The sequence below is a fragment of the Nicotiana sylvestris genome, chromosome 9 (assembly GCF_000393655.2).
Source record: "Nicotiana sylvestris chromosome 9, ASM39365v2, whole genome shotgun sequence".
In the NCBI taxonomy this organism is placed as follows: Eukaryota; Viridiplantae; Streptophyta; class Magnoliopsida; order Solanales; family Solanaceae; genus Nicotiana; species Nicotiana sylvestris.
In genome coordinates, this window is record NC_091065.1 from 170,357,797 (window position 1) to 170,429,885 (window position 72,089).

At 37.0% G+C, this 72,089-nt stretch overlaps 3 protein-coding genes across 7 annotated transcripts; all 3 read right to left on the bottom strand.

The window, feature by feature from the left end:
* Positions 1 to 14,065: 14,065 nt before the first annotated feature.
* On the bottom strand, positions 14,066 to 20,599 carry LOC104227775 (thioredoxin H-type). Of its 4 annotated transcripts, XR_011402397.1 has the most exons (4): positions 20,443 to 20,580; positions 18,424 to 18,583; positions 17,847 to 18,321; positions 14,540 to 14,621 (listed from the first exon to the last, which is right to left on the bottom strand). XR_011402397.1 is itself a non-coding variant. In XM_009780090.2 (3 exons), the coding sequence occupies exons 1-3, from the start codon at positions 20,527 to 20,529 to the stop codon at positions 14,222 to 14,224; spliced, it is 354 nt and encodes a 117-aa protein (XP_009778392.1). In that variant the 5' UTR covers positions 20,530 to 20,599; the 3' UTR covers positions 14,066 to 14,221. The 4 variants fall into 4 exon arrangements, 1 of the variants encoding a protein (XP_009778392.1); XM_009780090.2 differs by lacking the exons at positions 17,847 to 18,321; positions 18,424 to 18,583 and adding an exon at positions 14,066 to 14,365 and having other exon boundaries at positions 14,499 to 14,621; positions 20,443 to 20,599; XR_011402396.1 differs by lacking the exon at positions 14,540 to 14,621 and having other exon boundaries at positions 17,517 to 18,321.
* A 6,747-nt stretch (positions 20,600 to 27,346) lies between these two features.
* On the bottom strand, positions 27,347 to 28,117 carry LOC138878584 (uncharacterized). Its single transcript, XM_070158276.1, has one exon. It carries the CDS (start codon positions 28,115 to 28,117, stop codon positions 27,347 to 27,349), a length of 771 nt encoding a protein of 256 aa, XP_070014377.1.
* A 4,044-nt stretch (positions 28,118 to 32,161) lies between these two features.
* On the bottom strand, positions 32,162 to 39,655 carry LOC104227776 (protein EXPRESSION OF TERPENOIDS 1-like). 2 transcript variants are annotated; one of them, XM_070156681.1, is made up of 3 exons: positions 38,374 to 39,655; positions 36,637 to 37,017; positions 32,162 to 32,201 (listed from the first exon to the last, which is right to left on the bottom strand). In XM_070156681.1, exons 1-3 carry the CDS (start codon positions 38,957 to 38,959, stop codon positions 32,188 to 32,190), a joined length of 981 nt encoding a protein of 326 aa, XP_070012782.1. In that variant the 5' UTR covers positions 38,960 to 39,655; the 3' UTR covers positions 32,162 to 32,187. The 2 variants fall into 2 exon arrangements, with proteins under 2 accessions (XP_070012782.1, XP_009778393.1); XM_009780091.2 differs by lacking the exon at positions 32,162 to 32,201 and having other exon boundaries at positions 36,233 to 37,017.
* Positions 39,656 to 72,089: the final 32,434 nt, after the last annotated feature.

A 72,089-nucleotide genomic window follows, 5' to 3' on the forward strand; every position in this document is an offset into this window, starting at 1 on the left:
GTCAGGCTTGTGGAGTTTATCTAGGAGTGGCCCTCTTCCACTACCGACCTCATAAGTTTTACAATTTCCCCCGAGTTGAGCTCGTCATCCTCGACCGACGACCCTAAGTTATCCCCGAAGTCATCCCCAAGTTTACCAATAACTCTCGTTCGACTTCGGGATTAGGGCCAGTGTAAAGTCAGCCACGAAATCTACCAAAATATGAGATTTAATGGTTGTCCGGTGTCGATATTCAATATAGTACCCATTGATTTCCATGGACCATTTGGCCAAATGCCCCGAGAGCTCAGGTTTATGCATTATATTTTTCAATGGGTAAGTAGTCACAACATATATAGGATAACACTGAAAATATGGTTTCCGCTCTTAGAGGTACTTAGTAAGGCGAGTGCCAATTTTTCTAAGTGAGGGTATCTAGTTTCGGCCTCACCTAGAGTCTTGCTAACATAGTAAATTGGAAATTGCGTACCTTGATCTTCCTGGACCAGGACTCCACTTACCGCTATCTCCGATACTGAGAAGTATAGGAATAATTGTTCGTCTGTCTTCGGCGTGTGAAGCAGCGGTAGGCTCGATAGATACCGCTTGAGCTCCTCCAAGGACCATTGGCACTCTGGAGTCCATGAAAAGTTATTCTTCTTTTTCATTAGTGAGAAGAATCGGTGGCTATTATCGGAGAACCTCTAGATGAATCGCCCCAGGGAGGCTATGCGTCCGGTTAATCATTGCACGACCGTCACGTTGTCCACAACCGTGAAATCTTCAATGTCTTTGATCTTGTCGGAGTTGATATCAATTTCGGTTGGGTACCATGAATCCGAGGAATTTACCTGATCCGACACCAAACACACATTTCTCTGGGTTCGACTTCATATTGTTTTTCTTCAATATGCTGAAGGTTTCTTGCAAATGTTTTAAATGGTCCTTTGCTCGCAGGGACTTAACCAACATATTGTCAATGTAAACCTCCATTGATTTTCCTATTTATTCCTCGAACATCTGGTTTACTAGGCGTTGATAAGTAGCACTGGCATTTTTTAATCTGAATGGCATCACATTTTAACAATATGTGCCGTATTTAGTAATGAAGGAGGTTTTCTCCTGATTATCCAGGTTTATTCGTATTTGATTGTACCCGGAGTAGGCATAGAGAAAACTGAGGATCTCGTGGCCGGCTGTGGCATCGATCATGCGATCGATGTTGGGCAAAGGGAAGGAGACCTTGGGACATGCCTTATTCAAATCCTTATAGTCTGCACACATACTTAATTTATTCCCTTTTTAGGGACTACCACTACATTTGATAACTAATCAGGGTATTTAGCCTCCCGAATAGACCCTATTTTAAGAAGTTTAGATACCTCGTCCTTAATGAAAGCATGTTTGACCTCGGACTGGGGTCTTCTCTTCTACTTGACTGGGTGGAATTTTGGGTCCAGGCTTAGCTTGTGAGTGGTTATTATCGGCCAGATCATTGTCATATCAAGGTTGGACCAAGCGAAACAATCTATGTTAGCTATAAAAATTGAATGAGTTTTTTCCTGAGCTCGAACTTAACCCCATGCCATGTATACCTTTTGATCGGGCAGATGCTCGATCAATATGACCTGCTCTAGCTTATCGACCGTCGATTTAGTGGCATAGGAATCATCGGGGGCTATAAAAGACCTGGGAACCACGTAGTCATCTTCTTCATCAGTTTTTTATTTCTCTGATTGGGTCGGGGCTGGTGTCGATAATTGCTATTTAGCTTCTTGCTTTGTGGCCGAACTTGGCCCCTTTGTCATTGCAAGTGCAGATATCAGAATCGCCTCTTTGACTGCAAATATTTCTTTTGCAGCTTTTTGTTCTCCGTAGATTATTTTAACCCCTCCCCGTGTTGGGAATTTTAACACTTGGTGCAGATTCGAGGCACTTCCCACATGTTGTGGATCCATGGCTTCCCGAATAGAGTGTTGTACCTCATGTCTCCTTCGATCACATAAAACTTGGTTTCCTGGGTGGTCCCGATGGCATTCACTGGTAATGTTATCTCCCCCTTAGTGGTCTCACATGCCATGTTGAATCCGTTTAGAACTCGGACTGCAGGCACGATTTGATCTTGTAGACCGAGCTGTTCTACGACCCTCAATCGGATGATGTTAGCCGAGCTACCTGGATCAATTATTACACGCTTAATTCGAGATTTATTTATGAGTACAAATATTACCAATGCATCATTGTGGGGCTGCACGATCCTTTATGCTTCCTCGTCATTGAAAGACAAGGTTCCTTACGGTATGTAATCTCGAGTCTATTTTTCTTTTGTGATGGATATTCTAGTGAGCTTCAACATCGGCCCTTGAGGTACGTCGACCCCACCGATGATCATGTTGATGACATGTTGAGATTCTTCTTGTTTGTTATTTTTATTAGAATCCCTAGTCCTGAAATGGTTCTTGGCTCAGTCGTTTAAGAATTCTCAAAGGTGCCCGTTGTTGACTAGCCGAGCTATTTCTTCTCTTAACTGTCGGCAATCCTCCGTTTTGTGGCCATGAGTGCCATGATATTTGCACATATGGTTAGGATCCCTTTGGGCCGGATCGTATTTTAGAGGTCGGGGCCATTTGGTGCCCTTGACGCATCCGATAGATGAGAAAATGGCGACGGCATCAACGTTAAAGTTATATTCCAATAACCTCAGTGCTTCCTTAGGCCCGATAGGTCTGTCGAAACCATTTCTGCTCATGAGCCCTTGTTTGCTCTGACCCTGATCACTTCTCCTTTCATTTCGCATAGAATTCCGCCCGTACCCACTACTTTTTCGGTCTCTATTGTAAGGCTGATACCGATCCCTGTTTGACCTCGGTTCATGGTCGATATCTCTCTTGACTCTTTCGACAGCTCTGCCAGGATAAATGGAACCCGAAAGAGCTCCAGCTTGATCATCTTCGACTCTGATTTTTGATTGATAATGGTTGTGCACATCGGCCCAAGTAATAGTAGGATATTCTATCAAATTCTGCTTCAACTGCTCTGAAGCCACCGAGCTTCGAACATTGAGTCCCTGGGTGAAAGCTTGAACGGCCCAATCACTAGCGACCGGTGGCAGGGCCTTCCGCTCCATTTGAAATCGGGACACGAACTCTTTGAGCATCTCATTATCCTTCTATCTTAATTTGAAAAGGTCCGACTTCCTGGTCGTGACCTTGATAGCCCCGGCGTGTGCTTTTATGAAAGAGTCTGCAAGCATAGTGAATGGGTCAACAGAATTAGGAGGTAAGTTGTGATACCATATCATAGCTCCCTTTGACAGGGTCTCTCCGAATTTCTTCAACAGGACAGACTTGATCTCATCATCCTCTAAGTCATTCCCTTTGATGGCATATGTGTAGGAGGTAACATGCTCGTTTGGGTCGGTCGTTCTGTTGTACTTAGGAATCTTGGGCATATGGAATTTTTTAGAGATCGACTTTGGAGACGCACCCGGAGGGAAAGGTTTTTGCACAAACTTCTTGGAATCTAAGCCTTTCAGTATTGGTGGTGCTCTCGGGATTTGGTCAACCCTGAAATTGTAGGTTTCTACCTTCTTGTCATTTGCTTCGATTTTCTTCCCCCTGATTCTATCTGTTTTGTCAACTCCTTGAGCATTTTTACGATCTCGGGGTTAGTCCCCGATTCATTTCCATTCGACCTCTATGTGACTGGCTCGTCCCTGTGGGTGATTTTATGGGACGGATCGGGTTCAATTCTGCTTGGTGCGTGGCTTTGGTTCTGTAATTGAGCACCGCCGCCTGTTGAGTCTGTAACATTCGAAGATCATCCGTAAATTAATTTCGTCATCTCCATTGTTTTGAGTATTTTGCGATGTCGATCGGGTTCCACCACGGATGCTATTCACGGGGTCGATAGGCAGATTTGTGTCGATAGCCACATGTGAATTAGCGTCCAACGGGTTCACGATTGGAATTCCGATGGGATCAACAGGCGGTATCTCGTTACTGGGCGTTATGTTGTTATGTTCACCGTGACCGGACTCATTGTCAACAGGTAGGGGTGCTAATTGTGAGTTTGACATTCTGAGTTTTAACCTGAAATTAAAGGCACTTCAAAGAACAAGTGTAAAGTAGTATGTGTTATGGAAATTTGTATCAAATAACCATTATTATACTTAGCTCCATGGTGGGCGCCAAACTATTTATCCTCAAAATCGGATAACAATAAAATTTGTAAGTGATTTTAAGGATACACAGATTGAATTGAAACAAAGTGATAAACAGTTACAGCCTTGGGGGGGCACCCTTGAACAGAATGCACTTTACAATGTGTAAGAGCTTAAAGAGAAAATAATAGTATATTGCTTCTGAATGCGTGTTATAATGTGTTTTACAAGTAATCAGACCCCCTTATATAATAGTAGAGTCCTATATTAGGTAGAACTCTATAAAAGGTAAAAATTCCTTAATTAACTGATTGTTGATCTCACGCCGGCATATGCCGAGATCTCAGCCGTGATATTCAGTCGGTAACGAATATCACAGACTTCTGTTGGTCGAGCTTGACTGCCTGACAATGTTCTTCGAGGTTAATCAGGCCAGGAACTATTTGAATCATGTCCCCAATATTCTCGAGGGCGGGTTTTATGGTCCGGACTCAGAATTGATGAGGTCCCTACCTCGGTCTGGGCCCCCCAGTTATCATATCTCGAGCTTGACCTATCATATCGAAGATCGGAATGTACTTCGAGACCGATTTTACCTGTATACAGAAATAGTAAATTTTTGTTGAATTAGCCCCCTCTAGTCTAGATTCGTGCCTTCTAGATATTGAATATTATTGATGATAGGCTATAATTGCATATTTTAGTCACTTATTATACTCTAATGTACTGTACTTTAATTAAGTTTGAGTGTTAATCGCTAGTGTTTTGCACTAATTGTGTGTTTTATACCTTGTAGGAGTGATTTCGAGCTATGTAGATGTTATGGAATGAATTCAAGTGATTTGGTGCTTTGAATTATGAGTAAAAGCACAAGGAATTAAGTCGGGATCGTATTCGGAGATCAACAGATGATAGTTAAGAATGAAACGGAGAATCGAGCGGGCATACGACACATTGTCTAGTAAAATGCACATAACGTTTCGCTCAGAATTCCGTTTGGGCTCCACAATATATCGTTGGAAAGATATTTGAAAGGGCTACAACTTTCCTGTTTTGTGTTTTTGCAAATTACCACTACCGCAGCGCGCAGTGTGCCGCGCTTGTGGTAGTTTCCTACAGCATGTCAGAATCAGCAATCTAAACTTTTCTATTGCCGCCCCGCATGGTGTATTGCCCCATGTGGCGCGGTAGTGCAAATTTTATAGAGTAATTGTCCTATTTCGCGCGGGAGAAGGTATTTTCGTCTAGGCCCAACCCTACTTGGTATAAATACATGTAAAAATGTTATTTTGGAAAAGTTGGACAGATTTGAGACAGAGATTCGACCTAAGGAGGCAGAGACACAATAGGAGTAAGGCGGGGAATTCTTCTACGAGTTTTTCCTTCCTCTTCCTATTTTTAATTGTTGGTTATGACTTTTAGTTTTGTAGTTTTACATACTATTATGAATAGCTAATTTGTTATCTAGGGTTTTGATGGAACCTTTTGTAGGATAAATTCTTGTTATGTTTTTATATAAACTCTATTTGTTCAACTATATTATTCTTGTGGTTGATTGAAGGGCCCTCAATTAGCTGTGCCTATTTAGTATGTATTACTTCGGAGAGAGTGCATATTTAGGTAGTTGTTGAACAACATCACTCCCGACGTATGTGAGAAATCAATAACCAAGGGTTTAAAGGTGGGATTAAGGATAACGAAACATTGGGTGCGATCTAAGTGAAATGTAATTAAATCCAGCTAGCGTAACTCGGAAGAGTATGTCTAGTAAATTGTCGTAATTACTTGGGAAAGAACTACAACACGCAGAGCGCTCATGATCGGTAGAGAATACTTAGGCGAAATTTATAGAAAATGTAGCGGGAAGGATTCCGACAATTGGGGAAATCATAACTCTATACCTCCTTAATCTTGTCTCTAACCCTTAGTATATGTAGTTGTTAATTTATTATTTTAATTTATTAGTTAATTAGTTTAACACAAAAATCTTAATATCTATAAGTTAGGAACTGTTCAAGCTTGTCTTCTTGGTGATAGTGAACAATTATAGCTAGGCCTTAGTTCTCTATGGGATTCGACTCCGGACTTGTAAACCGAATTATATTTGCAACAACCGCTTAGTCCTTTTTATAATCATAGTTGAGTGTGATCAAATTTGGCGCCGTTGCCGGGGAACTAATGGTGTAGTTGTAGGTGTACATATTACTATGTTTCAAGTTTGAACTTTTATTTTTTATTTTTATTTTTTTATTTTAGTTTTATTTGTTTATTTGAGAAACATGGCATAATGGAATTATGAGTTTTGATGTTGGTAATTCTACTTTTAATCCTCCTTATGCATATTGTGAAGGAAACCATCCAGAGCAAAATTATCAAAATATTTTCGAGAGCGAGTTTTGTGCACCAACTCAATCCTATCTGTGTGATATGTGTGGTGGTCAAGATGGTCACTTTCACGGTTGTGCTTATATTTCTTACCTTCCCCCAACCCCTTACTTTGATGGTTCTTCTTTTTCTAGTAAAGTTAATAGGAACAAAGAATCCAGGGAAGCTGACCTAAAGAAGATCCAAGATATATTAAAGTGCCTTTTGGAACAACATAGTAAATTATAACTGCAGATAGAAGGGCAAGACGAAACTATTCACAACTTGAAAGTTCACGTGAGTCAACTGGTTGAAAATTTTAATGCTCAACAAGCCAATATTGTGAATAGTATCCAAGTAAACCTTGAATTAGGTACAAAAATTGAGGTGCTAGTGGAGAAGACAAGAGTAGAACACCAACAATCAATCGATCTAGATTTTGAGGATACCGATGTTGTAGAAGAGATACTAGAGTCAACCAAGGATATTGAGGATACATATTTACTTGACTCTATTGTCATTAGTGTTGAGAATGTAGACAGTCCCAATATTCATGTAGTTGAGTGCATTGGTCCACACTCCAAGAATTTTTCCATATTGTGTTTGGATGATGATATGAAAATAGAGTTGTCTGATCCACTTGAGGAGTCAAGGAATGAGGAACAAGGTGCCTACATTCTAGAATGCTTCTTGCCAGAAAGTCGGGAATATACATCTCATCTAAAGGCCAAGAAGTGCAAAATACTACATTATTTTATGGGGTCAGTCAGATTCGTTCCACCACCCCAGAAGCATGATCATAGGGCAGAATCAAAACTTAGGGTCCAATTCATAAGTTCGAAGTGGAGGCAGAAAGTGATTCGCGTGTGCCGCGACATTAAATCAAGCGCTTGTTGAGAGGCAACCCAGCTTTACTGCTTTTTTATTTTATTTATTTATTTATTTTAATTGTATTATTTTTGTAGTGTCGATTTTTGATTTTCTAGGAGCATGGAAAGCAAAGCTATTGGAAGGATGCAACAGCAAACCAGATGGTTGGAACTAAGTGTGAGGTACCCGCACGAAGGACCAAGCCTGGGAGAAGTCTAAGTACCCCATGAGCTGCTAGAGCTTCGGTTATTGGCCTACTAGGGAGTTTCTTTTACCCTCTTATTGGTATGGTGGGCATTGGGGACAATGCACAATTTTAAGTGTGGGATGAGGAGATTGTCTGGGTGACTTTCTATGTTATTTTAGTTGTGTTAGTTTAATTGAATTTTTTTTATTTTCTAGAAAAACGAAAAAAAAAGATTGGACTTTTCCCGACGATGGATCTATTAGACAATTTTCTTGAGGGATTTAAGTCTAAAGAAAAAGACAAAAAGATTTTTTTGTTAGGTAGTGTAGCAATTACCCCTTGGTTTTTCTTTGTGCCGCGGTTCTTTTCCAAGGATTTTGTTTGAACTGAGTATAGTTAGTTTTATTTTTTTAGGAGTAGGAGCTAGTGTGAGATGAATTGAATTGCAGCGATATCTCTTAACTTTGTTATGCCTTGAGAATAGTAAGTATTCCGGTTGTGACGCTTAGGCTCAGTTTTTGACTCTTGTAGAAGTACCTTAAATTATATGATCTTAATTTTGCTTAACTGCTTTGACTAGAGTGTCTCGATGAGTCCAATCCTAAGTGAGTGATGTACCATGTGTGTGTGAGGTTTGCTTGTTATTCTGTGCATTGCATTTAATGCCTAGAACTTGCCCTGTGTGTTTGCAAAGCGAAATGGTAGTTTTGTTCAGTCTTGGAAGTGATATAGGCATTTCTTTGTTGAGCCTTATGTATATTTACCTGCCTAATTATTATGTATCATAGTTAACCCCTTTGAGCATGCAATCCTGTTTCTTTGGTAATCACATTACAAGCCTTATCCAATTGTTTGAATTAACCATCTATTTGAACCTGTTCACTTCTCTTGAGCACTTGAATTGTTATGAACTGTGTAAAAGTTAAAGTGTGGGGTGGTTGGTTTGGCATTTGAGTGGAACTAACGAGATAAGGAGAAAAGTGCACTGTATTAGAAAAAAAAGTAAGAGCCACTTGAATTGAAAAAGAAAAGAAAAAAAATAGTTGTATTGTGTGCAGATATTCATTGACAAGTGGTAACTCTTGATGTAATTGTGCTTAAATAATTTGAGAGTTGATGTATATTGATGTGAAGGTAGAGTCATGGTTTGACATAAGCATGAGATTGAATGTTAAAGTGTAATTAAAGTGTTTAGGGAGGTGTAGTCACTCTTATATCTAAATGTACCCTACCCGTCTCGCAGCCTACATTACAACCAATTAAAGTCATACTTGATCCTAGACTGAATGAGCTCGATTAATAGAGTAGTATACTACGGGCAAGCTTATGGTGTATCTTTTGTGGCATATGAATGTTATTTATGAGAGTGAGTGAATTTTTTCTATCTTGAGTTCCTAATTGTTCTTAAATTTTATGGTGTATGGAACTACTCTCTTTTGTTGTGTGAGGGCACTTGATTCATGAAGGAAATAATGTCAGTGACCTCTATGTTAGAGTAAGTAAGTAAGTTGTGAATAATGCGTGGTACTTGTAAGTCAAATCTTGAGGTGAAGATGTTACATTTTTGTGCTTAGTCTATTTTAAATATTCTTGATGTGATGAGTTAGGAGAATTGTTTTAAAAAAAGGTCGTGTCTATATAAAGTGTAGTTTGATTGCTCGAGGACGAGCAATGGTTTAAGTGTGAGGTTTTGATGATAGGCTATAATTGCGTATTTTAGTCGCTTATTATACTCTAATGTACTGCACTTTAATTGAGTTTGAGCGTTAATCGCTAGTGTTTTGCACTAATTGTGTATTTTATGCGTTGTTGGAGTGATTTCCAGCTATGTAGATGTTATGGAATGAATTCAAGTGATTTGGAGCTTTGAAGTCTGAGTAAAAGCCCAAGGAATTAAGCTGGGATCGTGTTCGGGGATCAACGGATGATAGTTAAGAATGAAACGGAGAATCGAGCGGGCATACGGTGCATTATCTAGTAAAATGCACATAACTTTTCTCTCATAACTCCGTTTGGGCTCCACAATATATCGTTGGAAAGTTATTTGAAAGAGATACAACTTTCATGTTTTGAGTTTTCGCAAATTCTCACTACCGTGGTGCGTGGTACGGCGCGCAGTGCGCCACGCTTGTGAAAATTTCCTGCAGCCTGTCAGAATTAGCAATCTGAACTTTCCCACTGCCGCCCCGCATGGTGTGTCGCCCCATGCGGTGCGGTATTGCAAATTTTACAGAGTGATTGTCCTATTTTGCACGGGAGAATGTATTTTTGTCTGGGCCCGACCCTACTTGGTATAAATACATATAAAAATATTATTTTGGAGAAGTTGGACAGATTTGAGACACAGATTCGACCTAAGGAGGCAGAGACACAATAGGAGCAAGGCGGGGAATTCTTTTACGAGTTTTTCCTTCCTCTTCCTATTTTTCATTGTTGGTTATGACTTTTAGTATTGTTGTATTACATACTATTATGAATAGCTAATTTGTTATCTAAGGTTTTGATGGAACCTTTTGTAGGATAAATTCTTGTTATGTTTTTATATAAACTCTATTTGTTCAACTATATTATTCTTGTGGTTATTTGAAGGACCCTAAATTAGCTGTACCTATTTAGTATGTATTACTCGGGAGAGAGGACATATTTAGGTAGTTGTTGAACAACATCACTTCCGACTATGTGGGGAATCAATAACTTAGGGTTAATGAAACCTTGGGTGCGATCTAAGTGAGATGTAATTAAAGCCAGCTAGCGTAACTCTGGAGAGTATATCTAGTAAATAGTCATAATTACTCGGGAGAGAATTACAACATGCAGAGCGCTCATGATCGGTAGAGAATACTTAGGCGAAATTTATAGAAAATGTAGCGGGAAGGATTCCGACAACTGGGGAAATCATAACTCTAGACCTCCTTAATCTTGTCTCTAACCTTTAGTATCTGTACTTATTAATTCATTATTTTAATTTGTTAGTTAATTAGTTAAATACAAGAATCTTAATATTTATAAGTTAGGAACTGTTCAAGCTTGTCTTCTTGGTGATAGTGAACAGCTATAGCTAGGCCTTAGTTCTCTGTGGGATTTGACTCCGGACTTGTAAACCGGATTATATTTGCAACGACCGCTTAGTCCTTTTTATAAGGCATAGTTGGGCGTGATCAGTTATAAAGACCAAAACGTTCTTTTATTATGGCATGAAAAAAGTTGGTCATTCTTATTATTTCTAGTTCATACTAATAGGAGAGGATGAAGGTGTTTGGCTGGGTCTAAATAAGACAATGGAGTTTTCATAATTTTTTTTTTATCATAAATGTTAACAAGAATTTGTTCTTTTGAGAGATACGATCGGGAGGAACTAATTCAAACCCCTCAGCTAAAATAAGAACAGCCCCCATGTTCAACCCCTAAAAAAAGAATCTATTCGAGGGGGAGATGAGAGATATTTTGTTTCACCACAGAAAATTATTTGATTCTTGTCTTTCAAAATATTTTCTATGATATACCCGAACAATCATTTATAGGATTTAATGATTCCTAGCAACGGATTCTTCTCTTTTGCTATCTGCATTTGGTATGGTTATTTGCTTTGGTACCAAAAAGAATAATGAATTGAAAAGAATAATGATTTGGGTCGTGTATCTACGTCCAATCTACGGTAGAAGAGAAGGTTCCATCGGAACAATTATTTATTCAGTTCAGGTTCCTCGATTTTTTTTAAAAAAGAATAAAAGCTTACCTTATTTAGAGAATGAGGCCTTTTTTTTATAGATGTTGAGGTTGAGTAAGGGGGCGGATCTTGGAGAGCGAAGCGAGCCGCGCTAGCCTAGCAACGTTTTTCAGCAGCAAGCTACGGTCTAACGACCTCTAACCTAGGTTGGGGCGAAAACTCCAAAATCCAAAACGTTGGTTAGGGTTTCAAATCTTTCTCTAATAATAAGGTTTTCAAGCCGCCGCCCTTTAAAGGAGCGGACGCAGTGAACTGTAATTGTGATTGGATGCTCGAAAGTTGGAGTTTTTATTAAAAAGTTACTTAGAATAAGTTGGACATATGAATAGTGAAGACGACGACAATAACAACAAATTCAGTGTAACTTCGTAAGTGAGATCTGAAGAGGGTAATGTATAATATGCAAACCTTACCCCTATCTTGTGAAAGTAGAAAGGTTATTTTCGACAGACTCTCTGCTCGAAAAAAGCATGAAAGGAAAACAACAAGTTAATAAGACAACGGAAACAAATGTGAATAGTGAAGACGAGAAGATAAAAGGAAAGACTGATGGAATTTGGACATTTATTAATACAATAAAATTGCAACCATTATACTACAACTCTAATTTCGTGGTGGCAAGCTCTTACATCAGTCTTTATAGCATGTTCTAGCATCACCTCAATTAAGGCTCAAATAGAACAGAAGTGAATGAAAGTAATGTACTATTGGCTAGCTTAAAAGGAAGGAAAGAATCTGATTACTTGCAAATACTAAGCTGAAAATATCAATTTTGAAATGATAGATTCTGCGATAGTACTTGTTCTTTTCTTTTTAGTATGTGCTTCCCTTAAGAAAAAACTATTTCCTTATTAGTCTATTAAAAAAATGATACACTTTCATAATTCTTTAGTAAAAAGTTTTTATAATCATATAAATACAATAACATGTTTAAGATCACAAATTTTAAAATATTTTCTTTATTTATTTAATTTCGTATCAAATCAAACTATGTCAAACAAAGCGAAAAGGAGAGAACATATAAACAATAAAAAATTGGATACATATTAATGAAGCTTAAAGTTGGAAATGCAACAACCGAGAGAGCATGAGAGTTTTAAGGGGCTAAAGGATTCTTCCATGGGACAAGTACTTATTGAATAAGGACTTTCGAATAGGGATGCCAAACGGAGTGGTTCGGTAGGGCGGTACAGTACGGGTTTAAGGCTATGTGAGGCGGTGTGGGTTTAAAGCTATGGGCGGGGCGGGTTGAAATACCTTTTCATAAAAATTAATGCGGTGCGGGATGAGTTTGAAATACCTTTTCATAAAAATTGATGCAAGGCGCGGCGGGTCGGGTTATGCGGGTTTAAGTAAGTTTTCTTCTTATTCTTCCTAATCAAAAAATAAAATATTTTTTTTCTTGACTAAACTTCATGGCGGCATTTGTGTGATGGTTTTTTTTTTCTGGTGAATCTCAATAGAGGAATGAGATTTAAGATCTCGAAAAAAAATATTCTTGTAAATACTATTTTACAATAAATACTAAATTAATACATAAGGGGTCATTTGCATTTTTCACAATGAGCAACAAATATTTTTTTTTTAAATTGAAGAATTCAGTACATAAGCAACAAAAGAACTTTCAATTATTTGGTTGATTAAATTGAAAATTTCAGCCAAAATATAAAAAAGAAATAAGCAAACAAAATGAAAAAGAAAAAAACACTTATTCGGGGTGGGCGGGCGCGGGTGCATGTGGGGTGGGTGAACGCGGGTGAAAATGCTATGCGGTGCAGGGCGGGTCAAAATCTTCGCGGGTTTGTCTCGCAACCACACCGCTCGCCATCCCTACTTTAGAAGATTCTAATAAAATTATTTACAATATTGAAATTTGGTTGTAATGAGGATGTGCGGGCACACTAGGATGGATAAGATTAGAAATAATGATACTCGGGAGAAGGTGCACGTCGCTCCCATTGATGACAAGATGCGGGAAATGAGGCTCAAATGGTTTGGGCATGTTAAGAGGAGAAGCCTAGATGTTCCAGTACGAAGGTGTGAGCGTCTGGTTGTGAAGGGCGAGAGAAGAGGTAGAAGGCGGCCTAAGAAGTATTAGGGAGAGGTGATCAGACAGGATATGGCGAGGCTTCAGATTTCCGAGGACATGACACTTGATAGGAAGATGTGGAGGTCGAGTATTAGGATTATAGGTTAGGATGTAATTGAGTCTTGCCTACTTCGTACCATTGTGGGACTAGTATGGTAGGGTTTTCTGTCTAAGATAGCTAGTGACAATGTTGTGTCTTACTATTTTCGCTTTCTAGTGCATGACCTATTTACTAGCTATCGCTTTTGCTTTTTCTTTGCATCTTTCTTCTGGATTTAATGTTGTTCTTATTTTTCTTTTGATTTATGTGGTGATACTAATATTGTCTCCTTTTGTCCTTTTTATCTTTTTGTTTTCTTGAGCCGAGGTCTTTCGGAAACAGCCTCCCTACTCCTGCGGGGTAGGGGTAAGGTCTGCGTACACACTACCCTTCCCAGACCCCATTAGTGGGATTTTACTGGGTTGTTGTTGTAGTAGTATTGAAATTTGGTTGTACAATACAAATAATCAGACAGAAGCTTTACTGGATAACCAATTCAGATAAAAATACAACCATGATTTCTTAAACAATGCCATTCCTTAGCAGCATAACCAATAATCCCTATGTCATTGGCTGATCTATTGGTTAGAAGGGCAAAATGAACAGGAAGAAATTGATTTTTGACAAAGAGAAGCAAGTCAAATATCATACTTTATAACAAGAAGTTGATAAATACAAAGCCCATTATGAAACTGAAATTAAATCAGTTCTTGCTGTTACACACAGATACACTGTCAGAAGATATGTATATTAGAATGTACTATGCACACAATACGTATACGTCTGTATAGAAATAAAGCATATTAGACTGATGCAGTACCAATGTGCTTGGCAATGGCCTGCTGCAGCTCATCTTTTTTAGCTCCTACAACCTTATCGACGATATTACCCTCCTTGAGGAACATGAAAGTTGGCATTGCCTCCACAGCCCAATCAGTAGCAACCGACTGTAACAAGGAAATAAGATGTAAACACAAGTTGTCACTCATCTCAATTGGATATCGTAATTCCTATAGGAATCATTAATAGGTTAAGTATAAGCAACTCAAGCTTGTAAGTATACTGTGACGTCAAATTTACCTTCAATTCATCCACATCCACCTTCAAGAAGGTAACATTGGGTAGTTTCTGGGCCAATTCTGACAAGAATGGGGCAATGAACCGACAGGGACCACACCAAGAAGCAGTAAAGTCCACGACTATCTGGGACAACAGTAATTTGAATAAATGAAGTGCAAAGACAGAAGGAAATAGCTAGAAAAGGACCATACATACTCTAACTTTCAGCTCTTGATTTGCATTCAAGATAGGAAATATCTTTATCACAATATATACGTCTATTTTCCTTATTTAGTAGAACTAATTGTGAAACATACAATAACCTACGATCTCAAGAATAATTGATGCTTTATGCTCATATCCATTAATAATAAACTCATAAAACGTGGAAGGAAGTCGTCTTGAGTTAGCATTTAGCTGATATAATATGTTATATTTCTTTAGCATAGAAAGAGAAAGTTCTCCAAGTATAGAAGCAGATAAGCACATGAGGGGTAGCCCTGCAGCCTCAAGGCTGCTTTTTCACTGATGCGGTATAGACGATAAATCTGCAGTTCACTCACTTGGTCCTCCATGCTTTCAGAACTTCAAAATATATACATATAGACAGCCAAATGAGAGTCACGAAGTTGACAATGCAACATCCAAAAAAAAGGTTCATCCATACCAAGAATAACATAGCTTTTTTCTTTTTTAATATCACCATGCCTAGAGGCAAAGCTCAGGCTAAAGAGGTGGAGTTTGGAAATAGTTTTTAACTAGCAACAGACGCACGTCACTTAGAACCTCACAAGCTTTGTCATTGTCCCAAGTGCAAAATCTTTTCTTGCGCAAAGGATAGAGCATATTGTTTCTAGATGAAAAGATAAAAATTGTATTATGGTTCCCTTTAAAGGGGAGAGATGGCTAAAAAGGAAGTGGAAGTGTTGATTTACTTCTGTCTTAAGGAGTACAAGTCATTTACTTTACTATTATTTGATACGGTAGAAGAAAAAGTAAAAAGATACGGTCCATTTTAAATGATTTTCTGGTCTTTTAAATTTGGTGCAAAATAAGTGATTTTTTAAAAAACCAAGAAGATTAATCTTTTTCCCATATTTACCTTTGTCTAATAAATGTTGGTGTTTGTTCAAGGCAATTGAATTAAGTGATTAAAGAGGTGTTTTTCAAGGCAATTGAATTAATCAATGTCAGAATGGTTTCACATCTCTAATACTACTCCCATCACGTCTCATCCTGGCTTATTGTAGCATAGATTTCATTTCATCTCTTATTGTAAATTTACCTCTTGAAAAAAAAAATGGAGAGGTGAATTGAAAGATTTTACGATTCCATGGATATTGAAGTTGAAGACCCACTTAAAACAATTCAACACTCGATGGATATCAAAGACTCAATTGAGTGGATTTGATGACTCAATGAACAATCAAAACGAAAACTCAATTGATAGAGTTGAATACTCAAAGAATGTTGAAGACTCTGAAGAGATAGTTGACTACTCAAAGAATGTTGAAGACTTTGAAGAGATAGTTGAAAACTCAAATTAAAAAGTTGGACTAGATTTAGACTTGAAAATTTTAGATTGGGGTTTTGATTCGAACAAACTTCCTGATGAATGTTGAAAATTTTGATAGTGAAATGTTGACAATTTTCGCTCCAATTTTTCTTTTTGAATTCAAATTTTCATTAGTAGGAGTTAAATCATTATCTTGCATTCCTAGTTCCTACTTCAAGCTTTATCTGTTTAAATATTCAAGCATAGCATTTTGACTTCAGCTAATTTTCGTCGAAGAAAAACTTTATGTTGTTTCGTTTACTGCTAGGTGCTAATCATCACATATCCTACATCCAAATAGTCATTAAAAGGTAAAAAAAAAATGAGAAATATTTAAGAAAAGAAAGGATAATTTAGTCAAATAACTCTCTTAATTAATGCTATTAAGTAAAATTTTTAATGGGTGTGCCAAAAACTAGAAAATCATTTAAATGGAACGGAGGGAGTATTAATTAAGGGTTATTTGACTAAATTACTCTTTCTCTTCTTAGACTTTTCTCATTGTTTTTTACTTCTAATAATGACTATTGGAGTTTAAGATATGTAATGATTAGCACTTAACAGCAAACAAAGCAATCAATTTTTCTTCCATGAAAAATTAGTTGAAGTCAAAATACTTTACTTGAATAGTTCAAGAAATAAAACCTAAAGCAGGGATGTAAGAAAATGCAAATTGATAGAAAACCTCATGCGTAAAAAAGTTCGACTACGACTAATGAAAATTTGAATTTAAAAACATGAATGAAAAATTTTATGGAGCCAAAATTTTCAACATTGCGAACAAAAATTTTCAACTTTCCTATCATAACCACAATCTAAAATATTCAAGTTTAAATACAGTCTGACTTTTTTATTTGAGTCTTGTAACTTTCTCTATAGAGTCTTCAACATTCTTTGAGTATTCAACTCTCCCAATTGAGGTTTCAATTTGAATGTTCATTGAGTCGTCAACCTTCTCAATTGAGTCTTCGACTTCCATCGAGTCCTGAACTCTTTCAAGTAAGTCCCAACCTTATTATCCATGGAGTTTTAAATTCTTTCAATTCATCTCTCCATTTTTTCTAAAAATAGATCAATAATATGAGATGAATTGAAATTTATGCTATAACAGGAGATGTCGTAACATCATAGGAATGTTATTAGAGATGTGAAACCATTAACATTGTCCCTACGGGGACATCAAATAAAGGAAAAAACATTAACATTGATAAGTTCAATTGCCTTGAAAAAATCCCTCTTTATTCACTTAATTCAATCGTGTTTAAAATAAACCAAATTTATTAGACATGGGTAATTTGGGGAAAAAATAAATACCTTCTTGTTTTTTTTTTAATCACTTAGTTTGGACCAAATGTAAAAGGTTAAAAAATCATTTAACATGGACCAGAGGGAACATGTACGGAAAAGCCTGATTCAATTTTAATTGTTGGGTAATTGAAAAAAAGAAGAGAAAAGATAAATGTAAGAAGAGAGAAGGAGGCTAATTAATAGAATTAATGAAGTGGCTTTCCAATTTTCTTAGTAGAGCACTAACAACAACAACAACAACAACAACGACCCAGTATAATCCCACAAGTGGGGTCTGGGGAGGGTAATATGTACCCAGACCTTACCCCTACCCCGAAGAGTAGAGAGGCTGTTTCCAGGAGACCCTCAGCTCAAAAAAAGCAACAGGAGCCGATATATTAGTACCATACAAAATGCATAATACAATAACAGCAATAGTAGAGCACTAAATAGTAGGGAAGTTGAGAAAAAGACAAAAACTAAAAAGAAAAAAATAAATAGTAATCCTAGCGAATGAGATGTACCACCTCATCTCCTCTTAGACCAGCTTTGTAAAATATATCATAGATTCTTCCAGCAAACCCACCAGTTGTAATAGCGAACAAATGCTAACAGTTGAACTCGAAGAGGGGTACGCGGTGACTCTTTCCTTGTGCAAATTTCACATTAGAATGGAAGGAAAAAATTAGGACCCTTATAAGGCTGAGTTCAAGTTTCAACTATTGATGTGCCTTTTGGATTAAAACCTAAGGGGACAAAACTGTGAGACTCCAAAAGTTGAGCCAAAGCGGGCAATACCTAGGCAATTGGGCTTGGGCGTTACAATGATACCAAAGCTAGTACCTCACCTAGTACAGTGGTGGAGCAAACCTCAGGAGGACGTTGAGTACGTAAAAGGGTGTTACTGTAATAGCCCATGGACCGTAATAAGTTGAACTTGAAAGGGAGTTCTCTATGAAGCTTGCACTCTGGCAATTCCCATATCAGAATGAGATGAGAAATCTGGCAAATAAATGATTCAATTATTGAGGCACATTTTACGTTATAGCCCAAGGGGACAAAATTGTGAAGCTCCAAAGGTTGGGATAAAGCGTACATACTTACCAGTTAGATCCAATTGTTACACCACCCAAACCTCTTTAGAGAAGTTAGAGTGGTCATTTTACAACTTTGCGTCTCTGTGACTAAAACTACCAACCTCTTGGCTGGAAGTGGAGTGATCTCATTACTGGAGCAACCTCGTCACCTTACAACAAGTATTTCACTGTATGAATAATTAACAATAGTTAAATTAAAGTACTTATGCATGCATCCCCAAAAAGTGTAGTAAAACCCGAGCAACAATACAATTTAGCAAACTCTAATATCTTGAAGCTGAACATAGAAATGGAAACTCAAATAAAGCTTTATCATGAGATGAAGTCTTGTAATTTCAGAGATATACCAACCGATCAGATTCAAACTTATCCGTTATTTCGAACTATGTATTCAAAGCTATGTTAATTGGAGTTTTGTCCTAACAGTCACCATGACTGACAAATCTCCTCGCCAATATTTGTTACACGACCTATTTTGGCCCTTTCAACATTGATGTATTGCTGGCCAACATTTGGCCAAATAATTTGAGAACTGCTAAGAAAATACTGGCAAAAGTTTCCTAAGCCTATTTTTATAAATGACCCAGTATCCTCTCACGTTATATGCACCTCTTATTTACCTTCCCTCTCCCAGTGTCCGTACTTGAACCTCATATGTGTATTCCTCGTAACAAGTCTTATTTTGTTTTATTAATTTATTTTTTGAATAAACCCACCACCCAAACCCCTTTGGAGAAGTCAGTAGTCTCCATTTCCAACTTTGCTACCTCAATGACTCGACTTACCAACCTCTTGGTTGGAAGTGCAGTGCTCTTCTCACTAGAGCAACCTCACTTGTCACCTTAGAAAAAGTAATTTCCCGTACGAATAATTAAAAATGGATAAATAAATGTTATGCGTGCATCCCCACAAGTGAAGCTAAAAACAACTCCCAACAACAATACAATATAGCAAACTCTAATCTAGAAGCTGATCCAGAGAAATTACAAAAAGGATAAGCAAGAGTTTTATTCATGAGATGAAGCTTTGTAGTTTTTAGAGTTATACCAACCATTCTTTCGAACTATCATACTATTAGAATTGGTATTAGATCCAAGTTAATCCAGATTTTGTCCAAACAATCACCAATGCTTAGGAATTTCTTGAACAATATTTGGCCAACAATTCTAAAATTGTTTGGCCAAATGTTAGCGGACAATACTCAAGTTAAAAGAGCCAAAATATGCCACATAATAAATTCACTGTATCAGCCAAAATTATATTGGGACAAACTAGACCAACAGATTCGCTACGTTCCCTATTTTAGCCTTTTCAACCTAATGTATTATTGGCCATTATTTGACAAAGTATTTGAGAATTGCCGGACTAATATTGGTCAAGAAATTCCTAAGAGTATTGTTATAAATACGCAATGTCTTCTCAAGTTAGATGCACCTCTTCACAAATTGAGAAACATTTCTAGTGTTTTTTCTCTTGTATTAAAGTAGAGCGTATGGGGAATTAGGTATTAGGAAACACTTGTGTGAACTTCTTTGTGGGTGCAATGTATGAAGTTACTCTTTCGGGATATTTTGGGACTAATCAAAGTTATATCTATAATTTTGTACTCTCTTTTCCATAGCCCATTGATATAGTGGAATTGCTCCTCTCTCGCCATGTACTATGTCTTAAACACGAATTTGTACTACCCGAACTCCCAATCCTTTATTTGCTTTAAGTTACCATTATTATCAATTTTTGTCTAATTATGCACAACCCTAACTCTAAAAAATTATGCACGTCCCGAACTCCCAATCCTAACACATACAATGAAAATTGAATAGGATTATTTCTGAACTTACTGCTCATCATCGCTAGCAATCAATCGGCATAATAAAAATATTACAAAATTTAAATCAATACACGATTCACTGAGAGAAACCCATGTCAGATCCAATTTGTATCATATGAAATGCAACATAACAGAAAACTAAAGGAAACATTAATTAACAAAAAATAAAAGATTTAAGGAAAACGGAAAAAATACCAATTTTTTGGTGTCAATTCCTTTCTGAAGCTGCTCGTTCCAAGCATCAACGGTGTGACAACCGATCACCTGTCCCTCCTCTGCCATTTTTTTTTTCTCTTTTTTTGGTTTCAAGTTTTTAATGATTTTTGTTTTCTCCTAAATTCGTTGAAAACAGAAAGCGCTTGTTCTTGTTTTCCGGAGCTATTCTGCCTCGCTTTATATAGGAGTACTGGATGTTCAATTACAAATATATCCCCAAAAGCCTAATTTAATAAAAAAAAAAAAGAAGATTTTCAACAAAAAACGAAGCCGCCTAAATTCTTTTTTTTTTTCATCCGTTGTCTGCTATCCGTATTGGAGCCCGATGATATTCGAATTCACACTGCGTAGGATCCCATTCGGGGGGAAGCGCTTTTTCTGGTTTCTCATCCGGTGTCCAGTACCCGCATTGGAACCCGATTATATCCGAATTCGCGCCGCATAGAGTCCTTAATCGGAAGAAAGCGCTTCATACCAAGTATTTTTTCATACTCAGGCTCGAACCCAAGATTTCTGGTTAAGAAAAAAGCCGTGCACGGTGGTAAGAAGCCTAAATTCAATTCTATTACTTGACCATCATTTTGAAAGCTTGACTTGACCTTTATATTTGTTAAACTTTTTACATTAACAATTATTTATTTAAGCTTGTGACATTTAGGAAAATATTACAAAATCCCACTCTAGTTCCAACTGAAATCTCCTTTCACTGGGTACAAGTCTTAAATAAAAATTAAACCATTTGGGACTTATAGCCTGTTTGACCAAGCTTCTTTTGAAGCAAAAGTTTTTTTTTTTTTTTTTTTGTCAAATGATTTTTTTTTCTAAAATTAAGGTGTTTGGTCAAGCTTTTGAAAGGAAAAAAAGTACTTTTAAGGAGAAATAGAAGCATTTTTTGAGAAGCATAAAAAATAGCTTCTATTCAAAAGTATTTTTTTTATAAGCGCTTTTGAGAAAAAAATATATTTAGAAGTACTTTTTAAAAGTTTGTCAAATACTAATTACTGCTCAGAAGTGTTTTTCAAATTCAATACCAAACATAAATTGCTTCTCACCAAAAGCACTTTTAAAAAAAAAACACTTCTCAAAATAAGTTGATTTAAGAAGTTTGGTCAAACAGGCTATTAATCTTTTGATCATGCTGTAAGATTTCTGTGGTTTTAAAAGCATATTGTTAAGGATAAAATATAAAATTTATAACAATATTAGTTATAAAAATGATATTTTTCTTATTAACGAGCAAATACCGTATAAAATGGAACAGAGAAAAGCATATTTTTATTCTCTTGAAAGTAACATCCATTCTATTTCGGTCACCACAGAAGAAGATGACTGCAGAATATTTTTATCTATCACGCATGGTCTTGCATTATATTTTTTATTAAAGAATAAAATAAAGCAAAAGAATTTTAGATGGACCGCCATGAAGCTGAAAATGACATAGGAGCATAATATTGGGTACCTAAAAAATAGAGATGGATCTAATTGAAGTAATAATACTTATTTAGACTGAAAACAAAAAGAATTAATCAATAAAATGAGTAGAATTTCTGGAGACAAAAGAGACAATACAAAGAGATAGAGAGGATATGAATTGAATTAAGTCGATGAAAAATTCAAAATAAAAATTAGTTCGAATATTTCAAATACACCACTATCTATTTTTGCAGTGTAAATAAAAATATCACAACAAATAAAAATTTGAACCTTGGACCTCAAACTGAAATTGGGCCCTGACTGTATTGGGCCTCTTTCTCAGTCGGTATATCGGCGTATTGGGCTTGGGCTGAAATGCTGAATTATCAACTCTAACACTACCAGCCAGAAATTGGGAGGAAGTGTAGACATACCCGAATTTTGAGCCACAATTAAATTTATACCCGCATTATAAAAAAAAAATTGTAAGTTATCCACTTTATAGTACATTTTACATGTTGCGTCTGAAGTTAAAAAAATTCGGATAGTTTTTGCGTTTGAAGTTCTCCTCGTGACAGTGTAAACTTCAAATGTAAAATTACAAATTTCGGGTAATGTTCTCGCCCCGGCAGTGCAAACTTCGACAATCACGTATGAAATTATGTAGTGTAAACTTCAAAGTGCAAATATTACACTTAAGACTAATTAGTCTGAACTGCAGCCAAATTTTTTTGCATACATTGAAGAGCTTTTGGGCTTCTCCTTGGTGCAGGGCTGAACCGAATACTGCGTTCAAGTTGTGATCAGGGGCGGAGCTAGAGCTTCGGATGGGGGTTCGGCCGAACCCAGTAACTTTGGTCCAAACTCTATATTTACCTTTAATTTTCTATTAAATATGTAAAAATTGTGATATGGTCTTGTTGGTTCAACAGTACTTGGTCCTTTGAGAATGACTAAGAGAAAAATAATTTACTGATATTGCATATTTTTCAAACCACCTTCCTAGCTCTAAGTATCTCAATCCCGTACCACCTGAGTTAAGTGTCAAATTATCACCACACTTATGGTCCGGTGATATTAGTAGGAGTCTTTATACAATTTGTAGGTTCGATATTTGTTGACCCTTTCCCTTTCCTCTTCTCCAGAGTCGGATCCAAGATTTAAAGTTAATAAGTTCCTACAACGATCTCAACTTAATATACAATAGTTTATGAATTCACAATATGATATTTATAAATATTATCAAATCAGCAAAGAAAATGTGCAATTGAGCTCGAGGAGAGCTCCAATGCCATGAGTGGAGACTTGGAGGAGAAGACTGGAAATGGGAGCATTTGTAAGAGGAAGGAAAAATGAATTTGGAAAGAAAAGTCTCAATCACAATAGCTCAACTAAAGTGTATATATACAATGCAAAAGTAGAAGAGAAACTAACGGAGCCCAAACCCCAATTAACTGACTAACTAACTTTAGGAAGGCTAACTAACTCAACTAACTACCTAACTGCTTGGTACTACTCGTAATGCTATAAGTACAACTACCCTAAAACAAATATAAATAATACAATTTAATGTATGTATCCTAATGATCTCAATACCCCCCTCTCAAGTTGGAGGTGAAGTTGTCACTGCCAACTTGCTGAGAATGTTGGAATGTTTGATCCCAGTTAGTGCTTTAGTAAGAATGTCGTCAAGTTAATGATCAATCCTGATATGATGTAGAGAAATAAGCCCTTCTTGTAGTTTGTTTTGAACAAAATGGCAGTCTACCTCAATATGTTTCGTTCATTCATGGAACACTGGGTTCCTTGCTATGTGAAGTGCTGATTGACTGCCATAGAAAACTGCAATAGGACTAGAGAAAAGGGACTATGAGCTCTTCAAGTAGCCTTTGTAACCATACTAGCTCACCAACCACCTTTCTAATGGACATGTACTCTGCTTCAGCTGACGGCAAGGAAATAATTTTCTGTTTCATTGATTTCCAGCTGACGGGGCTATCTCCCAGTAGGAAACATACCCAGTAACTGACTTCCTGGAGTCTAGGCATGATGCTCAATTAGAATTACAATATGCTCTCACTGTATAATCAACATTCTTGGAGAAGAAGACTCCTAGGCTAGGATCAACTTTCAAGTACCTCAATAGGTGATATGTTGCCTTCAAGTGGGGTTCCATTGGATATTGCATGAACTGGCTTAGATGTTGAACACTAAAGGCAATGTCCAATCTTATGTTAGTCAGAAAATTCAATTTCCCAACTAACTTCCTATAACAGCTGGGATCTGACAAGGGAACACCTTCTTTTACTTTTAACTTCACACTTGGATCAAGGGGGGATGATAAGGAACTACAACTGAGATAGTTATACTCTTTCAAAAGGTCAATGACAAATTTTCTTTGGGAAATGATGACTCCATCATCCTTATAAATAACTTCAAAGCCAAGGAAGTACTGAAGTCTCCCTAGATCTTTGATTTTGAAGCTATCATGTAAAAACTTCTTCAAAAACTTTATTTCTTCAAGATCTATTCCTATGAGTATCACATCATCTACATACATTGCTACATATATCAAGGATGCCCCATTATTCTTGTAGAACAATGAATATCATGCATGGAATGTTCATAACTTCTAGTGCTTCTGTCAATTTTGCATACTATTGTCTGCTGACTTGTTTCAAGCCATATAAAGATTTGTTTAGCCTACAAACTAATTATGGTTCAGATACTACTAGTCCAGGATGGACCTCCATAAACACTTCTTCATTCAAATCTCCATGAAGGAAAACATTATTTACATCTAGCTAGAACATGTTTCACCCTCTTTTGACTGCTACAGCTATGAGTCCTCTCACAATGCTCATCTTTACCACTGGTGAGAAGGTTTCTGTGTAATCTATTTCCTCTTGTTGTGTGTATCCTTTTACTACCAAACGAGCCTTAAAACCTTTTAATACTTCCATCAGCTTTATGTTTCACTTTATGCACCCACATGCAGCCTATGGCTTTCTTCCCTGCTAGTAGTGAGACTAAATTCCATGTGTTATTGGCATACAATGCCTCAAAATCTTGTGTCATAGCCTCCTACCAAGCAGGATTAATACCTGCTTCTTCATATGAAGAAGGTTCATTATCTTGACAAACACTTTGCATAAAAAACTGGCTATCATGGATTAGAACCTCAGGGGAAACAGAATGATGGTTTGACAGCAGTGCATTTAAAGAAGGTATACAACTGTTCTAATGCAATTTAGGTATATTGTGAATGTAATCATTCAAGTATGCAGGTCTTTTGATTTCTCTTTGGGTTTTTCTAAGATAGGGATTATTTTGATCACTTGTCTGAGGAGAGTGATTACTCAAAACTGGCTCATTAAGGCTTGATACTGGAGATGACTCTAGAAATGGAATACTATCAATAATGTGATGGTTAAGAGGTGATGTGGATGTGATGCTAGCAGGTGATATTTTATTGTTACTAACAGGTGACAGTTCATTATCCATGTGACTTGCACTATCTAGATTACTTTCCATATTGGTTTGAACATTGCTATCAATATCATCCACAAAGTCAAAAAAGGGACACATTTCAATACAGAAGGAAAAGAAGAAGCATCTGGAACAATTGCAAAGGGAAAGATATTTTCATGGAAAGATACATCTTTTGAGATTTGAATCTTCTTGGTAGCAAGACTCAGGACTTTGTACCCTTTGACTCCAAAGGGATAGCCTATGAAAACATGTGGAGTAACTCTAGGTTCAAACTTGTCCCTATGGACTTTAGGTATTGTTGGGTAACACAGGCAGCCAAAACTTTTCATTTGAGAGTACAATGGTTTCTTTTTGTATAGGATTTCAAAGGGACATTTGTTTTTAAGGTATGCAGTGGGTAGTCTGTTTATGATGTAAGTTGCTATTAGCACACATTCTCCCCAGTATTTCAAAGGCAGTTTTGACTGGAATAAGAGTGCCCTAGCTGTTTCAAGTAAATACTTATGTTTTCTCTCCACCACACTGTTCTGATGTGGTGTGTATGGGTAGGATTTTGGTAAATGATCCCTTTGACTAAAAAAAGGTGTTACTTTCTGTGTTGGTAAACTCTAAACTATTGTCTGTTCATATGGTTTTTAGGGTAGTCTTAAATTGGTTCTCTATCATTGAAATAAAGGCTTTAATGACTTAAATTGCATTGCTCTTGCAAGCTAACAGGTGTGTCCATGCAGTTCTGCTAAAATTATCAACCATAGTGATAAAATACTTATAGTTATCATGAGTGGTAGTGTGATAAGGTCCCCAAAGGTCGACATGCAATAGTTCAAAAATATTAATGGAAGTGCTGGTTCTTATAGGAAAAGGGTAGTCTGTTTTGTCTGGCCATAGGGCATATTGAACACACAAAATGTTGTTTAGAAGAAAAGGTCACAGGTATAGATGCTATTCCTTTCATTTTCACAAAAGGCACATGCCCAAGTCTATTGTGCCACAGAATATCATTTTCATGAGATGTATGGGAATTCAGAGAAACACAACTTGTGACTTTATTTATACATGATGGAACATTTACATAATTGTTACTACTAGCATATGCTATTTTATTCAAAAGGGGATCATATACACATGGAAAGTAAGCATCTTGGACATCACATGTGTGAACAGACAAACAAGGAATAGAAGACTTGAATGTAGTAGAGGAAGAATTGGCATCTTTGTGTTTCCAGCATTGAGAGCACAAGAGGTAAAGTCTATCCTTGACTCTACCAATCTCCAGAGGCCTCATCAGTGAAAGGGCCTGCAACATACAAATACCATCAGTGAAGAATGCAATTCCTCTAAGGTGTAAGGCCAACAAATAAATAGAAATGAGATTGTATTTAAAAGAAGGGACAAATAGGACTTTATGTAATACAATCCTAGGTGCAAGTTTCACATTTTCAACTTCTGTTACTCTAACTTTGTAACCATTTGGCAATATGACTAATATAGGATAAGGTAAGACAGTAATATCACACATTGATGATCTATTGAAGGTCATGTGGTCTGAGGCCCCTGAATCTAGTATCCATATATCAATCGTAGATTAAAGCACCTACATGACAATTTACCAAAATCAACTGAAGAGGTACAAACTACAATACCTGCAAAGTTGGCAGCTTTAGAACTCGGGTTCACCCTCATCTCCATTGTTAGGCATCATGTCAGTTGAAGGACCATGGACATTTGCCAATGTTCTTTTTCCTCTTTTGAACCTAAAACCTTGATTGGGATTTTGAAAGTTTTGATTAGCTCCTTGAAACCTCTGATTGTTATTTTGGAAAGGCTGGTTAGAGTTCTAGAAGCCTTGAGGGTATCCATGGAGTTTATAACATTTATCTTTAGTATGTCCTTGCTTTCTACAATGCTCACACACAAGACGAGGTCTACTATTGGATGTGTAGTTGTTTCCTGGGTTATAATTGGTCTTGAAAGTGGGCTACTTAGAGGTATTAACATTTAAAGAGGTAGACTCAAACATCAGTTGGTTGCTAGGTTTGATCTCTCTTTGTTTCTCCTCTTGAATCAACAAAGAGAAGGCTTGGGCCAAAGATGGCAAAGGATTCATCATGAGAATGCTTCCCCTTACCATAGTGTACACTTCATTAAGTCCCATAAGGAACTGGATCAATCGTCTATCTTGTTCAGCTTTGTGCATGTTCTCCTTGGCTCCACAAGTACAATTACAACTGCAATGTGTTTTTGCACTTAAAGTGCTAAATTCTTCCCACAACTTCTTCATCCTGGTATAATATCCAGTGATATCCAGTGTTCCCTGCGACAAATCATTTATCTCTTTCTGAATTTGATACAGTTTTACACCATTTGTTTGATCATAACGATCCTCCAACTCTTTCCACAACTCGACAGAATCATTAACGTATTCCATACTATCAACAATTTCCTTCCCCAAGGAATTCAAAATCCATGAGGTGACCATATCATCACATCTCTCCCATAGTCCATACTTTGGAGATTCTAGATCTGGTTTCTTACAATCACCATTAATGAAACCTAGTTTATTTTTAACTGACAGTGCTCTAAGCACACTCCGTCTCCAAGATCTGTATCCAATCCCATTAAAAGGGACTGATACCAACGTTGCACCAGGATTATCCGATGGATGCATGTACAATGAACTACTTGAGTCAATAGTGGACTCCTTGCTTGAGTCTACATCGATGTGTTCGATTTCTTTATCATTAGCCATAAGGATTACTTGTGCGATGAGAAGAGGGAAAGAGAACAGAGATATAAGAACCCTAACTTTTCGCAAAGACGGAAATTACCTTTGATTGAGAAATACAGATCGAGCTAATGATGATCTACACCAATCTTATGCGCGTAGGATCAACCGCGCTCTGATACCATATCAAATCAGCAAAGCAAATGTGCAATTGAGCCCGAGGAGAGCTCCGATGGCATGAGTGGAAACTTGGAGGAGAAGACTGGAAATAAGAGCATTTGCAAGAGGAAGGAAAAATGAATTTGGAAATGAAAGTCTCAATCACATTAGCTCAACTAAAGTGTATATATACAATGCAAAAATAGAAGAGAATCAGAAGAGAAACTAACAAAGCCCAAACCCCAATTAACTGACTAACTTTAGGAAGGCTAACTAACTCAACTAACTACCTAACTGCTTGGTACTACTTGTAATGCTATAAGTACAACTACCCTAACACAAATATAAATAATACAATACAATGTCTTAGTACATATACAAGATATAAACAAAAACTACTGGGTTCCGGTAAATTCGGTGTTTGTGCTCTGGATCCGCCCCTACTCTTCTCCGATCATGACCCTTATCTAATGGGGAAAAAAAGGATGGTGAACGATTAAAAACGGGTCAAATATGGATAAGAACCATATTATCCATTTAGAAAATTGATAACCAATGGATAACTATTGGATTTAACTTTTACATTTGTAAAACCGCAAATGGGGGGTTCCTCAAGTTTGGGAGAATAGGAATTCTCCCAAAAGAGATCATTATCAAGAAGCCATAGATAATATGGTTACCCATATTATCCGCCGGTTAACCCTTTTTTATCCGTATTAAATATGGATGGGGTCAGATAATTTATCCATTTTTTCATTACCTATTTTGACCCGTCCCATATTCGACCCGCCCCGCCCATTTGCCTCTCCTAACGTACAGTAATAACAAAAAAGGAATTAACAACAGACAAATTTTGTAGCTAAACAGAAAAATTCATCATTAATCCCATTTAGCAACAAATTAGCGACAAATTATCAAAAAAATTCTATTAACTATGGTAATTTAGCGACTAAGTTCATAGCTAATTTCAATTTTTTTGATAATATTATTCAATTTAAAATATTACTCACACATTTACACCAAATATGATTATTCAACGTATGGCCTCATCAAGAAAACCATGGGCGGAGTACAGCATGCCCCAAAAGTAAGGCATCTCTCTTTCATATGTCTACTTAAACACCCCCACACTCAGCCACCAAAAGTAAATGAAAGGAAATTAAAATGAAAAGAGGTACAATTATGTGTAATAATTGTCAATTAAAGATGCACTAAAGTCAGTGATAATGTAAATACATTTAGGTATGTAGCATGTGAATGAAGAAAGCCTACAATTAAAGTTAGGTGCTAATATATAGGGTCATGTGAGTTAGTGACCTCCCTGAATTGTAGACTACACGATTAAATTGCTCTCTTATCACCTTATAATCCAGTTTACAAAAATAGTCTATTTCTTTCGTACCATTTTATGTTACGAAGTTTAATTGGACATGAAATTTAATAAAGATTTATTTTAATTAAATTTATGATCTTAAACAAAACATAGACATTTGTGCGATTATAAATTATCTCTCTAACGGTGAAATGTGAAGTTTAAAGTTAAATTATGTCTTAATATAAAAACATATTCCTTCCGTCTCAATTTATATGATGATGAATTCGGATTTCGAGATTTAAACAAATTATATTTTCATGCAATTTTTTATATATATTTAAATTATTAATTATTGTGACTTATAATACTTTTTACGTAGTTTTCAAATATGTAAATTTTATTTCGAAAAACTTAAAGGTTCTATGTTCGAATACACACAATAAAAGTTAAGAAGAAAAGCGAAAAGTATTATATATAAAACAGGACAGAGGGAGTAGCCAATAAGCTTTACAGCGGATTTGCCAACTGAGAGTTAGGATATTACATATATAATTAATTTTTTTTTTTTGAAGAGACCAAAAGAAATTTGTATGACTAAATTGGAATAGAAAGAGTAATAATATTCATGTAATTTGCCGCCATTAGATCCAATATGGTCCCTCTGACAATGTCGTTTGGAACTTTCTTTATTTTTAGGCATCAACCTTTACTTCCCTGAATCACCACCTACAGAATTAAATTCCATGATAGAATGCAGCCTAAGAAAATAACTCCCAAAATAACTGTAGAATTTCGTGTTATATATGAATTTCCTTTTTTATTCTTGAAGATAGATAAGTGATATACATGTTTATGCATAGACACTCTTTAGTAAAAAGTGTTATTCAATGCAGCTTCTAATTTTTTTTTTCATTAGAACTGAAATCTCAATATAGTCTTAGGTCCAAATCAGTTTATCAATTGAGATAATATACAGACGTACAAATTAAATTAGATTTTGCCTTATATATACAGTTTAATTTTACGCGAAGAGGGATCGAGTGAAGCCCTTCCGCCGTCCTAAATCTGCACCTTGGGTCAATGATTTCCTCATTTATTGACTCGGCTTAATTTGACCCGTCCAAAGTTAACACAACCCGCCTATATGTCACTCCTACCTAAAAACAATCAAACCCACGGTTCGTTCATGCACTCAAGTGTTGAGACACTTTTAAGTTGACCGAATGAAGCTGCGGGACCATTCCATCAGCTTTCTTTGGGTTGCAAATGATTCCGATATATTTTTGCTTTAAGCCTTTAAAATGCCATAACTTTCAACTGAGCACTACAAAACCCTAATATCCCCTCGTATTCCTGTTTTGTTGCCTTAGTTTCTTTTCTTCCACATCCTTTTTTTTTATCTCACCTGTAAAAATGGTTGGCATTAGGATTCATGACGTTGCGCTAATCTCCATTGTCTAAACATGAGAATCACATACAGTCAAAGTTTTCTATAATAGCCTTATTTATTTTGGATATTTTTGGCTATTATAATAAAGTTTTATTATAGGAAACATATATTATAACATAACTTAAAAATTAGTTCCATAAAAAACTTGATTTTTATAGTAAATGGTTGTTATATAGTGATACTGTTATAGAGAGGTCTGACTGTATATCATAATTTATGGGCAAAAATTTAAAAATAATTAAGTTAAAAAAATTATTCTCTCTGTACCAGATTTAAATCTTTATATCCTGTTGTATTCGTTTACTTTATCGACCACTAGACTACAATATTGTGCGCGTGTTCTACGTGTTGTTCTTCCTCGTAATTACTAAAGGAAAATACAATTTAGGACTTTGTTAGGCCTTAAATTTTTTGCATATCTTCGTTGTTCGTGTATTATCTATACTTTCTTAACCATGTGGAAGCAACACATTTATTAATAATTCAATTGTCTGGGAAGCTAACGACAAAGGACGGGTAACATAATTCATGCATTATTGTCCACAACAACTATAAGCTAATAAAAGGGACTTGTATTATATCAAATACCTGTAGAAAATTCAAATATGCACAACAAGGAAATAACTGGACAATAGAGGAAATCTGCTTTTTGGTTGCTCGAGGATTTCTTGAATCTGAAAAAAGTGTTGATAATTGTTTTTTTTTTTTAATTTTTATTTTCTTTTCCCCCGAAAAACAAAAACATGAGATTCTCATCATTCATATTTTTCTGGGAAAGTAAAACTTGAAATAGTAATTGACAGCATTGGGAATGGGAAAGTATTGTAACGTTATATGATCGTCTTCTTTCGGCTGATGTGTTTGCCAAAATTGATAATCTGACATTTTGGACGATTATATGTTCCCTATGTATTATGTTTAATTATGGGTAATGGAATAAAGCCTTTTTGAAAAAAATTCCACACAAGCTTATTCCCTGCATTTGAATGGGAGCTTGGAGCAAAGGTATGTTTTCTTCGTCTGACTTATAGGTCCCAGGTTCGAGTCGTAAAATCAGTCAGTAATACTTGTATTAGGGTAGACTGTCTACATCACAATCCTTTGGGCCGCGACCCTTCCCTGGACCTTGAATGAGCACAAAATATTTTGTGCACTTGACTGTCCTCTTTTTTAAAATTTATTCCCTGCATTTGTCCGAGAATATATAGGAAAAATAGATATGTAAATTAAATTTCGGATAGTAATATTTTATGTAAATATAAAGACTAGCTAGCTGCTTCAGGTTCACTCAATCCAACAAATTAAATGTTTCATTATTAGGGTTTGTTGTATAAAAAAAAGTGCAAGCATTTTTAAAAATTTGTATACTAGTAATGTAATAAAATTTTATAAGGATTACTATAATACATCCATACAGGTGGTTTAAAAACCAGTAAAAGGAAGAAACTTAATTATTATAACCGACTAAAATACATTAATAGGGTTAAAAAAAAGGACTTATATTATAAAAACAAAAAAAAGCACAACCTAGTGATAATGTTGCAAGGACTTCAGGCACTTATATTGCATGCACAAATAACAAATTATTGAGTCCAAGTTTTTTCCTTTAATTAAAAGCTAAGAATTGATTTTCTATATACATAAAAGTAAATAAATTTCATATAATACTGAAAACAATGTCGACGAGATATTACAATACACTTATTTTTATTTTTATTTTTATTTTTATTTTTCACTCGGTATCCGATACTGTCTTGGGACTGACTAATTCGAATTTACACACGGATAAAAGCGCTCACTACTAATATAAACTGGTGACATTTCTATTCTGTTTTTGTAGTTCGCTAATATTCCCATTATTTCATTCTTTCGAGCTCATTTCTGGTGTGATTCACTTCTCTATCACTATCACCATCATTTTTGTTTAATTACAAAATTCAGTGCGAAGATGATTGTCATAACTAATTAAGTGATGTGTTACTCTACTTGTTTAACGAACTTAAGTAAATTACATGTAAATCTAGTAGTAAGAATTAAATAATTGGAAATTAAACTTACTAGTAAAAATGGTACTAATTAATAACCTGTTTTCAAACTGATCTAACTGGTAGTATAGAATTCTTTTACGCTAGGTTCCATTTATATATAACTTAAATGGAGTATATAATTCCATACTGGTATTAAATTCAGAAGGTTTGTGCTGCCTGTAAGATAGCTGGCAATACAAATACTTATCAGGGAAAGGAACAAACTACTTGCAAATAATAATTTCACATCCACCAAAGTATTTAATTAAGGCCTCCTATTCACAAAATGTTGTACACTAGGAAATTGATTTATACTCCCTTCGTTCTAGTTTATGTGAACCTATTTCCTTTTTTGGTTTGTTCCAAAAGAAATGACCCCTTTCTAAATTTGGAAACAACTTAGCTTAAACTTCTAATTCTACCTTTAACGAGAAGCTTTTATAATCAGACAAATACTCTGGACCCCTTTTTTGACTTGTTTAGAACCACAAATTTCAAAAATTTTCATTTTTTCTTAAACTCTGTGCCCAGTCAAAATAGGTTCACATGATTCGGAACGGAAGGAATATGTATTATTACTTATCTAATAGGCTTCACCACTCCCTAGCTAGTTTCCAAAAACTCTCAATTATATGATTATATATATGCAGACTTTTCATATGTATGTAAACATCAACCAGTTACCATTTTTTTCCAATGTGTTCTCTGAGATTTTTCTTCATTAACAGAATGTCCTAATTGGTCGAGAGAACAAAATTGTTGTCTGCTTATATAGTCCCGAGTTATCCTCATTTTATGAGCTAAGTTTTGATACTGAATTAGACCCAATGTGCATTAATAACAGAAGAGAGAGAGCATGAAATAGAAGAAAAAACTAAAAGTACCTCGTCATCTATTCACAGTCCGGCAGAGGCGGATTGCGGTACTGAGTTCATCTAAATTCAGTAGTGGACATAAATTTATGTGTTAAAATTTAATAAAATTGCAACAAATAATAGATATGAAGTTATAACTTAAAAAACATAATGAGTTCAATGCTAAAAACCTTAAAAGTTATTAAATCCATAGAGTTTAAATCTTACACCCACTTTAGTCTGGCTAGGAGTTCAATACAACTACATTTCATTAATTTTCACTCATCATTAACTACACTTATAAGCTACATTTCCACCATTCGAGTCTTCTATTTCTCTACACATAGAGCTCAAAATCTAGACTTTCCTAGTTAATTAGTTTAAAGAGTACTTAAACAATTTGCTAGTCCTACCAAAAAAAAATGAATAAAAATGTGTCAAATAAGATAACTATTTATTAGCCCACAATTAATCAGCACATTATAAGGACTTGGAGAATAATACTCAGTGTCTTAAAATTATGGAGGATATATGTTCAAACAAATCACAATTACCTTCATGCACATAAAAAAAGTGAAAAATGGCATATAAAAAGTTGAAGTAATAACTACGATATGTACTGATGGAAAATATCGTATAACAAATCTGGAAAGATGATATTTAAGAACAAAAGAGCCCTTAATTCAGATAGAGAGTAACATGCATGCATTAGGTCAGAAAATTTGCTAGCAAAGGAAAAACTGAACTCAAAGTTTCAGTTTCCTACAGTTACTAACACAAGTAGACAGGTAAACAAAAAAAGGAAAACACCTTGATGAATCTACTTTATACGCTCTTAAATGTTACTTATAGGTATATTATTGGCACATTAAGTGACCAAAGCATTTAATTATCAAACCTAACTAATCAATAGCATCTTTTACTTGCAGGCTATATCTCTATAGGCTTATCCTGTGTGATCTATAGTACGAGTTCGAGCCGTGGAAACAACTATTAATGCTTGCATTAGGGTAGACTGTCTACATCACACTCCTAAGAGTGCGGTCCTTCTCTGAACCCTGCATGACTGCGAGATGCTTTCTGCATCAGGTTGCCCTTTTTTGTAACTTCTATAGGCTGATGAGTGTAAATTCTTTTTAAAGATAATTATCGATAATAAATGAAAATAGTTAATTGAAAAATAAAATAATAACCTCCTATAACATTATTAAATAATACTGGTAATATAAATTTTTTTTATACTGAGCTCATCCAAGAAACAATGGACATAAATTTTCAACAAAAAAGGTATTTAAATATGCTGTGTGAGCTTGTGGGGAGAGAGGAAAATTTGCTATCCAAAATTTCAAACATGAATATTCATGCATTTGAGACAGACATACTGAAAATAAGGAGGAAAAAGATGTTTGTCATTGTAGATTGTCCTAAGAAAGAAGCAATATAATCAAGCAACATATATATATTTGGTATAGTCAACCCAAATATCTATACCCGGGGGGGAGGGGGGGATTTGGTTTAGTAACTAAGGGGTTGTTTGGCTGGTGTTGCAAGGAGAATTAATATCTACATAAAATCCAGTATTACAATTTAAAATAATATTTGATTGCTACTTTTATCAGTCATAAAAATCTATCTGTTTATGTAGAATAAGAATATAGGTGAGATTAGTTGTGTTGGGATTATTATTTATTTATTGTTTGGTATGTTGTATTAAGAATGACAATTGCATAATTTCTAAGAAGAAGGTATAAGTTATACCGGTACTAATTACCCCACCTTCTATAAGGTATAAGTTATCCCAATGTTAAAATTAACACCGGGATAACTTATACCTGATTTGCTAACCAAACAGCGTATTAAGGCGATATTAAATTTTTATATCACCCTTATACCTTCTTATACCTCATACCAAACGACCCCTAAGATGATTAAAGTAACTCTCATAACAGTAAGCAAATTAAACTCTTATTTTGTTTAAAAAGTAATTACGGTCAAACCTCTCTATAACAATCTTGTTTGTTCTGAATACTTTTGAATGTTATAGCGAAATGTTGTTATAGAGAACATATATTATAACATAACATAAAAATTGGTTCCGGAAAAACTTGACTTTTAAAGTAAAATATTATTATACAGGGATATTGTTATAAAGAGGTCTGATTGTAACTCTATAAGTACTCCAGCATATTCTAGATTATATAGTACATACTACAACAACAATTACATACTCCTGCATATTCTATATTATACAGTACATACTACAACTAACAATTATGTCTTAATTCCAAACAGGTTAAATAAACAACAGTATTAGATTATGCAATGCATACTAACTTATCATAACATATCAAATTAAATATCTAACAAAAAATAATGATCTCTACATTAAATAATTTATCGTAAGCATAACTTGTGTCTCAACCAAACAAGTTATAAATAAACTAAAGAAACAGGCTCCAACGTGATCAGCCAAAAAATCGGCTTTTTATAGTATTATTTCAAAGAGAATTAAAGCCATTAACTCAACTTCGTAGAGAAATTTGAACAAAAAACAAGGCTACATACCCTCATTCCCTCTCCTCCTCCCTCCTTTTTTCTATATTCGTTCTAAACAAGTAGTACTATTAATACTAATTAACTTCACTGGATCACATTACAGGAAAGAAAAAGTCAAATGTCAATTTCGTAATTTGTCGAAAAATCTCAAGATCTTGCAGGAGGTGGAAAGAATTGCGTACCAGCTGCCATGAAAGTGTTAATTAGAGGAGCAGAGTATATAGAATGTTCTAGAAAATGTGACCCTTCAGCCGCCGCAGTAGAACCACCGCCACTAGCGACCGCGTTGGACGTGGCCGCTGACGTGGTGGCGCCGATAAGGTTATGCTGATGTGGCACTACTGGTTCAGTACCACCAGATGAGCTGTCACCAGTAGTAGCATTCATATTATACTGACTCTCAAGACCTTGATCATATAAAATTCCCTTGAAAATATGTCCTCCAATATTAACCGCAGTCTGATATGCTATTTGATCTTCAGTTTCTTCAATCGAGCTCATTCTAACACGATGAAACACAGCCGTTGAATTTACTTTTGATGGAAAATTTCCAACTTCTAACCCTAAAAACATCAAAAGACTAACATAAGATAAGCAAACAAGATTCAACATGTAGGCATTATTAGCTAGTAATATTATAACATGCAAATTTAAGAGCTAGAGATACAATTATCCTAGGTCTAGGGAAACAAAGCCATTGTATATTCACATATATTGGTAACCAGAGGCGAAGCCATGATTCGAACTTTATGGCTCTAAATTCTAGAATTCCAACATTAGATTTAGTAACTAGGTTCTTAACTAAATTTTTATAAATATTTAGTGAATTTCTTAATAAAAATACAATATTATGCATTGAACTACTGGACCCGGCAGACGCCATACGTGAGCTTCTAACTCCACCCATATTGGTATATATACAGTCCAACCTCTTTATAACAACTTTGTTTGTTCCGAAATTTTTTGGTTGCTATAATAAAGTACTGTTATAGAGGACATATATTATAACATTTACATAAAAATCGGTTCCAAGAAAAACTTGGCTTTTATAGTGATAGTTGTTATATAAGGATACTGTTATAGAGAGGTCTGACTATACAGTAAAAGCTTTTTTAACTTTAACCAGATGTTTGAGATTCAAGCCATGAAAATGATATTCTCTTAGGTGAGGAGGCTAAAACCCCATAATGGACTTCTTACCATGTGAATCAGAATTAATCGAGTTAGTGAATTTCGAACCAAAAAAGAAAGAAAAAAAAGCAGCGCATAGAGAGAGAATAGGGCCTTCTTTGACAATCTTTTGTGAGGAATACCAAGAAACAGTGATGAGAAAGAGAAAGACAATAAAAAAGGAAAAGCTGATGGATTTTACTGTTACTACAAAGGGGAGGTTCATTTCTTTCGGTTTTCATCATAGGCAATAGTTACGGATCTTCTGTTTCTTCAGAATCTCGAGAATATATGTTTTTCTGTGTATATAGTGAGGCAGTGGTAGAATCACAAGCATGGGAGGGGATTCAATCTACTTCGTCTAAAAGTTATACAGAAATATAACAAAAATAACTTTTTATATACTATAAATTTCGAATCTCCTTAATGAAAATATCTCAAATTTAGGTGTGACATTTTTTGGATTATTTTGTTGTATCCCTTTATCAGAATTCATGGCTTCAACACTGCAACCAGGGGTGAAGCCACCTTTTGCCTTCGTCGAATTATTATGAAAAATTACACCGTATATATAAGTAAAATATTGATTTTTGATGTATAAAACATATATTGAACACCATTTGTTAGGAATTTTTTTTCACTTCATACAAATTTGAACACCCTTAGAAAAATTTCTGGTTTCGCCACGGACCGCAATGAATGATAATCGGGAAAAAAAAGTTTGGAATTGAGAAAGAGAAAATCTTTACCAGCTGTATTTGAAGGTAAACGAGTGCAAACAAGAGAAGAACCACTTGGATCATCTTTTTGCCTTTTGGGGTTATTATTATCTCTATGTTCTTGTTGTTGCAAAGAAGCAATTTGTTGTTGTTTTTCTCTTCTTTTAGCTGCTGGAACCCAAGTACTTCTCACATGTGTTTGACACTGTAAACCTCTGCTCTTACAACAAGTCCTACATCTCATATGTTGACAATCTTTCTTTGCTTGGTTGCCACAATCTTGACAACTAATTCCACCCCCACTACTACTTCTCATCATTACGAAAGCAGCAGATCTTGACGCCCCATGATCTGTTGCTGTAGGACCAACACCTAATCCAATAGCTGAAGTGGGATAAAGATCTTGTAATGGATTAATAATTGGGTTTCGGATTTGGTAATTTTGCTGCTCGTCTTGTTGTTGCCATAGTTCGAATCCTTTGTATACGGGTAATTCTTGATCATGATTTCTGTATAAGAACCAGTTGTTCTCTGGGTTGTGATGATTAGTGGTTTCTTGATGATGTTGTTCTTGACTTGTTTCTCTTCCTCCTCCTAGTGAAAAGAACCCAGCCATTTTTCTACCTTTATGCTTTTTTCTATATTTAATTGTGAGTATTTACAATCCATAGCATGACCCAAGAATGATATGCTCACTTGTGCAATTAACAAAGAGCTCTCACTCTGTCAATCCTTACTATATATAGATCTCATAAATTCCATGTTGAGTCGAATTACACCTCAAGCTTCACTCCACCCTTCCGTCAATTCCCTTAAGTTTCAGCCTCAATTCCCTTAAAGTTTCAGCCTCGTAACGATACTCACTTAGACCCTAAAAAAATTGATTTCTCGTAAGGTGCCGACGTCCTTAATATCTTGGTGTCTTGATTTGTGGGTTTAAGAAAAAAAATTAAAAAAGAGTGGTTTTTTTCCCACTCTCCCTTAATTTTCCTTTCTTAAGAGAGAGGAGGAAGTAGGAAGATAAATTAGTAGCTAGAAATTGTTGGAGACAAATTGCATATTTTTTATTTATAGAAATGAGACAATTGTAAAATAGACTTTTGGTGATAGAGATGAATCAAAGGGGAAGCTAAGTAAGACAAGCTTTTGTTTTGATTCTATGCAGTGGCTCGTGATAGGATCATTAAAGAGGTAGAATTACTGTACTGCAACAACGCCGCCATGGCCTAATTAAAAACAGCAGACTTTCTTTCTCTCTCTGCAATTTCTGTTGTTAACTTTCCGTTTGCTGCAACCACACCAATTTAAGTCTCCTGTTGCTTGTTGTGTGTGTCTAAATTCTAACCGGAAGTGTTTTAACGCGCATTCAGTATCTATATTCAATTAATATAGTTTAATACTTTATTCATTTCATTTTATGTGTCTGTAGATATTGGTGGCAAAATGGATAAAGAAAACGGTTATCTACCTATATTATCTACTAAAATATGGGTTGGATAATAAACTTTTTAAAAACGGGTCAAATATGGATAAGAACCATATTATTCAGTTAAAATAACATGGTCTAATCAGTTTTCGGACTGGTCATTCAAAAATAACCAGTGTTTGCCAAGTCATTGAAAAATAGCCACTATTTTGCTGCAACAGAGACCGGTCCAGCATAATATACTGGAGTTTGGTGTACTTGTATATGAACTTCCAGCATATTATGCTGGACCGATATACTTTGCTGGCTCCAGTATAATATACTGGAGACTGGAGCACCGGTGCTCCAAACTCTAGTATATTATGCTGGAGTATTTTTTCAGATTTTGAACAGTGTTTTCGTTCAAATTTATCTTTACATGAAAAGTGATTAAATTTCGATTACTTTTGAAACTGTGACTATTTTTGAATGACCACTTGTAAATCTGGTTATTTTTGAATTTCTCCCTATTATTCACTTAGAAATGGATAATCAATGATAACTAATGGTTTTAATATATTTATAAAGACTCAAATTGGGGGTTCCTAAGTTTGGGAGACTAAGAATTCTCTATAAAATGATCATATTCTAGAAGCCATGGATAATATAGATATCCATATTATCCGTCGGTTAACCCATTTTCTATCCGTATTAAACATGGATTGAGTCGGATAATTTATATATTTCTGCGTTATCCGTTTTTAGCCCACATATATCCGATTCGACCCACCCGTTTATCACCCCTAATCATAGACTTAGATACTGAATTTTACATATATGAAAAAGATCTTAAGTTGTGTATGACATATCAAAACTAAATTTGTTCTCAAAGATGTCATGTTGTTTCTCTAACGCAATATCATTTAGCATAAAATGAGAATACAACGAATTAAAAAGGTGATATTCTGTTTAAAGTAGATTAAAAAAAAAAATAAGACTTGAAATAGATGGAGTATCAATTAGCTAGAGCATGATAGTTTATTAAAAAAGTTTATTATTTCCTTCGTCCAATTTTATATAAAGATATTTAATTGAACACACAATTTAAGAAATTAAATGCGTAAATCTTTCGACATATAGGCCAAATATATACAAAGTATCAGAATTATCTTTTCAAAATGATGAGAGTTCCACACATGTCCTTTTATTTTTTTTTATATCATTAAAGAAGAATAAACTAAGTGGATCCGAATAAATCATATATTAACTTAGTACAATTAAATGATCTAATGTGGTGTGAATATATATTAATTAATCATAATTAAGTAATTGTATATGCAAACACATATCATGTATTTAAACATCAAGTGCAGGTAGTTTTTTTTACTTAATCTTTTTCCTATCACCACACGCTCTATCCCATCTACTCATTCGCTCCTCATCACAAATTATTGATCTTTAGAAAAAGCTAATCGAAATCGTATGTGCGCTAAATAAATAATAGTATGATATGCCTTTTTTGCATTCAATTTATATTAATTACGATGAATTAATATATTCTTATACTCCTATTTAATTATGATACTTCAACACGATTTTGTAGAATGCTTTCACCGGTATTTCAGAATCAAAAGGTTCCAGACCATTGCATGCCATCAACGGATTAGACTTTGCCACGTGTCAAGAACTCGGCTTTAGCTTCTTTCTCCTTTCTACCAAAAACCCGCTACTTTATGTCTCCTTCCATTTAATTGCGTAATTAATTGAATTCGTTTGTTTAGTTTGCTGTCTAATTTTATTTTTCATTAAAGTTTTAATTTTAATATAGCATAATTGATTACAATACTCAATATAATCTATTTTATGTTACAAGTTATAACCTCCCTTCTGAATAACTTTTTTTAAAAATAACATTTTTTCATATTTAAAAATAATTTAATTTTAAAACTTCTCGCTTTAGAGTCCTTGATGATAAACTTTTATCACCGCAACTTTCACACCATGTTTAAGATTACAAATTTTTGTTTCTTTTCTAAATAACTCTTATGTGTCTAATCAAACACCCTATATACAGTAAAAGAAGTAATATACTTTTTTTATTTAATAAAGAAGGTCCAAAATTACCCATATTGTTTGTCTTTATGATCAATACCTTCCATTAACCTATTAGATCATAAAAGCTCTCACTATTATTTTTCGTCTTAAATTTTTCCTGCCCCAAACGGTCTTGCAAAGTGATTTGAGGAGGCTTTTACTTAGAAGGAAAACCTCGAAATTTTTCATTGGATTATGCAAAATGATCTACCTTTGCCACCCATTAATTGTTGGGGCCAAATGATAAATAAAGTCTCGATCTTTGAAGGATACTCAAAAAGTCAATAAAAGTCAAATTCGGACCTGCGTGCCTAAAACTCGAAACCCATACAAATTCGATGATCCATAACCCGCCGAGCAAAATGTATGATTAGATTCTAACATCGAGTCCAACTCGGTACTCAAATTCTCAGAATATACTTTCTCAAAGCGTAGGCAAAAACCCAAAATTCATTACAAAATTTCATATTTTAGCTGTTAATATTTCGTATACATTCTTGGAATAATACCAAAAATGAGTCGAAATCACTTATCCCAAAGTCTTGCATAAAAATTTCCTTAAGAAATCGCCCATCTCCAAGCCTATGATTCAATATTTGAGAAATAAGCTCAAAATCCGACCCAAAACTCGACGTGTCGTGATGAAGCCTATCATGATTCTAGGCAAGCCGACAATTCATACATACTAACACTTCCAAATTCAAAATATACTAAAAGTGCAGGTACTTGCGCTCACTGTGGGTTTACAGACTCCGGAGGGGCAAATCCAGCCCAAGCACTTAATAAGCCAATCATGGCATGAATTAATAAAATATGTTGCAGCGTGCAACCCGCCCCCATAAATATTCTCACAATCAGGCCCTCGGTCTCACTAGTCATCAATCTCTCCAGTCTCTCGGGCTCACAAAAATCATGATAATCAGCCCAAACAATGATATAATGATATATCAATAAATGGTAACATAGACTAAGATATGATATGCAAATAATAGCTGTGAATGAGTACATAATTGCAATTTAAGAAAATAATTCAACATGCAACACGACCTCTGTGGGTCCCATCAGTACCATCATGTAGCCTAAGTATAATTTCTAACATGACTTGCAGCTCAATTTCTCTAATACACGGAGAATATATGGTTAACGACAAGATTATTCAACTATACAGTTCCTTGGAATTGACCAAGTCACAATTCCTACGGTGCACGCCCACGTGCCCGTCACCTAGCATGTGCGTCACCTCTACACCAATCACATAATACGTAAATTCGGGGTTTCATACCTTCAGAACTAAGTTAAGAAGTATTACTTACTTCAAACCGTGCAAATCTCTACTCCAATAAGCCCTTGCCTCGCGAATTAGCCTCCAAATGACTCGAATCTAGCCATAAACAATTCGATACAATCAACTCAAGCTATGGGAATCAATTCCATATAGAAATACTAAGTTCTTAATCAAAAGTCAAAAAGTCAACTCGAGGCCTCTTGGCCTCCCTCTCACTACGCTCCTAGCTACGGACCATCTCTATCTACCGAGCAATGTCAACCACCTCATCAAAAGTAGCGCCAAACACTCTCTCCTGAGTCACAATCAACCGCAGCTGATATGTGAGGCCATCAATGAACCTTCTAATCCTCTCCATATCAGTGGGAACCAACCAAACTGCGTGACGAGCCAACTCAGTAAACCTCATCTCATACTCCATCACAGACTTTTCATCCTGACAAAGGTGCTCAAACTGTCTGCGTAGCTCCTCTTTGAAAGACAATGGCACGAACTTCTCAAAGAAGAGAACAAAGAATCCTGCCATGCAAGTGGTGCTGCATCGACCGTTCTGCGCCTCTCATAATCCTCCCACCAACTGAAGGCAGCTCCAATGAACTGAAAAGTAGTGAACGATACCCCACTGGTATTCAAAATACCAGCCGTGCGAAGAATCCACTCACACCTATCCAAAAAGCCCTGGGCATCCTCCGACTCTGCCCCACTGAAAGATGGAGGCCAGAGCCTCCCAAACCTCTCTAGCCTCTTCTGCTCATCATCAGTCATAGCAGGAACTACATGGTCCTGAGCAGTTACAACCGGATGGGCTGGCAGTACCCCCGGTGTCTGGAGTCCCTGCATCACCAGCCCTGGTGTACGGCCGGCGGGAGTCTAAGTACCTCCCCGTCCTGAGAAGTGACTGCTGCGGCCGGAATAGAGACCGCCTGAGCAGAATGGTGCCCACGGTCAGAATCTGATCTAAAGCCTCTTGAAGGCCGAGAATCACAATGGGCACAACTAGTGCCTGAGCTAGCCCTACTGGCTCATCCACAACTAGAACCTGCTCTTGAATTGGGGCAACTGGCGGATCTGCAAGTGCTACCCTAGCTGCTGTATGAGATGCACCTCTACCCCTACCGCACCTCGGCCTCTAGTGGCCCTAACTGGTGGTATTGGTGCCTATCTATCTTGTCCGGTAGCACGTGTCCTCACCATTTGTGAGAGAATAAAATACAGAAGTTTAATTACCGGAATCAACAAATCCGCACGATAAAAATACAAGAATGTGAAGTTTCCTAAAGGTTCGACAGCCTCTCGAAGATAAGTATAGATATCTCCGAAACGATCAGCAAGACTCTACTAAACATTTTCATGACTCATGGAATCTATGCAACCTAGGTTTTGATACCAACTTATCACGACCCAAATTCCAAACTTGTCGTGATGGCACCTAACGTGGTACTAGGCAAGCTGACATTTCCAAGATATTCCCACCATTTAATAGAAAATGAATCGAAGTAGTTTAAATAACAAAAATTCTCATAAGCAGGGTAGAAACCCAAAACATAACACGAAAACTCCCGACATCGGGGTGTTACTGAGTTCATGAGCATCTATACATCACAATTCTGGAAAAGTAATTTCTATGAAAGTCTGGATCTAAATACAATAAATGTAAAGATATGGAAGGACTGACAAGGTCTACGAAAACGCCGGCAACTACCTCGAAATCTCCAAGTGGTCAATTGAGCAAAAGAAGTCAATACCCGCCGTGATCGGAAACACCTGGATTTGCACATGAAGTGCAATGTGTAGCGTGAGTACAACCAACTCAGTAAGTAACAAGACTAAATAAAGGAATGCAAGTAATGACGAGCGCTACAATTATAGTTCAATTTCAGTAATTTCAACATAGGAGAGTAGGCATGCTTTCAAGTTTGACAATTTAAGTCCAATCAGTTACCTCATGTCAACTTTAAGTAGAATAGAATGTAATATCTTTCAGATTTTTAGAGACAGTGATATATGGCAGCTAAGTGAAACAATAAACGAAATCAAAGCACCTTCTCAAAGCAACAATCACTCAGTCTTTCTCAATCACTCAGCACCCCGCAATCGGCACTCACACTCAGTAGGTACCGGCGCTCACCGGGGGTGTGTACAGACTCCGAAGGGGCTCCTTCAGCCTAAGCGCTATAATCCGTACGGACAACTCACGTGTTGCACAGATTGCTCACGTGCTATAGTATAAATATCTGGATCTCCATGGACAACTCACGTGCTATAGTATAAATATCTCACAATCCGACCCTCGGCCTCACTTAGTCATCAATCTCTCTAGTCTCTCGGGCTCTCAGAAATCACGAAAATCAGCTTAAACAGAAAGGATATAATGTATCAACAAAGAACACTAGAGACTGAGATATAATATGTAAGTAAAACTGAGATTGAGTACAACACAACAATTTTAGCATATAGATGAACATGTACACGACCTCTGAGGGCCCCTTCAGTATCAACACATGGCCTAAGCATGATTTCTAATAGGGTTTGAAGCTCCATTACTATATCACATGAAGAATTCACAGATGCCAACAGATTAATCATCTATACAGTTCCATGGAATGGACCAAGTCCTAATTCCTGCGGTACACGCCCACACACCCACACGCCCGTCACCTAGCATGTACGTCACATCCAAACCAATCACAAGGCACATAATACGGGGTTTCATACACTCAAAACCAGATTTAGAATTGTTACTTACGTCAATCCGGGAAAATCTCTACTCCAATATGCCTTTGCCTCACAAATCGGCCTCTGAACACCTTGAATGTAGCCACAAACAATTCGATACAATCAACACGAGCTAAAGGACTCAATTTCAGTAAAAAATAGCTCAAAGCCGGCCCCACGTCTTGAAATCTGACAAAGGTTACAAAATCCGAACACCCATTCAACCACGAGTTCGTCCATACAAAAATTATTCAAATCCAATATCAAAATCCCATTCAAAACCTCAAAAATCTAGCCTAAGAACTTTTTTTCATTTTCTCCAATGTTCCATCCCAAATCACAAATTTAATGATGGAATCAAAGGCATATCCATGGAAACTAACCAAAAATAGATAGGAATCACTTACTCCAAATACCCACGGGAAAATCTCTTCAAAAATCTCCTTCTAATGAGCTCCCAAATCAATTTGTTATGAACCTAAAGCCCTCATTTTTGAAACATATATTCTGCCAGTTATGCCTTCACCGCGAACGCGACCATCACCTCGCGTTTGCATAGCATAATTTCATTTGCTGCCCAAAACCGAATGGGTTCAACCACTCGTGAACGCGATGCTTCGCTGACCAATCACTTCGCGAATGTGACCACCTTTCCGCGAACGTGTAGAACTAATGCGTGGGGTCCCAGGTGCCTCATCTCTTCTTCACGAACACATGATCCTTCTCGCGTTTGCAATGCACACACTGCCCAAACCTTCGTGAATGCAAAGCCCTCTTCGCGAACGCAAAGCCCTCTTCGCGAACGTGAAGAGAAAATCCTCATCAGCCTCCAGATACACTTCGCAAATGCAAAGCCTTCCTCACAAATGCACAAGAGGAAACTAGTACAGCAAACATCAGCAATCTTCAGCCAAAAGCCAAGTCCAAAAATAATCCGCTAACCATCTGAAACTCACCCGAGGCCCTCGGGACCTCAACCAAATATACCATCAAGTCCCAAAATATCATATGAACTTAGTCGAACCCTCAAATCACCGCAGACAAGATCAAAAAATGAATCGCACATAGATTCAAGCCTAATGAATTTTGAACTTTCAATTTCTACAAATAACGCTGAAACCTATCAAATCACATCCAGTTGACCCTAAATTTAGCACACAAGTAACAAATGACACCACAGGGGTACTCCAACTTCCAGAATCGGAATCCAACCCCGATATCACGAGGTCTACTCCTTGTCAAACTTCCCAAAAATTCAACTTTTACCATATCAAGCCTAATTCAACTACGGACCTCCAAATCATAACCCAGATACGCTCCTAAGCCCAAAATCACCCAATAGAGCTAATAGAACCATCAAAACACCATTCTGAAGTCGTTTATACATAAGCCAACATCCGATCAACCATTTCAACTTAAGCTTTCCATTATGAGACTAAGTGTCTCAATTCATTCCGAAATCCTTTCAGATAAGTCATATAATAACTATAAAGCATAAAATGAGCAGAAAATGGGGGAACGGGGCTACAACTCTCGAAACACCCGGTCGGGTCGTTATAATTTTGTAGACATTACACTTGGATAATTTAGTTAAGTTGATAAAAGATACGAGTTACACCAACAATTATATGGAGCGAAGTTATCTCAGAAACTACAGACTAGAATCGGCAAACTTAGGTAAGAACATGTTGAAAATAATTATGTAATTTAGTCTCCTTTTTAGTTATTTAATTAGATGTTAGTTAGAAGATGCCAAAAGTAGCCAGTTCATTAGCAGTTAGTCGTTGTTTTCATTTTTTGACACTCTCATATGTATAGTGGTATTGCCACTTAGAGTTTAATCAGATTTTTGATTCCAGAAGTTTTATTTCCTCTGGCTCTCTTTCTCCTTTCACTACTAATGGCGTGAGGGTCAAATCCACATCTCCATTAGAGCTCATCTTGAGCTCAAATTACTGTTTCATTGAGAAAACTGATATGGTATCAGAGTCGCTTACAGGTTTCGATTTAAATTTGTACATGCAAGTTGTGATTTGTACATCTTGATTGTGGTTGTTTTCAATTGTTCATTTTGCAATTAGATTAAATTTGTACATACAAGTTTCGATTTGTGCCATATTTGAATCATCATGTATCTACCGGTGTTGAATTTTTTATCCACAGTCAGTTCTCTGGATTCTACATTTGCAGTCGATTTGATCTTATCTTTCATTCCTTTAATTTCTAAGAAAATTAAATTGTTTCAATAATGACTATTGTTGAAGATAATGAATAGTCCACACAATCTGTGGCTGATTCAACTAATTAATTAATTGTTGACACCAATAGTCCCTTTAATATGCATCCATCTAATAATCCCGGGACAATATTAGTACCTGTGTTTTTCAATAGATTTGGGTATCATTCATGGAGAAGAGGTATAACGCGAGCCTTATCGGTAGAGAATAAGTTAGGGTTTATCATGGAGAATGCAAAAGGCAGATCCAGGCTCATCAAAATTATTGAGTATGGGAAAGGTGCAACGACATGGTGACCTCATGGGTTCTAGAAATCGCAGATAGTGTCAAGTATGTGAGTGATGCAGTTGAGTTATGGATAGAACTTGATGACCGATATGACAAAACTAATAGGACAAAAAAAATATCAAATTCAAAAGGAAATCAATAATCTGTCGCAAGGAAATCTTGACATCACTGGTTATTATACCAAAATAAAAGAACCGTGGGAGGAACTCAACACTCTGATTGCCAAATCTCACTGCACCTGTAACTGAAAACACGAAGCTAAAAAAAGTATGGACAAAGCTGAGTAAGATAGGAGATTGATACAATTTCTTATGAGGTTAAACGAGACATATACTATTGTCATGACCCAATTTTCCTTATAGGTTGTGATGGTGCCCAACATCGCCGCTAGGCAAGCCAATGGTGAACTAAACCATGTTATTTCTCTTTTTAATAAGCTTCCAAGTAATTTAATTCTATTTAATAAGAAATTAAGGAGTAAAAAATTTAATAAATGAAGCGAAGACAATAGAGTGGCAGTCATAGTGATATAAGTACTCCAAAACCACAAAGTCTACTAGTGTGTGCGCCAAGACCTGGTGTCACAAGTGTATGAGAAACTATTAGAATATTCAAAACTTCTAACTACTGTCCGAAATAAAAATAGACAGAAACTAAATGCAAAAAGGAGACTCTAGGGGCTGCAGAACGGCTAAGGAAGTAGCTCACCACTAGGCCTTAGGATATATGGGATGCGAGCCGGTATGACTGCCAGATGCACCTGCCTCAGATCCTGCACGATTAGTGCAGAAGTGTAGCGTGAGTACATAAATAACATGTACCTAGTAAGTATCTGGTCTAATCTCTAAGAAGTAGTGATGAGGGAACGACATCGACACTTACTATGGGTTAACAATATAAATACAGAAATTCTAAATAAACATGGGTTAAGTAAATGATAATAATAACTCAATGACAAGCAAGAATGAATAATTCTTTCATAATTAGTGATTTCCAAGTCAATTTCTGTCATTAATAATAAAAAACCTCACAAGCTGTAAAATAATATCAACTATAATTAGGCTCCAAGTATTATTAAGCACGATTTATACCGAGGTCGTATCGCCTGATCTAGAATAATGTGTACACTATCGAGGGTCGTGCAACACGAATCATAGATGCATCTATTCTACCGCCGAGGCGTTCGACCCGCTCCACAAGAAGAGGATACTTTATGAACATTCGATTTTTGTAAAGCTATTACAAGACTAACACACAATGAAGCACACTATATTTTACCGTTCAAGTAACCCAATAAAACTCAAGTAAATGAAATTCCGTCTTTTACAATTTTTTATCTAGTTCCAATATACTCTAGGCACTTTAATTAACAAGTAGGATACAAACATTACAAGTATTTCATGATTTGAGTCCTAAACTACCGGGACATAAGCATATTTAGTAGTTACGCACGGACTCTCGTCACTTCGTGCGTACGTAGTCCCCACAATTAGAAGCAAATAGTAATATAAATCACCTATGGGGTAAATTCTCTCTTACAAGGTTAAGCAAGAGACTTACCTCATCTCAAAGCTTACTTTCCGGCCACAAAATCACCCGAACAATCCACAACTAGCCAAATGTTATATAAAATAATCTATATATGCTCAAGTGTTAATAACTTAGCTATTAGAATAATTACCCAACCCGAATTAAAAAATACCTAATAGCTTACCCCCCGGGCCCACGTGCCCGGATGCCACAAATTTTTGAAGAAAGTTGTTACCCATGAGCTCACGAACTCAAATATATTTTTTACCCAATTTCATAATCATTTTCGTGGTTAAATCTTATTTTTATCAAAACCCTAGGTTTTTTTTAAAATCCCATACATCCCAACATTTTCCATGTTAAATCTACTTATGATTAGTGTATTTAGCTAAAGAATTGATAGGGATCACTTACCTCTTGATGTTGATGGAACCCCTCCCAAAAATGCTCTCAAAATCGTCCAAGACCAAGTGGAAAATAAGGAAAATAAAGCTAAGTCTTGTAATAAAAGGCTGTTGCATAGGTCGTAGGTGACGTATTTGCGACACCTTGTTCGAAAATGCGACGAAATCTTCGCAAAAGTGAAGCTGGGCCTCCACTGTCAAGGTCGCATTTGCGACCACAACATCGCAAATGTGAAGGTGGGCTGATCGCAAAAGCGACTAAAAATCTCGCAATGCTAGTCTTGCCTTGACCAGGCTTCTTCGCAATTGCTGAAGTCAATCTCTCAAATGCGAGTTCGCAAATGCAAACAAAAATTGGCATTTGCGATACCCGAGGAACCAACAAAGAAACTAGAAAACTAAAGTCTTTCCCATCCATCCGAACACATCTGAAACTCATCCGAGCCCTCGGGGCTTCACACAAGACGTCCACACAAGTCTAAAAATATCATACGAGCTTGTTCGCATAATCGAGATGCCGGAATAACATCTAAAAGCATGAATCGAATGCCAATATGCATTAATCAAATCATGAAAACTTAAAACTTCTAAAAACACATCCGCACGTCCGATTCCTATCAAATCAACTTCGGAATGGCACCAAATTTTGCGTGCAAGTCTTAAATCACATACGGAACTGTTCCTAGGCTCGGAATCCAGAATGGACCTCGATAACACCAAAAACTATTACAAACCAATTTAAAGACCTTTAAAACCTTTAATGAGACAACTTTCAATATTAAGCGCCGAAGCGCTCCCAGGTCATCCAAAACCTGATCTGAACATATGCCCAAGTCCAAAATCATCATATGAACCTATTGGAACTGTCAAATCCTGGTTCCGAGGTCGTTTACTCAAAACGTTGACTCAAGTCAAACTTAGCTCCTTTTAGCTAACATTAAGGAACTAAGTGTTCTGATTTTAACCCGAACCCTTCCAAATCCCAAACTAACTATCCTTGCAAGTCATAAAGCAGTTAAAGCACATATGGGGAGTGTTATTTAGAGGAACTCGGATCTAGAAAGAAAAATGACCGATCGGGTCATTACATTCTCCACCTATTAAACAAATATTTGTCCTCTAACGGTTCTAGAATCATAGACTGAATGCCGAATAAGTGTGGAGATCTGCTCCGCATGTCCTCCTCGGTTGCCCAAGTTGCCTCCTCGATTAATTGACCCCTTCACTGTAGAAATCTTCTTGGATCTTAACTGGCGAACCTGTGTATCAACAATGGCAACTGGTTCTTCCTCATAACCCAGGCTGTCATCTAACTGAACCGTGCTAAAGTCTAACACATGCGACCTGTCGGCATGGTACCTATAGAGCGTAGACACGTAGAAGACCGGATAAACTCTTGATAGACTGGGAAGCAAAACAAGCTTATAAGCAACCTCCCCAACTCGTCTCAACACATCAAATGGACCTATAAACCTTGGGCTCAACTTGCCCTTCTTTCCAAATCTCATGATTTCCTTTATCGGCGAGGCTTTCAAGAGAACCTTCTCGCCTACCATAAATGATAAATCACATGCTTTCTGATCCGTGTAACTCTTCTGTCCGGACTGTGCTGTGTGAAGTCGCTCCTAAATCAACATTACCTTTTCCAAGGTATCCTTCACCAAATCACTACCATATAGCTTAGCCTCGCCGGGCTTAAACCATCCGATGGGTGAACGACATCATCGACCATATAAACCCTCAAATGGAGCCATCCCAATCCTGGATTGATAACTATTGTTGTATGCAAACTCGGCCAAAGGCAAGAATCAATACCACTGCCCTCCGAAGTCAATCACACATGCTTTGAGCATATCCTCTAAGATCTGAACTGTTCGCTCCGACTACCTTCGATCTGTGGATGAAAAGCTGTGCCGAGCTCTACTCGGATCCCTAACTCATTTTGTACTACTCTCCAGAAATCTGAAGTAAACTGAGGGCCTCTATCTGAAATAATGGAAACGGTCACACCATGCAACCGAACAATCTCCAGAATGTAAATATGTGCCAACCTCTCTGAAGAATACTTAATCACAACCGGAATGAAGTGTGCTGACTTGGTCAACCTGTCGACAATGACCCAAACTGCATCAAACTTCCGTAAGGTTCGCGGCAACCCAACTACGAAGTCTATAGTAATCGCTCCCATTTCCACTCAGGTATAGTCATCTGCTGGAGTAGGCCACTGGGACTCTGGTGCTTATACTTAACCTGCAAGCAATTTAGACATCTCGCCACATACTTGACTATGTCCCTCTTCACCCGCCACCACCAATAATGCTGCCTCAGGTCACGATACATCTTCGTATCACTTGGAATAATGGAATACCGCAAATTATATGCCTCCTCTAGGATCTTCCCCCTCAAGCCATCAACATTAGGAACACATAGGCGACCCTAAAGTTGCAGAACACCATCATCACCAATAGTAACCTCTTTGGCACCACCTTGTAGTATCGTCTCTCTAAGAACTAACAAGTGTGGATCATCAAACTAACGAGCCTTGATCTGCTCCAATAGTTAATACTGGGCAACGATGCATGCAAGCACTCTGCTGGACTCTGAAATATCCAACCTCACAAGTTTGTTATCCAAGGACTGAATATCCAAAGCTAGTGGCCTCTTCTCTACTAAAATGAATGCCAAACTACCCATGCTCTCCGCCTTTCTGCTCAAGGAATCCGCAACTATATTTGCCTTGTTCGGGTGATATAGGATGGTAATATCATAATCTTTTAGTAACTCAAGCCACCTATGCGGCCTCAAATTGAGATCGTTCTACTTGAACAAATACTGCAAGTTGCGATGATCAGTGTAAACCTCACAGGACACCCCATAAAGATAATGCCTCCAGATCTTAAGAGCATGAATAGTCACGGCCAACTTTAAATCATGTATAGGGTAGTTCTTCTCATGGGGCTTTAACTAACGTGAAGCATATGCAATAACTCGCCCCTCCTGCATCAATACACAACCCAAACCAATGCATGAAGCATTGCAGTACTCAGTATACATCCCTGAACCAAAAGGCAACACTAACACCAATGCTTAAGTCAAGGCAGTCTTGAGCTTTTGAAAGCTCACCTCACAATCATTGGACCATCGTAACGGAGCACCCTTCTGGGTCAATCTAGTCAAAGGTGCTACAATGGATAAGAAGCCCTCTACAAACCAACGATAATAACTTGCTAACCCTAAGTAGCTCCTGATCTCAATTACCGTAGTAGGATGAGGCCAACTCTAAACTACCTCGATCTTCTTGGGATATACCTTAATACCCTCGCCTGATACAACATGGCCTAAGAATGCCACAGAATCTAACCAAAACTCACACTTGAAGAACTTGGCATATAACTTTTGTTGCCGCAAGGTCTTAAGCACCACTCTCAAATGCTGCTCATGCTCCTCCATGCTATGCGAGTAGATCAAAATGTCATCAATGAAGATAATGAAAATTGAGTCAATATATGGCCTGAACACTCGGTTCATCAAATCCGTAATCGTCGTTGGGGTGTTAGTCAAACCGGAGGATATCACTAGAAACTCATAATGGCCATATCTAGTCCGCAAAGCCGTCTTCGGAACATTCGAATCTTGAATCTTCAACTGATGGTCTCCAGATCTTAAGACAATCTTAGAGAACACCCTGACACCCTTGGTCAAACAAATGATCAATACACGACAATGGGTACTTGTTATTAATGGTAACTTTGTTTAACTGGTGGTAATCAATACACATCTGCATAGTCCTATCTTTCTTCTTCATAAATAACACCGGTTCACCCCAAAGCGATATACTCGGTCCAATGAAACACTTTGCTAGTAACTCCTCAAGTTTTTCCTTCAGTTCCTTCAACTCGTTCAGTGCTATACAATACGGTGGAATAGAGATAGGCTGTGTACCTGGAGCCAAATCAATGTAAAAATCAATATCACGTTCTGGTGACATGCCTGGAAGATAAAAAAGAAACACATCGGAGAACTTCCGGACTACGTGCACTGAATCAATCGCCAGAGTCTCTGTAGTAGTATCTCAAACATAAGCTAGATAAGCCAACCAACCCTTCTTGAATATCTGTCGAGCCTTTAGAAAAGAGATAACCTGACTAGGTGCACTGACATATGAATCCTTCCAATCTAGGCAACTCCAGAATCGCCAAGTTAACAGTCTTGGCATGACAATTAAGGATGGCGTAATATGGAGACAACCAGTCCATGCCTAGGATGACCTCAAGGTCGGTCATATCAAGCAATAAAAGATCCGCTCTAGTCTCATAACCATAGAATGTAACAACATAAGAGTGATAGATCCGATCTACAACAACAGAACTGCCCACCAGCATGGACACATAGACATGAGTACCCAAGGACTCGCGAGAAACATCTAGGAAATGAGAAAACAGAGATGAGACATATGAATATGTAGACCCTGGATCAAATAGTACTAAAGCATCCCTACCGCAGACAGAAATAATACCTGTGATCACAACATCTGAGGCCACTGCATACGGTCTAGCCAGAAAAGCATAAAACCTAGCTGGAGCGCCACCTGACTGGCCTCTACCTCTCTTACGACCCCTACCCACATACCCTTCGCCTTTGGGCAGGCAGACGGCTGGTAGGGCAACTGGTGCTGTAATCATAGGCTGCTGACCCTGCTGCACTGCCTTGCCCTGAAGCCTGGGGCAAAACCTTCGCACATGACTAAGATCCCCGCACTTGAAATAACCTCTCGGTACGGTGGACTGCTGACCTGAAGTCTGACCTTGATGGCCTGAATACCCACTGGAGGAACCTTGAATAGCTGGTGGGCGGTAGGAACTCTCTGGCATATCACTGAAATAAGGTCGCACCGGAGCATCCCCAGGAGGGGTGGTGCTGGATATGTGGGTCTGCTAGACTGACCCCTCAAAAACTGACCTCTTCCCCCAATCGAAGCACCTATGAACTCTCCAGAATATCAAAACTGCTTATCCCTCCTCACCTAATCTTGACTCTGCTAACGAACACCCTCGATCCTCCGAGCTATCTCTACAACTAGCTCGTACACCTCTCGGGCCATAGTGGCCTGAATACCAGCGTGCAAGCCTGCAACACACCTCCGCACTCTCTCTGTGTTGCTAGGAAGTATCATAAGTGCATGTCTGGACAACTCATAGAATCTCACCTCATAGTCGGTCAATGACATCTGACCTGCTAGAGCTGCTCGAACAAAAACCGCACGTCTTCCCTCTGAGAGGGAAGAATATACTTATCTAGAAAAATACGGGTGAATCGGTCCCAAGTCATGGGAGGAGAATCTCCTAATATGCGAGGGAGATATGGCTGCCACCACATACGGGCGCTGCCTTCTAGCTGGGGTGAGGTTAGTAAAATCCACCCCCTAGGACTCCAATATGCTCCTGTTGTTGCAGTCTGTCCCTGCATTGATCAATGAAGTCTTGGGGGTCCTTATGTTGCTCACCTCTAAAGATAGGAGGATGAAGCCTGGTCCATCTGTCCAATAGCTTTTGCGGCTCGCCAGTAGCAGCTGGTCTGGGATCAGGTATAGCTGCTACCACTAGCTGGGCTCCGCCAATGGGTAGTGCGCTCGGGGTCTAATATACAACAACTGCATGCCTAGGAGCTGAGCTGTAGGGGTCTGTGCACCCCCTCCCACTTGAGATGTGGCTGGGTCCGCTGGAAATAAACCAGCCTGAGTCATAATATCCATGAACCGTAGCATACAGCCCATGACCTCCTGGAATCCCGGTGCAGACATGAAATCCACAGGGGCTGGCTATGCTGCAGGCACCTCACTCTGCTCCTCGATAATAGGATACTCTAATGGATCCACTGGTGGCATGACTGGAGCATCTCTAGGACGTCCTCATCCTCCACCACGGGCTGGAGCCCTCCCTCGGCCTCTAGCAATAGGGGGAGCAGCTCTTCTATGGTCTAAAACATCCGCTGCACGCGATCTCACCATTTATGAGAGAATAAGAGAAAGATACTTAGTACAACATCAACTGTACAATATGAGATGAAGAAAGAGTAGTTTCCTAACGTCCTATAGCCTCTCGAAGTTAAGTACGAATGTCTCCACACCGATCCGCAAGACTCTATTAGGCCTACTCATAACTTGTGAGACCTACGTGAACCTAGTTCTCTGATACCATGTTATCACGACCCAATTTTCCTTATTGGTCATTGTAGACATGTGATTTTTGACCCTCCCCGAAATTTCACTCATTTTAGCATATAAATATTTATTTTAGGCCTAAAATCGCTATTACAGCTAATTTTGAGTCTTTTACTTTATTTCGTCACAAGAAATAAAAATAACAAAAAATGTTTTGTATGTTTAGAGGATTAATTTTATTTTTTTAAAGTTTCCAAAATATATAATTTAGTTTAGTACAATTTTCAAGCTAGAGACTTTCAAGAAATAAATATTGAGTATGTAGTGACTTTACCTTGTTATTTTAAGAGTAGATTTTATCTTGTGGACATATTTTCAAGAAAAAAAAGAAATAAAACTAACAAAAAAAGAAGAAGAAAGGCCAATGAAAACATGGCACATCATAAGATTCCTTCCAACAAACCTTATCCCAATTCAAAAATTTCACATGCACACAGGCACGGAAAAAGGAATTTTCAGAATTTTCAGTTTTTGGAGGGTCCACACGATTTTTCTCTGATTTCTCTAAGACGTGCTCTCCAAGAAAATCAAGAGATACACATATATATTCATTCAAGAACTGGAAGAAGAGGGGATCAACGACAATAGTACAAACCTCACCCTATCGTCTCCTTCATGAAAACCTACAAAAACCTAAGACCTGGAGGAGAGCTAAAAAAGCGTAGCATTACAAAGTGAAAAATAAAAAAAAATGCAGCTGCATGAAAAGAGAAAAACGCAGCAGAAGCTGCCCATCTTCTTCCTCAAAAATAACCTCAAAACAGTTTCATCTTCTTCATGCAATAACCATGAAAACCAGCTGAAACTTCAGCTATTAAAACACCCCAAGATCAGCTCCCTAAAGCTCCCGAAATCACCCACAAAACAGCTCCAAAAGCAGCTAAAAAACAGCAACAATCCCACCAAAAATCAGCGCAAAAAAGGGCTGTCAAAACCACCCAAAATCTGCCGTGTCTCCACACAGAACCACTGTTGAGTTTCGAGCTTTTCCGGTAAGCTTTGAGGTCACTGAAACAAAGTGAGAGATAGGTGGAGGAAAAGCGAGGCAATCCAGTTAAGGTTCGACGAGGTTCTGTCGAGGTTGCCGTTCGAAGTCCACGATCGCGTTTCGTTGCTGGTATTGTCTTCGTTAATCAGTTTTAAAGGACTTTAATAGTGAGGTCAATTCTTATACCTTATCTCTCTAATACTTCTCTTACTTTTCCATCCATGGCTTGGTTGAAATAAATTTGTCTGGCCTTGTTTAACAATATGGATCTGAAATTACATGTGTTGAATATGATACTTGTTGTTGAGTATTTGTTGAATATGAAATTCCAACTCATCATGTAGTTTGGAATGATTAGATGACAATTCTTGTTTGTTGGTTGATAAGGAATCGGAGAGAGGGATGTGTGAAGTTTCGTCTCTGTTTTTGGTTCTTTTTGGAAAAAGCAAAAAATGAAACTTGTGAAACCATGCAAGATTTCCAGAGTTCTTTTGGTATATGTTCTTTATTGGTTTGGATGTAAGGTTGCATTTTCACATAACTTGATTAGTATTTTAATTTATGCCGGATTTGCTAATTATAAAGTGTAATTATTATTTGATTTGCTAATTATAAGTTGAACAAATTTTTCTTGTTAGTATGAAATAAATCAATATGTATAAATACTAGTAGTTTGCTTTCCGGTGCGATTAATAATAAATCATCGTGACTATGAGTACGGTTCCTGTGGCGTAGTTGTGACCCCCAATTAGTTTAAATATGAGTACTCGTAGTTTACTTAGTTGGATGCTTTTCCTTTAATAAAACTGAGGCGCGCCTTTCATACAATTGAGTCACATAATTATGGCCCTCAAGAGTTTAGCTTGAATTACCTTTAAAAATTAGAATCGAGGTGCACCGTGCCGAACAAAGCCTCGATTGCACGGCCCTCATTTTATTTTAAGTTTGGCTCAATCCTTAGAATTCGAGGCGTGCCATTTAGCTAAATTTCATGGCCCTCACAAATTGCAAATGCAAAATTGTTCTAGGCACGTTAGTTTAATAATATTACCTTCCTAAACTCGGGTGTGCATTTCATGTGACCCAAATCCAAATCTTAACAATGTTAAATAGAATATGTCTCGGACTGCGGGTGCATTTCATGTGGCGCAGTCCAAAGACGTGTTTTAAACGACGTTTAATCTTCTTTAAAAATTTAATAAAAGCGGTTTAAAGCTAAAATGGCATCATAGGTTAAAACGTGTTTCTAAAATCATATAATTAAGCCGAATATAATAGTTGAGAGACTGTGCTAGAACCGCAGAACTTGGGAATGCCTAACACCTTCTCCCGGGTTAACAGAATTCCTTACTCGGATTTTTGGTTCGCGGACTGTGAAACAGACTCAAGCTTTTCCTCGATTCGGGATTCAACCGGTGACTTGGGACACCATAAAATCATCCCAAGTAGCGGCTCTGAATTTAATAAAATAAATTCCATTTTGATTGTCACTTTAAGTTGGAAAAAACTCCCTTATATACATACTTCTTCCGGGGGTAGGTAAAAAAGAGGTGTGACAGCTCTGGCGACTCTGCTGGGGATCGAACCCAGAATCTCTGGTTCAGGGTTCAAGAATTAGAGCTTAGAATAATTGTTATAGTTGGCTTTATCCATTATCTGATTTTGTTACATGATTTGGGCCTAATGTGCTAATTTATTGCTTTTACCGTTTTGATATTCCGTGAACTGTATATAACCTGTTGCGAAAGCCCTCTTCTCTCTGAGTCTTCTAAATCATGAAGAAGTGTGCACTTCGTGTGACTTCTTTTCTGTTAGATTCATATTCCAAATTTAGAACGAGGTTCGGACAAGTTGCAAAGCCGGTGAAGCTTCTGTATTCCCGGTACGCTGCCCCCCCCGGCTCGAGCTGTCTGCTCGGGTAATCTAGGTCTAGAGCAATACACCCAAGTTTTTAAACCTAGAATAACATAGCCTCATGTTGGATCCCTAGTAGGAACGCTTGTTTGCATCACTTGCATTTGACTTTGGGGACTCAACACAGGGGTTGGGTCCTTCTAGGACAGGTGTACCCAAATTAAAAGACCATGCTGATGCATCTTACGTGCTACTTGCGTATCTGTCTGTTTCGGCTTACATGTTGACTGGCTTCTATAATAGGGAAAGAAAATGAAAAAAGGGAAATAAAGAAAATCAAAAAGAGGAAAAAGAAACAAAAAGTGAAAGGTAGGTATTCAGAAAATTTTGAAAATCTGCCAAAATTCTGGAAAAAAAAGTCATTTCAAAACGAGCCATATTCAAGTGTCATGTTCTCCTGTTCCGTCAAAAAGGCAGAACTACGCGAGTCTGATTCTCACCGGATGTGAGATACGTAGGCAAACCTCATTGGTTCCGGCCCCAATTTTCAAAAATCCAAAAAAAAAAATTCTTTTACTTCCTTCTTTAGAAAAGTTTTTCTTTGAGACCCCAATTTTTAAAAAATACAAAAACATTTTCTTTTAGTTGCTTCTCAAAATCAAAAAATATTTCCATTCTTCTTTCAAAAATTGAAAAGAAAAAACAAGATTCAAAAATACTTTCCTTTTCTTTAGAAGTACTTCTTTCTTAACTTCAGAATAAAAATCCATAAATGCAAAAATATTTTTCTTTCTTCTTTAGAAGTTTTTCTATCAAAATTCCAAAAAAAAACAATAAAAGCCGAAATTCAAAAAAAAGGGGAAAAAAAATCTTTCTTCTTTAGAAGTCTTTCTTTGCAAGAATGCTGAAGAAAAATCAATATCCAAAAATATTCTCTTTCTTCTTTATAAGTCTTTCTTTTGAAAAATAAGTGAAAAAGAAGAAAATTCGAAATCCAGAAAAACATAAATTCAGTTTATTTCCTTTATTTCTAATCTTCCCGAACTATGCAAGATCTGATTCATGTTTCCACATGATACGTAGGCAACCCACATCAGGTTCGATCAACCATTGAAAAGAAAGATGAGAAAAAAAAATGAAAACACAAAAATGAAGAAATATTGCTAATAAGGACCGACTGAGTCCATTCTAACATGTTTTGTTTTGAATTGTGAAGAAAGTTGAGGTGGTCGGTTTGTGGTAAGCTGGAAACACAAGATCCAAGGAAAATGATAACTGACATTGAAGCTGTTACAAGTGCTCAAGAGACTCAGGGTCAGAGGGTTCAACAAGAGTCTATTGTGTTTGAAAAAAATAGAATACTGAAATAGCAAATGACCGAAATGTGTCAAGTATGGGCCAGTGGTCAAGGACAGCCTCGTCATGAGTCAGAATTTGCTACACAACAAGAGCAGTACCACTCTCCTGAGTACCACTCATACTCGTTTGATCTTCCTGCAAATATTGAGAAGCCTACCCGAAAGATGGTACAGGAAGAAGTGACCCAAAAAGTGAAAAGCTTAGAACAACGGTTGAAAAACATGCAAGGGTTGGCAGGTCAAAAGAGTGTTGCCTTCAGAGATCTATGCATGTTCCCCAATATCCACTTGCCGCCTGGTTTCAAGACTCCCAAATTTGAAAAGTATGATGGACATGGAGACTACATAACCCACCTGAAAAGGTATTGCAATCAACTGAGAGGTGCGGGAATAAATGAAGAATTGTTGATGGCTTATTTTGGGGAAATACTTACGAGAGTAGCATCCGAATGGTTTTTGGATCAAGACACGTCTCGCTGGTATGTCTGGGATGACATGGCACATGCCTTTATCAAACAGTTCCAATACAATATCGACATTGCCCCAGACCGCATTTCCCTTTCAAACATGAAGAAGAAACCAAGTGAAAGTTTCAGGGAATATGCCATTAAATGGAGAGAGCAAGCAGCTCGAGTTAAGCCACCCATGGATGACCATGAGCTAATCACTGTCTTCCTTCAAGCGCAAGAGCCAGATTACTTTCAAAAGATGATGTCCGCAGTTGGCAAATCCTTATCGGAAGCAATCAAAATGAGAGAAATGGTAGAGAATGGTCTTAAGACAGGCAAAATTATAAGTCAAGCAGTTTTTAAAGCCCTAACTCAGGCTGTCCGGGTTGAATATGATAATTGTAGCGACACAAATGAGAAGATTGAAGAAATCATGATGACATCAGGGTCAAGAAGAGGTCCCAGGAGAACATCTCGAAGGTATGAGCAGCCTCCTCAAGTTTTCCATGACTCCCCTGAGTATCGCTATCCACCTCAAAACCTTCAATACTCTGTCGCTCCACCTCAGTATGTTGTCCAGCCACCAAAACATCCAAGAGGGAGAGCACGCACATCACGAAATCTCCAACAGCCTCCACAAAATTTTCAGGTGCCCTATAATCCACATCTTAGCCAGAGGTATAAAGGGGAACAAAGGTTGAACGATAATTTTACACCAATAGGAGAGTCCTATGCAAGCTTATTTGAGAAGTTAAAGCATTATGACATGATTGCACCTATTCCTCCAAATCATGTGGACCCATGTGCAAGAAGCTTTGACCCGTTTAAAAGGTGTGAATACCATTCTAATGCCCAGGGTCACAATGTTGAAAGCTGTCGGGATTTGAAAAGAGAAATAGAAAGGATGATCCAGGAAAGCCTGATTGTGATCCAAGACAGTGACACCCAGAATATCGCGCAGAATCCTTTACCTGCACATGATGATGCACACTTTGTGGGGATGATGCGTGGTGACAGGGAGTATGAGAATCCTTTCGGGAATTTGCTAACTGAAGTTAATGATGTTGAAATTGGAGAAGGCTCTGCTGATTCTGATGAGCAAATTTGTGGATAAATGCCAAGCCTAGTAATTGAAAAGTCATTCCCTCGTCACTAGGAAGGAATCTTGGTAGCTTGTTTTGATATTTTTTCTATTATCTGGGTTATTTTAGGGTTGTGATCCAGATTTTATTTGTTTTATTGAGTCAAACCCTTCTATCCCTCCATTCTGTTTGTGTGAGTCTTGTCTTTCTGTTCTATTGCTATTTTCATTAGCCAGGTTATTTAGGGTTGTAACTCAGATTTTAGGTTGTTTGTCTTGTTGTTTACTCAATGAAATACAGTTTGTCCTTTTGTGTCATTCCATGCTTAGTTATTTTCCCGCTAGTTTTAATGACATGATATGCATGCGGAATTTTGGCCGGATTTTAGAAAATTGATTTAAGTTTGAATTGGACAACTGAGGAAAAGGCATTTTTGAGGATGAATAAAGAGTTTAAATACTTTGGAATTAATGTCGAGTAAAATTCACCTTCAAATCATTATGAAGATCGGGCTTGAGGATGTTTAATCAATTGAAGTTTGTTAGAAATTTTGATATTAAGGGATGGAAAGTGTCTTGTGACTACGACACACCAAGAAGACAAACATGTTCGTCAATGTTGTGATCGCGAAAAGTTACTATGTTTGGTGTTCTCGAGGTTGGGAGACCCTTTTTCTGCTATCCAAACACTTTATATCTTTTGCTATCCCTTTTGAGCCTGTATTATTTTCTTTGACCACCCTCTTTTGGAATCAAGTTTAGAGTCAAGAGTCAAAAAAAATGAAAAATGAAAAAGAAAAAAAATCCATGTCCCAAGAGTACAAACTAGGGCAATTCTTAGAAAGTTCAGAAAAAAAAGTATTATCAAAGGTCCATGCCCTCAAAAAATAGAAGTTGGGGCAAAAAAAAAGAGAGAAAAAAAGAAAGAAAAAAGAAAACAAAAAGAAAGATGGAAAAACAGTTAGGACAGATGTTTGAACTATGTTAAACCTGATTCCTTTAAAATAAGGATACGTAGGCAGTCTCACGGTTCAGTCCAACCAAATAAGAATTTAGAAGGAAAAGAAAAAAAATAGAAAAATAGAAAAATCCAAAATCCCCAGCATCTGAAACTGGGGCAAATATTTTATTTCATTTTTGAAAGAGTCGATTCCAAGAGTTGTAAGTCTACAACCCCTCATTTTGAGTTTATTTTGAGCCTTCATGCCGACCTTTCTTTCCAATCCTATCCAAAAACCTTCCAAATAAAGACCTCCCAATATGCCTTCAAGAATGCCAAGAGACGCATGCAATGAGTAATAGTTATCACATGACATAGAACATCGTCGAGTTGCTCACAAAAAGAGGGAAAGAAAAAGAAAAAGAAAAATGAGAGAGTCTTATTAGTGAAAACCCTCACGGGCACTGTAAGGCGACGGTAAACAGAGATTAATAAATGAGAGAGACTTGTTGGTGAAAACCTCTCGGGCACTACTTGTCGAAAGTGAGTCGTGAAGTTGATGCAAAGAATTGGCATAAACAAGCCCGACTTCAAAGATCATAAGAATGGTAAAAGGGAAGACTGAATTAGTTTGGTAGATCGACCGTTAAGTCCAAAATGCATGTCATGATCATTAAGGCTAGTTATTGAAAAAGAAAAAAAAAGAAAAGGAAAAATAACTCTTCTTTCTGTCCTTCCGACAGGGGCATTTCTTGTTAATACTTGTTTCTTTGCATCATTGTGTCCTTCACTTTGAGTTAGCCCTTCTCAAAATAAGCAAGAAAAGATTTCAAAATCTGCTACCAGCCTTTTAGTTGCATAAAGTGAATTTGGCCAGCACACTCAGTTATTACTACCAACATTCCTGGAGGATTCATGCAAAGGCTCCCCCTAAAGACTCTTGTCAGCCTACTTGGCTCAAGCAAAGATAACTGGTGATTCTCTCTGACAGATAAATTGCTCAAAAGCAGGAAGTCATTCAAGATATCGGAAAAGGTCACCTAAGCAAAGATCTCCAATTGGGATAAGGATATCTGAGCTGCAAATACAAATGGTACTAGGTGTAAAACAATCAGGGTTGATGCAGAGCAAAAGTCTCTTGAGACCGACTCAAACTGATCGAGCAAAAGCCAAGCTGCTCAAGACTCAAGGCCACAAACCGACCACCATTTTCAAAACTAATAAATTTTCTTTGTATGAAACAGGAACAAAGCGGTGCAAGAAAAGTGATTCAAAAAGAGAAAAAATGAAAAAGAAAAAAAAACAAAAAAAAAAGAGAAGAAAAAGGAAAGACGAGAGGAGCCGACAAAGGGAAATTTCTCAAATCTTTGCCTTTATTTGTCTTGCTATTATGCATAAAATCTTGCCATTTATCTTCACATTTTTCCTCCTAGGACAAAAAGTCCTAGTCTGATGGATTTTCCTACCAATCGAAATCCTAGTCTGATGAACTTTCTCCTAGGAAAGAAATCTTAGTTTGATGAATTTTTCTCCTAAGATAGAAAACCTAGTCTGATGAACTTTCTCCTAGGATAAAAATCTTAGTCTGATGAATTTTTCTCCTAAGATAGAAAACCTAGTCTGATGAATTTTCTCCTAGGATACAAAATCTTAGTCTGATGAATCTTTCTCCTAAGGTATGAAAACCTAGTCTGATGAACTTTCTCCTAGGATAAACGTAATGAATCTTTCTCCTAAGATACCAAAAAAAAAAGAAAAGGGACCTAGTCTGATGAACTTTCTCCTAGGATAAACGTCTTAGTCGGATGAATCTTTTTCCTAAGATACCAAAAAAAAGAAGAAGAAAAGGGACTTAGTCTGATGAACTTTCTCCTAGGATCAAAATCTTAGTCTAATGAATCCTTCTCCTAAGATAGAAAACCTAGTCCGATGAATTTTCTCCTAGGATAATAATTTTAAAATAAAAAAGAAGGAAGTCTGTTTTTTTTAAAAAAAGGGGTTAATTTTTAGTTTTCTTGAAATCAGGGGCCCCGCCTGGAGGATAGGGTCAGTCTTTACTTTAGTCAAGCTTAGTTTATAGTTTTCCTAGCATATTCTTTATTTAATCTCATCATTGCATCAATAGTACAAGTGGTTTACAATTTTGCCAACAACTCACAAATCTTCCTAGTGCAAACTGGGGCAGAAGAAATTTCTTTTGTTTTGTCTGTTTTGTTGTAATCAGGCGCCCACCTGGAGAACAAGGGAAGACACCTCAAGTTTCAAGGGAAAGTAGTTTCGAAGGAAGAAAACTCGAGTTTCAAGGGAAAGCAGTTTCGAAGGAAGACAGTTCAAGTTTCGAAGGAAAATGGTTCAAGGTGCAATGGAAAATAGTGTCAAGTAATAAGAGAAGACGTTTCAAGTTCAGCAATCAGGCGCCCACCTGAAAAAAGAAAAGGGAATTCAATTTAGAATGCAATTCAGGTCAGCAACAAAAGAAGCTCGCGTCAAGAATGCGAGTCAGCAGTCCAAGATGATCATCGAAAGTTAGTCACAATCCAGAATAAAAAAAAAACAAAAAGTGAATCCAAATGCAGAAGCTGATGAAAGATGTGAGCTGCTCAAGACATGGCTGAGGTCACAATCACTGCATTTCCGGTCTTGATCCGAAGAAGCCGTGGAAGATTGAACTAACACCCGCAGCTAACAAGTATCAAGATTCAGATCGGAGTCCGCATGAAGAACCAACAAAGACTCAAGATCAAGCTTCATAAGACTCGTAGATAGAAATCTTGTAACTCGTAGCTGATAGGCTTAGTTAGTCTTTTTCATTTTTGATCTTGATGTAATAACGGGACCGCGGACCGGAATCTCGACGGCACCTCAATCGGCTCTCCACCTCGGCATACTCTATCATCTCACTCACTTCTGAACTACACGTGGCCTGATTCCTTTATAACCAAGGATATGTAGGCAGCTCAGAGACTAGGGCTCGGTCACATTCTCATTTATCCTAGTTTTTTTGGTCCCTGTAAGTAAGGGTCGGGTCAAAAAACCTGTCTAATCGTTCTTTGTCTGAAAATACTTCATCTTTCCAGTCAAAGAGGGGCAGCAGAGCTGTCACACCTCCTTTTTACCTACCCCCAGAAGAAGTATGTATATAAGGGAATTTTTTCCAACTTAAAGTGACAATCGAAACGGAATTTATTTTATTAAATTCAGAGTCGCCACTTGGGATAATTTTATGGTGTCCCAAGTCACCGGTTGAATCCCGAATCGAGGAAAAGCTTGACTCTGTTTCACAGTCCGCGAACCAGAAATCCGAGTAAGGAATTCTGTTAACCCGGAAGAAAGTGTTAGGCATTCCCGAGTTCCGCGGTTCTAGCACGGTCGCTCAACTATTATATTTGGCTTAATTATATGATTTTAGAAAAACGTTTTAACCTATGATGCCATTTAGCTTTAAACCGCTTTTATTTATTTTTTAAAGAAGATTAAACGTCGTTTAAAACATGTCTTTGGACTGCGCCACATGAAATGCACCCACAGTCCGAGACATGTTCTATTTAACGTTATTAAGATTTGGATTTGGGTCACATGAAATGCACACCCGAGTTTAGGAAGGTAATATTATTAAACTAATGTGCCTAGAACAATTTTGCATTTGTAATTTGCGAGGGCCATGAAATTTAGCTAAACGGCACGCCTCGAATTCTAAGGATTGAGCCAAACTTAAAATAAAATGAGGGTCGTGCAATCGAGGCTTTGTTCGGTACGGCGCACCTCGATTCTAATTTTTAAAGGTAATTCAAGCTAAACTCTTGAGGGCCATAATTATGTGACTCAATTGTATGAATGGTACGCCTCAATTTTATTAAAGGAAAAGCATTCAACTAAGTAAACTACGAATACTCATATTTAAACTAATTGGGGGTCACAACTACGCCACAGGAACCGTACTCGTAGTCACGATGATTTATTATTAATCGCACCGGAAAGCAAACTACTAGTATTTATACATATTGATTTATTTCATACTAACAAGAAAAATCTGTTCAAATTATAATTAACAAATCAAATAATAATTACATTTTATAATTAGCAAATCCAGCATAAATTAAAATACTAATCAAGTTATGTGAAAATGCAACCTTACATCCAAACCAATAAAGAACATATACCAAAAGAACTCTAGGAAATCTTGCATGGTTTCAGAAGTTTCATTTTTTTCTTTTTCCAAAAAGAACCAAAAATAGAGATGAAACTTCACACGTCCCTCTCTCCGATTCCTTATCAACCAACAAACAAGAATTATTACCTAATCATTCCAAACTAGATGACGAGTTGGAATTTCATATTCAACAAATACTCAACAACAAGTATCATATTCAACACATGTAATTTCAGATCCATATTGTTAAACAAGGCCAGACAAATTTATTTCAACCAAGCCATGGATGGACATGTAAGAGCAGTAAAATTAGAGAGATAAGGTATAAGAATTGACCTCACTGTTAAAGTCCTTTAAAACTGATTAACGAAGACAATACCAACAACAAAACGCGATCGTGGACTTCGAACGGCGACCTCGACAGAACCTCGGTGACTTAACCGGACTGCCTCGCTTTTCCTCCACCTATCTCTCACTCTGTTTCAGCGACCTCGAAGCTTATCGGAAAAGCTCGAAACTCAATAGTGGTTCTGTGTGGAGACGCGGAGGATTTTGGGTGGTTTTGACAGCCCTTTTTGCGCTAATTTTTGGTGGGATTGTTGCTGTTTCTGTGTGGAGACGCGGAGGATTTTGGGATTGTGGGAGCTTTAGGGAGCTGATCTTGGGGTGTTTTAATAGCTGTAGTTTCAGCTGGTTTTCATGGTTATTGCATGAAGAAAATGAAACTATTTTGAGGTTATTTTTGAGGAAGAAGATGGGCAGCTTCTGCTGTGTTTTTCTCTTTTCATGCAGCTGCATTTTTTTTTCTTTTTCACTTTGTAATGTTGCGCTTTTTTAGCTCTCCTCCAGGTCTTAGGTTTTTTCAGGTTTTCATGAAGGAGACGATAGGGTGGGGTTTGTACTGTTGCCGCTGATCCCCTCTTCTTCCAGTTCTTGAATGAATATATATGTGTATCTCTTGATTTTCTTGGAGAGCACATCTTAGAGAAATCAGAGAAAAATCATGTGGACCCCCCAAAAACTGAAAATTCCGAAAATTCCTTTTTCCGTGCCTGTGTGCATGTGAAAATTTTGAATTGGGATAAGGTTTGTTGGAAGGAATCTTATGATGTGCCATGTTTTCATTGGCCTTTCTTTTTTTTTTTTAGTTTTCTTTCTTTTTTTTCCTTGAAAATATGTCCACAAGATAAAATCTACTCCTAAATTAACAAGGTAAAGTCACTACATACTCAATATTTATTTCTTGAAAGTCTCTAGCTTGAAAATTGTACTAATCTTTTGGAAACTTTAAAAAAATAAAATTAATAATCTAAACATACGTAATTTTTTTTGTTATTTTTATTTCTTGTGACGAAATAAAGTAAAAGAGCCAAAATTAGCTGAAATAGCGATTTTAGGCCTAAACAAAATATTTATACGCTAAAATGAGTGAAATTTTGGGAAGGGTCAAAAATCACATGTCTACTGTCATGATGCTGCCCAACGTCACTGCTAGGCAAGCTAACAATGAACTAAACCATGTTATTTCTCTTTTAATAAGCTTACAAGTAATTTAATTCTATTTAATAAGAAATTAAGGCTTTAATAAATGAAGCGAAGACAACTGAATGGCAGTCATAGTGATATAAGTACTCCAAAACCACAAAGTCTACTAGTGTGTGCGCCAAGACCTGGTGTCACAAGTGTATGAGCAACTAGTCGAATATACAAAACTTCTAACTACTGGCTGAAATAAAAATAGACAGAAACTAGATGCAAAAAGGGATACTCTAGGGGCTGCAGAATGACTCAGGAAGCAACTTACCACTAGGCCTCGGGATATCTGGGATGTGCGCCGGTATGACCGCCAGATGCACCTGCCTCATATCCTATACGATTAGTGCAGACATTGTTGATACCCAATTTTTCCTATATATTTTTAATATGCATAAATACTTTCAAAATAGCATATATATGCATATATAAGCATGCACAAGGTTTTTATAATTTTAAAGATTTCAAATTGATTTATTTCCTCCCCATTTTACTCATAAAATCCCTAACAATTATCCCTCAAATTATTGTTGTGGTAATTTAGTCATCTAAATTCTATATTTATGCCAAAATATTATTAAAATATTTTTATTGCATTTTTATAGTTGCATTTTTGCATTATTAAAGCTAATTTGCATATAATTACAATATTAGCTTTATTAATGTACAATTACGTTTATATGCATAAAATTGATCTTCTATAATTTTAAAATGTTAAACATCTATTTTAAATCATTTTAGTACACCAAATTATTTTTTAAAAATTATTTATTATAAATTATATGTCATTAAATTGGCTATTTAAAACATAGCAAGATTGCATTTCGATATTAGCCTAAATTTTAACCCAACCCAGCCCAATTCCTATTCGAATTACCCGACCCAAACCCTAAACACACCTACCTACCCCCAACCCTAATCATTTTCCAGATACCGCCGCCCTAGAATCCTCTCTACTCTTAGTACACTCTCAACCTAACCCTAGCCTTTCAACCGCCGACCTCTCCTCTCCGGTCATCTCTGGTGACCTCTCATCGTCTCCTAAGCCTCCAGTGGCTTCTCTCATGCCATGCCTGCCTTTTGTATGGTTTTCAAGGGCCTAGGGCCATGCTGACTTACATCTAGGGTTCGTCACTTGTCTGTTCTTGGCTAGTCCAGTGTGATTTCGAGAAAAATCATACTGTACTTATTACGATCCTTGGGATTCTAGACAGGTTCTTTCATCTCTATATGGGTTTCTTTTGAAACCCTAATTTCTTCATATATCTCCTAGATCTGTACAAATCTAGGACGATTTGAGTTTGTTTCTTTAATGTTTTACACTGTCCTTTGAACTCTTTACAAGAATTGTTGATTTCAAGTGTTTTTTCACCTTCTTCTAAAAATTAGGGTTTCAAAATTTCTTTTAAAACCTTGTTTAACTGATTCTTTGTGTTTAAACTTTTATTTCTTGCGTATTTTGGTTTATTCTATGATTTTACTACACCTTTAACTCGTCTATGTTGAAAGCCCTAATTTTCTAGGTTTCTTCGTTTGATTTCGTAACTGGCCGGTTCTCGTTTGAGTTTGTGTGATTATCTTGCCTCTAATATGTTTATACTGAGTTCCTTAGCCTAACTTACATCAACTCTATGTGCTTGTGTTCGTCTTGACTATTCAAGACTTGCCTCTTTGCTTGCTATGTCTGGTTATTCTTATCTTACTCTATTTATATGCTAAACACTTACTCGTGACTTTCTCTTTGATTGATTATGGATTCCCTATTTCATGGTTTGATTGGAAGACCTTCCTTTAAACCTTCGATTCCTACCCTTTCTATTCAAATTGATTGATTCGCCTACCTTGTCTGCTTTAGTGCTTTATTCTTACTGACTATCTCCTTAATTAGAGTTTTCTGAATTTAGCCCTAATTGTTTACTCTATATTTACTGAATTTGAAATCTTTCCTTATTTGTCATACTTGGATTTCTTTCCTTATTTGTTATTTTTTCTTACCATTTGAACTGATTCCCTTAACTCATGGGAGTGCTTGTACTGATTTTGCTCTAATTGATTCTGAGTTCCATAATTACTATACTATTGTATTTCTTACCTTATTTTACCTAGTTTCGAACTACTAAATATACATACTCTCTCATAAACATAGACATGAACATTTTTGGTTCAAAAAACCTCTCTCACACTCAAAAACGTTCTTCTATCTCTTTGGTTACTGGCTATTATTCTGAGTTAGCCGGCTGCAAGCCAAGGCTAACTATTGTGCTTTTCTACTCCTCACTTTGTGTGTACCATCTCTCTACTGGTATGTTCTGATTTTAATTTAAGTCAGAAAACAATATGCTTCTCCTATTACTTCAATTTGTAATGTTTGTAATATGCTTCTATCTATGGTTTTGTAGTTCAACCTGCAATTAACATATCTACTTCACTGTCTTCTTTGTTGCTTGTTATATACCCCCTTAGGATCCCCTTCTAGTATGCTCCAATGTGACTATGTTTCTCTGATCCCTGGCATGCACCTTCCTATGTGAATTGGCTATCCTAAGCCTATTTATTCTGTATTAACTCTAAAGTTCATGCTATACTTTAAAAGTCTTGACCCCTTTTAAGGCTCCTCTTATTCTGTACCTATGTGCATTTGTACCTACTATGTGCCCTATGCTTACCCCAAATCCCCATTACCCCTAAGTGGATGTGTGCACCTGTTTGACTCCATGTATTAAAGTACTGATAAACTTCTTCTGGTTCTGTATTTATTTTTATTGATTGTTAGTCACCTTACTTTTTTCATATTGTTTTATTTAATAACTCCCTATGTGTTTTCTTACAAAACTATTTCAAGCAAATCTCTTTTAACACTATTTTCCTACTGAAACCTTTCAAACTGTGTCAAACACTCTCACTCTGCTCCTAAGTCACTAGGTTCTGCCCCCTCTAATGTATGTACTGTCTTGGGATCCTCTTGAGAACCCTCTGAACTCTGGCACACTGAGGTTGGCCCTTCCACACTACACTTACTCAATTTGGTTACAAAGTCTAGGTGTGAGCACTGCCGGGGATCTTTGAGATCCTTAAGGAACTCTAACACACCTAGACAATGGTATTGTCTATGAAATTGGCATTTGAGGCTATTGGAGATCTTGGGAAATCACTTGGGCCTACTTCAAGCTCCCTATAATGTAACTTCTTCTTTTCTTTTTATCTATTTATGTAAT

Bases quoted from the DNA above. Each gene is read 5' to 3' on its own strand.
- LOC138878584 (XM_070158276.1), bottom strand. From the start codon at position 28,117: ATGGCTAATGATAAAGAAATCGAACACATCGATGTAGACTCAAGCAAG.
- LOC104227776 (XM_009780091.2), bottom strand. From the start codon at position 38,959: ATGGCTGGGTTCTTTTCACTAGGAGGAGGAAGAGAAACAAGTCAAGAA. The intron at 37,018-38,373 runs GTAAAGATTTTC...TGATGTTTTTAG, and splicing joins TTTACCTTCAAATACAGCTG to GGTTAGAAGTTGGAAATTTT.
- LOC104227775 (XM_009780090.2), bottom strand. From the start codon at position 20,529: ATGGCAGAGGAGGGACAGGTGATCGGTTGTCACACCGTTGATGCTTGG. The intron at 14,622-20,442 runs GTATTTTTTCCG...CTGTTGTCCCAG, and splicing joins GAATTGACACCAAAAAATTG to ATAGTCGTGGACTTTACTGC. The intron at 14,366-14,498 runs GTAAATTTGACG...TCCTTGTTACAG, and splicing joins TGGATGTGGATGAATTGAAG to TCGGTTGCTACTGATTGGGC.